The sequence below is a fragment of the Pleuronectes platessa genome, chromosome 7 (genome assembly GCF_947347685.1).
Source record: "Pleuronectes platessa chromosome 7, fPlePla1.1, whole genome shotgun sequence".
NCBI classification, from domain to species: domain Eukaryota; kingdom Metazoa; phylum Chordata; class Actinopteri; order Pleuronectiformes; family Pleuronectidae; genus Pleuronectes; species Pleuronectes platessa.
Window position 1 is genome coordinate 6,327,954 of NC_070632.1, and position 71,596 is coordinate 6,399,549.

The following is a 71,596-nucleotide window of genomic DNA, read 5'->3' on the forward strand; positions in this document are numbered from 1 at the left end:
TTGATTCTTATGACTTTAGATCAGATCATGAGTCTGCGATACATCCGTCCTCTGATCCCAATCCAGGCCACATCAGAGTTCCACTTAGGTTAGGATGTAGATCACCATCAATCAACCCTGAACCTTGTTGTCCCAGTTCCTCAAGACTGGCTAACGAGATTCAACAGGACAGGAACAAGACGTCTTCATGGCTGATGATAGCAAAAAATATGAAAATATTAACCCAGATTTATAGTTTATAAAATATACTGTACATACCAATACATCTGAGAGTAATGGCTCATTGGATGATTTTTCCAGTTATGATCCAAGGCCAAACGTCAACATATCCAATTGGTTTAACATTTCTTTTAGGTTCTCAGTTGGAACAAAAATCATGCCTTGCAGGAATAACAGAACACTTCTCGCTGAAGACACGTCTTGAGTTCATAGAATGCCTTGTGTGATATAGGATAGATACATGAGATGGGAGATCTATGAAATCGAATGCGGGGATGGAGCCTAATTGATCACGTTAATACAATTCAGCTCTAGTTGGAATAACTTTTTCCTCATCAACTTTAAAGCAACATTTAACGTCAAACATAAGAAGGAAAGTCATCCCGCCTCCAGACATCCAAGTTGTCCTCTCTCCCAGTGGACGGTTTTAATCACAACCTGCTGTGCACCAGCTCCTGAGCTTGGCCTTGGCTGAGGTTACAAAGCCTTTCGAGTCTCTGGCCTCCCCCCCTTCTGCCCGACCCCAACACGTGGCCGGTGCTGCTGTGGTATTTGCCTCCTGGTCTGAGGAGGCATTTACAGGATTTGCCACCCAGTGAGAAGCCAGTGCCCATTAAGCACAGTGATCATCAGTGGGAGGTCCGGTCGCTCCCTCTTCGTCTTTCTCATTACAAACCAAACCTGACTCCACGTCTACAGATGAATTCCTCACTACATGATAAACCGTTTAGGATTAAATAATGGCAGTGACCCTGGTAGTCTTCAGGCCTGGTGTAACCACAATACACAACCTATGCACCCGATCACTCAACCCAAAAACCAACCATCCACCTGAAGAAATCAGATCTGTTCCACCCTCTGTGGACATGAGGCTGTTGTGGGTTCTCTGGTTCACAGACTCACACTATTTTGGCAGAAATGCTGATGAAGGGCCAGGATGGAAAGTATCAGTAGCCTGGATGTGGAAAAGGAGCCATGTAGCTTTGAGCTGAAGCTCCATGATGCCTTTACAACGGAGGATGCAGGGACAGGGTCAGGGGAGGGCGGGTCCTGCTCAGTACCTGGTTCGATCAGCGAGGAGGAGTATCGGGTCTCCGTGTCCGAGGTGCTGGTGAGGTAACAGGCTTGTTTATAGAGACTACTCTAATATCCCCACCTGATATTTCAATTTTTTATTATATTTCAATGTCTTTGTTTGACAGGGTGTTCAATCACTCATACATACCAGTCCTCTAAATAATCCTGACTATTTTCATCAGTCTCTGTCTAACGAAAGTTCTTCAAACAGGCTCCTGGCTCCGCCCCTTTATCAGTATTCATGCCCAAATTTGATCAGTTTGAGGAAAAATCTGTTTTTAGCTTTCTGGTGTAATTCTGCTGATAAACAAACATACAAATAGATAAAAAGTGAAAACAAAAGACCAAAACCTTTTATTCAAGAAAGAATCATAAAATCACAATACATAAAAATTAATTATCCATGTAATAACCACATTAATATCATGTTTAAGACACGAGATGAGTCACGTGGTGTTACAACAGCCTCAATGACTCATCACCAAGACGTCCTACATTGTTCAGAGGGTAACAGCAAAAAGAAAAATCTACAATAAACAACTTTAACAACAGGACAGCAAAATGGACAAAAGAAGGAAAACCCAACACACCAACCCAGAAAGGGTCGTAGGATCTGAGAATCTTCCTTCAACGTAAAGCAACGTCAGAAATAAACTCAACAGAAATAAAGCTCTGGAAACTGGACGACTGGACCCATCAGAAAAGAAAAAGAAAGACACAACACAACAAATCTCTTGCTCTAAAGGTCATGCTGTACAAACCGCTGCTGGTGCAACCGGGGACGGAGAGATAGATACTTCCTGTTCCCTCTCACATACTTTCATTAACCAATCGCAGTGCACCTGAGGAGAAAAGAAAACAGGAAACCATGAGTAGAAAGGAAATGTACGGTGTTTTCCTCTTTATTTAAAACTGTGGTCTTTTGTACTCTGAAGTCATCCATCTTGGTTCTGTTTGTGACAGTGGCTCTGACCTGATGCTTCACACCAGGTCTTCCTGCTCCTCTGTGACTTCTGTCTGTGCTGCAGCAGCGTCGTTCTCATACTCAGGACAGTTGTCTAACTGATGGGGGAGAGATGAGACAATATTAAGCCTCACTGGACTTTATTCATGAAACCTGCATAAAATCACAGTTCATTCAAAATAGTTTGACTGTAGTTGCGCCCCCTGTCCATTAGTTTGTTTGTTCATCAGCAGGATTACACAAAAACTGATAAACTGATTTCTTAACATGTTTTCAAGCACCATCTTGTTTTTTTTAAACCAGAAGTAACCATATTTGGAGGAAAGGGGATGGAGCCTGACTCAGGGCCCAAGGACACTGCTCACCCACCTAAACCAGTGACCTGCACCCAGTACTAGCTGTCAATCACACGGTATCCATGCCCCAATGCCTGCGGTGGTTTATGGTCTATTTGACTCTAAATGGATCATTCACTTCACTTTCTAGACCCAGAGTCTACGTCCATTTTGATATACGATCAATGGAAAGAACCTTTTACATTTTGGGGGCAGATTCAAACAAAGTAGCTAATCTAAGAAATATTTCATCACTTTCGATAACATAGTGAGATGAAAACACTGATATGGAGTCATTCTTTTGGCCTCAATGTCTCTCACCTCCATCATCTCCACAGCTTCATTCACTTCTGATTTCAAGCTCAAAGTTTTCTTCATCCTGGATCGAAAATAACAACAAACACAACATTTGACGAAATGAACTTCATAACAATGAAACTAGTGTTTGAATACATTTGAAGAAGACAGTAAAAGAGCAGAGGGTGAAGTGATTGATTTGTATTGTTTTACCTCGACCACAGAGTCCAGACAAGCACTGGAACCAGCACGACCACCAGAGTCAGCCTGATGATATTCAGGATTATCACTGACTTCCCTAGACAACAGACAGGAGTCAATAGCAGTGTGGTTAGACTGATGACTCAGTTTGCCAGGTGATGCTGTTGGTCAGTCAGTATTGTTCATGTGCAATATGATGGGCTTGATATGCAGCTGTGACACATCTGGAAATCCTGAGTATTGATGGTTTAAGGTTCTGGTGCAATAAAAAGGAGGGGGGTTGTAGGCTGTTAAAGTCAGAGTGCTAAAATCATCTGCTCCAACAGTTAGATGTAAGGTGGTGTAACTACGTCCTTGTGTGTTCTGGGCCTCGCACTGATAATTTCCACAAAGTTCAGCTGTGATATAAGTGATGGTGAAAGCTTTATGGATGTTTTAACAGACGCTGGGTGGACTCCTCTTTGTACTGCTGATGATCTGATTGTGAATATTTATGGGGCAGAAGTCAAATGACCCAAATCTTCACATTTAAAATGTAGAGGACAGAGATTGGGACATATGGAGCTGCCCTCCATGATCTCACCAGAAGGACTCGCTGACACAGTAGGAACCTTTGAAGCATCTGAAGAATAGTCTATATTAACACATAGGATGAGAATACAATTAAAACATTCTCTGTATTATTTGTTAAAAGTTAACATTTAAATTATTTCCACATTATTGTAGCTTCATGAGAAGGAGTAAACTCACCCAATGTAGGAGAAGGGAAACTATGTCCTTCTATAGCACAGTGATAGCTGTCTTCAGCATCAATGTGTTGGAGGTGAAAGTATTTTTTTCGTCCAACAGGTTTATTGTTATTGTACCAAACATAGGAAAGATGATCAGGGAGCTGACACCTGCTGTGACACGTCAGCTCTATCCAGGTAGAATATGGATTGGCTGTTGATCTCCTGACATGTACCTGGAGCTGAGGGTCTGTGAACAAACATGACATTTTATTTCAACATACACCCTAACATTTCAAACTGACTCTAATGAAAATGTTACCTGTGACAGACAGAGTGACTCTAGAATCAGTAGAATAACCCCCTCCAGGTTGGGATGTTCTGAACCTGAACTCGTACACAGTTGAGTCGCTCTCTGTCAGGTTAGAGATTCTCAGAGTGCACTTGTTGTTTCCACAGAGATTCTCCGCACGACCTGCATACTCTGGAACAGTGCTTAGATTAACGTAAATCCCTTTACTCTCTTGAATGAACCAGGAAGTTTCCCAAACTGTAGTTTCATAGTAATGGAACCTGGATAGGTATGTGTAGGTACAGTTAATGTCCACTGTTGTTCCTCTGAAGGCACAGATCTCAGTAGAAGTGCAACTCACACTCCAGTCATCCGGACTCTTTACCACTGTAACACAGAGCACATCAGAGAATCAGAAGATAAACGTATACATTTATAAAACTAACCCCATTTATTTTCTCTGGTGATCACCAGTTGGCAGGTTTTAATTTTAACAAAAAACACAGGGAATTGCCCTATAGACTCAAGTGTGAGGGAGAAACACACTGTTGGAGGTGAGGAACATGAGGGACCTTGTATAAGTTGCTCTTATAATGGAGCAAACTGAACAATATGGAGGAAATTATCTGTGTCTTGTATGCAGAGTCGACCAAAGATGGACGACACGTCTCCACTTCCTCCCACTCTCCAGAAATTTTGCCAAAATATCCTGGATACCAACCCTAACCATCTTTCACATTTGGAACCACAGTCTGCACATTAGTGATCAAGAGATGGAGCCACAGTATCATGGTCCCGCCCATACATGAGCTCGACCAAATCCTGAGTCAGCCTCAATAAAATGTTCATATCATCAAATAACTAATTAAAACCAAACTTATGAGAAACATGAACAATAGAGTGTGATAAGAACGACCTAAAATGACACAAACCATCTTCAGAAAAATGTATTTGACTTTTTAGATAGGTCCGTGTCCTTCCCACTAAAGGAGGAGACAGGATGTCTGTTCTATACTGCAACCAGCCACCAGGGGGCGATCAAGATGATTTGGCTTCACTTCTGGGAAACAGTAATATCGTCCATTTTTATTTACAGAAGCAGAATACCAGTACTAGTACTACACTAGTTTGTCAGTACTGAGAGTCGTATCCCATGAGCTCAATGTGCCCATGCAGAAAAAAGTATTTAAAGACACATGAAGTTATGGTACAATGCATTATCTCAAATACTCCTGTGTTATTGAAATACTGTAGATTAAACTCACCGATTGATGGAGAGCAGAAATCCTCGAGTCCTTCAACAGCACAGGAAACTCTGTATGGACGTCGAACAATATCAAAATAAGAGGCTCCTCCAATCACCTTCCGTTGATTCTTGTACCAGACGTAGTTCAGATGATCAGGAAGACGACAACTGCTCTGACACCTGAGCTCTGCTTTCATGTAACGAGGATGGTAATAATAGTTATCCTGCACTGATGTGTTCACCTCCACATGCAAATCTGTGTGTGAGAATAAGGAATTCATTAGTCCAAACTGACAACACACAAATGCATATAAAAGTGCACAGACACACTCAAGTGAACCAAACAAGATGTAGGAAGATGAATGAATTTTCAGATGTAAATGTTACCTGTGACCGACAGAGTGACTCCAGCTGAACCAGTTAAACTCCCAGTAGGTTGGTTTGTTGTGAACCTGAACTTGTACACAGCTGAGTCGCTCTCTGTCAGGTTATTGATTCTCAGAGTGCACTTGTTGTTTTCACAGAGATTCTCCACACGACCTGAATACTCCGGATCAGTCCTTAGATCAACGTAAATCCCATTACTCTCTTGAATGAACCAGAAGGTTTCCTGAACTGTAGTATCAAGGTTATTAACTGTGGATGGGTATGTGTAGGTACAGTTAATGTCCACTGTTGATCCTCTGAGGGCACAGATCTCTGTAGAAGTGTAACTCACATCCCAGCCATTCTCACACTGTACCACTGAAACACAGAGAATCAGATTCATAAAGACACAAGAGAAAACTTAGTTTACCTTTTACTTTCTGTAGAAAGGAAACACATTTCCATGAGCAGCATTCCATAGCATTTCAACTAATGACTCCACACACTCATTACTATTCCTGCATCGAGAGGAGAGGAACTCAGTAATGCTGAGAATAATGATGAGAATAATAATAATAATAATAATAATAATAATAATAATAATAATAATTACATGTTTCAGACTGTCATATTTTGAGCTCTAGACGATAGAAACGTCTAAACAAAGATACAGAATAATACTGATGATAATTCCTTCATTTATTTTCTTTCTGCATCACTCTACAGGTGGTGATCTGAAAATTAATGAATGGTTCATTTATATTTTTTCTTTCTCTCTCAAACTCACTTTAGGCGAACCAGAAGTGTGAGTGTAAAATGGAGTGACAACATGAATGTAGAGGTACAGTACCTGTCACAGTGAGAAGAAGGACAACAAATCCACTGGCTGCTGCAGTTACACTCATAGTAGCTGCTGCTCTCGTCTGTGACTTCAAACAATAAAAACATCCACTGATAAATAATGTGCACAAGATGAAACTCAGTCGAATCACAGACACGTCTTCCTACAACACAGAAGATTCGGAGAATAAAGACAGATTCTGGAAGAAAAAGATACATTACAACTGTTAAAACACCCACCCCCCCCCCTCCCCTTCCTTCCTCTTTCCACTTACATGCATGCTGAGCCGGATGGTGATAGATTAAACCTTAGAAAGAAGTAACATGTTGTTTGTACAAACTGTTAAATTATTTATTTACAGAAAGTGAGACATTACTTAAGTGGCTGTTTCCACCAAATCTAAATCATCCTCAGCTAAAGCTGTAAGCAGCGTTGAACAGGTCTGCCCCTCCCCCCCCCCCCCCCCCTCGATCCAGCCAGTTGACGCAACGGTTTACTTCTCTCAAGCGTCCGACACTGCACGATTGAGAAAGATGCTTTTTCCGGTGTGGAATGTACAGCTGTGTACCTGCTTCCTGTGTCCACTCTGTGGCACTGGAGAACACACCCTGCACGCACTATGCTGCTGTATATCAAGAGTAGAACACGCCATCAACATTCCTTGTAAACCGAAGGGTAGTTAACACAAGGGTTACTTCCAGTGACCAGGTCGCACAATGACTGTGACTGAATATGAGTGATTTAAAAAAAATTTAACTTGAAGATGCACCAGTGTGAGAAGAACTACCACGAATGACAGGCACCATGAGAGGCCGGGTTTATGACCAATACTGCAGCCAGCCACCAGGAGGTGACAAATATCATTTGGCTTCACTTTGGGGGTAGCTGTCATGTTTTCGTCTTTATATTCAGAATCGAACGTGAAGTTGAGGGAAGATTAGATGTTGCAAATTTGAGTTAAAATAAATTCCTGTTTCATGGTGAAACATCAAAGTTTGACATGTCGGCTATGGAAACGTGACTGTATAACATGAAGCTTTTTTGTGTTCCTGGATGAGCAGGTGTCACTTCTGCAACAGTCTCCTGTTAAATCTTAAAAATGTACCGACTGTACTTTAATCGTCCAGAAACATTATTAGCAATAAACTTGTGGACCTAGTTTTTACGTCCGGTGCTTCATGATTCTCAGCTGACGACCTCAATAGTCCTTTAAATGTTATTATGTCACAATGCTTACAGTGTGTCCTGTGGAAGAGAAATATGTGATCATTGCTCCTCACGTCCCTCAGGAGCTTTAAAACCCTGCAGCACCTTTGATTTCCTTAAACACCACACCCCCTATGATGTAATGAGTGAAATTATCTTTGAGGGTTTATATCATTAGCTAGAGTTAAAATCAAAGTAAGAGGATGTCACGCTCCACCAACACCTGCTGGATCTGCAGCGGTGCAGTCAAGCTCCGGCCGTTTGATCCATTTTCACGGTGAAAGCCCGACCAGAGCTCCCTGTGGTGCACCAGGATCTTTATAGGAAACATGAGCAGCTTCTACTACCGAACACATCAGCGCTGATTTGAAGAGAAACTGTGAAGAAAGTAATCTGCAGCGTCCCATCCTTCCTTGTTTCTACTCTGAGGATCCACGGCCAACATCTCTGCCGGCGGCGCTGGGGTCGGAACCATTCGAAGACAGAATCGACTGTAGTCAATGAATAAATATGAGACAGCAGGTCGGAGTATGTGTCAGGTGCGAGTGGAGTGAGGAAAAGCTGCTTGGCAGTCCCCATCTTTTCTCTTTATCTAGAGATGCATTCAATTTAAGTTTGGGAACCAGCTTTAGCCACAAACAACATAACAACTTTATTATTTTGCAGTACATATAAGCCATCTTTCTGTCATTTCAATTAGTTGTTATTTATTATTTTTTGCACAACGAGAGCAAGCGGAGACGTGTTGTTTATCTGTATTTGCAGTGTTTGTTTTATCTTCCACTCTTCAAGCGATGCAGATGTTTGTCTTATTTACCTTTCGATAAACATAAAACAAGCCGGCACGGGCCAAACTGCTTCAAGGTCACATTACCATTCATTCACCGGTTTGGTTTACCAGTGCAGCTCCTTCAGGTGATTTAATCTGAGGGCAAACTGCTCGGATGGCGTGCAGTGAGATAATGGAAAAGTCAGTGTGGTCAGTGTGAACATATGAAGAAACCCATGAAACAACTGGAAACACATGTTTCCCTATTCCCTCGGGGGGGGAGGCCTACAGCAAGTGGTACTTACATGCAATCCTGTCTAATGGCATAAATCTGGCTGTGTGAGGGAATGAGATCCCTCATGCAAATCTACAGCACGGCCGACTGCAGACTCAAGAGCTTCACTAATCAATTAGAGTTAATATGTTCATTATAATGGAACCCACAGAGGGCAAATGGATTGGACTGGTGAGTCAACTATGGCAGCATTGGAGGCTTTTCATTATGTCACACATCGGGCCGAGTCAGGCGCTCAGTATATCAGCAGCCACCTTGTAAATGGAGCGTGTAATAGCTTGTCTTGCACAATAAGACTTTGTGTGATAAGAAGCAAACGGCAGCTGCATGTGCGAACCTGACTTCCAGCCTGGCAGCAGTCAGGGGCCAGGGTGCCACATGAGCTCCCGCCACATCATCACCATCATTCTTTGGACAATAAATCTTTCACCTGTGTCATGGCAGAGAACACAAAGGGGGAGCATGGAGGACGGAGTTGTTTGTGACAAAAATACACACAAGCAAAATTATAACTGCCTCTCCGAAAGCACAAGATTCAAAACAAATCATCATCTCCACTTCATAATTTGCTCGCTCATCCAATTCACCGGAGGTAGAAAATTGCTTTTCTCACAAGATGCTGTACATGAGCTCCCCACTGGAGTCTCATCCGTCTCTCGCTTTGCTTGGATCATCCATTCATAAAATCATTTCTATGACTCGGCAGCGATAAATTAGTCATGACGCACTCTATCTCCATGTCCACACCTCATTAGTGTGAGTGTGATGGCTGCGAAATGAGTCCACACATGTGGAACTGGATTATTTAGACACATTACCCTACTCTAGAGTGCCACCTACAGGCTGTGGTGAGAAAATGACTCCCCAGAAGAGGCATCCATTCAATGCAGTTGAAAGGGAGATGAGAAAATCCCAGTTATAAATAAAAAAAACACTTAATTCATGAACTGTGAGTTGTTTAAATGGGATCAAAATGACTTCTTGTGCAAATATATAAATAAGCCGAACGGTTTTTTTTGTACTAAACTTGAAACAACCAGGTTATAGCTAGCGACATATCAATATCCACTGAATCTTGAGCTAAGAGGCCGTGAAATAGATGAAGGACCTGGATGTGAAAGTAAGAGCGTTCACACTGAATCACAGGTGTCAGGACGGCTCTAAATCTGGAGCCGTCGTAGGTGATGAAAGTTCTTTAAAGTAGGTCTGCCCTACATTTGAGTTGTGGTTTGTTTACCCAGACTCTGACAAAAGATCAAGAACCACCCATAAAGTTCTACACTCTCTCTGCTGCAGAGCAAGTCCTGCATGAGAATGAGTTCTTCAGTTTTCCTCAGCACAAAACCCCTTCATCGTTATGAGACTATAGGAGAAAAGAGCACGTCCATAGATGGGGGAACTGGAAACCGTGAGCACACAGATGCACAATGATACAGTGAAAAAACTGTGGCTCTGAATGGAAGAACCATCCACATGCATATAGCCACATCAGCAGCCACTGGCACATCCCTGAACCCATAGCGTGATCCCTGAGGCCCTGGAGGACCAGTAACACAGTGGCACAGATGACTCCCCAACACACTCCGAGACGCAGAGTGGAACCAGAGTCTTCCAGTGTGAGGTCAGTCCTTTCCGAGGCCTTGAACCAGTGCGATGTAGCCACACTGGCAGAGCAGACTCTTTCTTCCCAGTCTGCTCTGGTTCGTCTCTTCTCGGGTGGAAATGGCTCCCGGAGGTTCTTCAGAAGTGGAATCTTTGCTCATCTTCACAGGCTGGCTGCAGTTTTTCTATTGATGGTGCTGGAACAGCTGCAGCTCTCACAAGACAAACCTGAGGATACAAATCTCCATAAAGCTCTTATAAGCTGATAATTCCATTTTTAAACAGCAGTTATTCAGCATTTCTGCAGATTTCAAAACCAAATAACAGTTATTCTTGATTTCTTACCTCTACTCAGGCAGAAAACAAACACTATTCAAATGATCATCACTCACCGTCCTCCATCTGGCTCTGAGATCTCAGCTGGACCGCCACTTGCACGCATCTGTTCACACACAACCTGAAGATGAGACGGTTGGAGCTCAGGGGCCCTCATCATCTCCACCACACATATGGAACATACATGTGGTTTCAGTCCGTGCATTGAGGATGCATGACAGTGGTGGGGCCTGGGAGAGTGGTTTCACACCTGCTGCACTGCTGCACGGTGGAGCAGACACATGTTTATGGTGCAGTACGAGTCTGTTTCTCCTGTAGATCACACCCACTTGTTGTAAAACAGAGTCCACGCTCATCTGGGCCGTTTACTACACCATATGTGTCCAGATGGGACATGAGAGGGAAGAATCTGCTACAGGACGCTGAGAGGCCAAGAGGTGTAATAATACCTTCTATAGAAGCAGCTGATTAAATATGAGTTTACTGTTTTATGACGGAATAACTTGTGCTGAAATGTTATTCATCCAATTTCACTGAATTCATACGAGGAGCTATACTGCCCTCATCTGAGCATTACTGGTACTACAGCTCAACTCAATGTTAACGTTACTGTCAATATTGACACTTTAGAAAACAGATTTTTGCCATTTAACTCCTAATTTTACGTCGTCATAATACACATTTTATAATAATAACAACTGGTTGTTATAGTTTGATTTTGTAAATTTTTTGGGGATGTCACATGACTTCACTCCTCCGTTGACTGAATTTAATTTAATTCCATTCCTTTATCAATTTATTTAATCTGTAAAAAAATCACGAGACAATTAAACCTTGAAAGAAAGGAGGAAATTAATAAAGAAATAAAGAAATAAAGAAATAAAGAAAGAATGAGAGAAGGAAGTAAAGAAAGAAAGAAAGAGACAGAGAGCAAGAAAGAAAGAGAGAAAGAAGTGAAAGAGAGAAATAGGGGAGGAAAGTTAAAAAAAGAAAAATGAATGATAAATATTAGAACCCTGACGTGGGGCACTTCCGTGTTGCTGTTGCTGTGGTTACGTACGATGACTCGCTGGAAGCCCCGCCCCTCCCACATCGACTCTTAACACATGTAAAGTTCACGTGAAGAAGAAGAAGAAGAAGAATCAGCAGCAGCAGCAGCAGAAGAAGAAGAAGAAGAAGAAACTCCATGAATCCTCTCTGTTCACTCTCTGGTACGTCACTCACTTTACTCTCAACCTGCAGCCATCATTCCTCCAGCCTCTTCCACCTGGCTGTGTGTTACTGTGTGTTACTTTGTGTTACTTTGTGTTACTTTATGTTACTGCTGTTGTTGTTTGGACTTTTGGGGAAGTGCCTCTGCTGCTAACGTCAAGTAATTCATCTGTCACAGGAAGTTTCACAGTAAAAGAAAGTGCGTCTATTGTCGAGGAAGTGGAAGTTTCTACCTTGTTGCACGTGCTGTGGCGAACCGGAGCCTTATCTGACCAGTGTTTACTTAATGGTTTCCTCCTGGACGTGTTGTTTACATGTTGGATTGTGTTATTTACGTGTCAGGTGTAACGTGGTGTGTGAAGTTCTTCCTCCTCCTGTCGCTGCAGATCAATGAGGGTTGTTGTCATTTGTGAGCACTCTGCAGGAAACGGGGCAGATTTTGAATTTGACAGCTCGGGTGCCTTCAGCTTCGTGTGTGCGTGTGCGTGTGCGTGTGTGTGCGTGTGTGTGTGTCATATCAGACTTTTGTATGGATTGTGTTGTGTTTCTATATATCAGTTAGAGAATGAGAGGACACGGGGAAGAGCAACGGCGTTGACACAAACCTGTCATTTGTCAAACCAATTTTTATCTGGTCATACTTTTAGAGTTTTGTTTGTAAATGATAAGTGCGATATGATAAGAGTGAGTTTTCACAGCTTGATGTTCCTCAGTGCTTTGCCGTACTTGTATTCGACTGCAGACAGCACAGACAGCAAACCAGTGTCTCTTACAGATATTTAAGATAAAGCACATTATGTCTATAGACAGTTGAAATTGTTGTTGTTGTTGTTGTTGCTCCATGTTTAAAGTGACTTATAGGCAAGAGCGATCTCTTTAAAGCTGTTGTGTCACCACGTCTGACACTGTGTGTTCAGGTAGAGTCTGTTGTGTCATTTGTGTTTTGCTGTTAGAATGAAATGACTATTAAGAACAATACGTTTATTAATAATGTAAATGGCTTTAAATAGAATTTAACTTTGAATTTAGTAACAACTGCGGCTACAGTAGTTGTCTGTGGTTAAACGCTGATGAACAGACGAGGTGAGACAGAAAGATCCAGCATTTGACCACAGACCATAGAGTAATGGAAAATATCTTTGTCTTTGAGTCACAGTTTAGTAAAGTTAGGCCAAGTGTGTGAGTGAATCTATAGGCACAGACAGTGTTTATCCATAGATGCACAGATCTGTATAGAAGGTAGTCTTCGTTTAACCAAGTGTTATTCTTGTCTGTTATCTTTTTGATCTAATGTGAAGTCGCTGAGACGTCTCAACACCAAGTTTTAACAAAGGAGCCATAAACATGCCTGTGGCTTCTGGCCAGTGAAGGAATCTATAGAGACGAGACAATACGTGACTTGTGTGTGTCTGAGGTTAAAAACACGACTCTGTGTCCATATAATAATAGTTCCTTCTTTTATTTCCTCCTCGCCTTTACTAAACTCTCGTCCGTTGCACTCTGTGGGTTGCAGACTTTTCCTCGTGAAGTTTGTCATCCTTGAACGATGTTGCACAATGTTCAGGCTCAAACGTCCAAGCAGGACATCCTCATAATGGGTCAATATCACATAAAGGTCGCATGACTTTGTTAAAGGAAATATGTGATGTTGACATCCAGATTCTTAAATAGAAATATTTAGTTTTTAACAAAAGAGTTTGTCTATAAAATACAAGGAAAAACATAAAACACAACACATTAAAAGCAACACAGGAACACACAGGAATTCATATTGTAAATTAGTTTTATCTTATTAAAGAGATAGAGCTTTATAGGATGGGAGAAAGTAAAACTGAATTACTTCACTGAGCTCTAAGAGCAAGAAAGAAATATAGATTCCACTTTGAGACGGTCTGATACTCTGAGTTTGTGTGTATGAGGTCTCTGCCTTTTTACCTGCATACACAATTGTCCCTTTCCCCCCCCGTCCTGTCTCACATATCTACATTTGCGTGGGTAAACATGAACACTGTCAGATGCTCTTGTTCATGAATCGACTGAGCTCAGCTTCTGGAAGGCAAGTCTTCCAAACCAGTGCACAAAACCACTGCAGCCCCCATGAAACCCACCGAGTGAGTGACATCAGTCAATATTTCCGAGCAGACAGGACCCTCGTCTTACCACAACTTTCTTTCCAAATTAAGTTGACTTTTTACTTGTCAGACGACATCAGTCTCAGCAAGGGGCGGTCACGTGTAGTGAAGGAGAAGAGCAGCGGTTGCTTTAGGTGAAAAGCATAAAGAAGACCATGTTTAATATTCATACATCGATATTTAAAATGTTACTTTTGGAAGTTAATGATCACATTTTCTTATATCTGTTAAGGTGTTTGTGTTTTTGAATTCTTAATGTTCTGCTGCTTTATATTTTATTTTATTTCTATCGATCCTTTTTGAACTTTTACAATAACATGTTTTTGATTCATTACATTCATTTCCAAGTCAAAGTGAACTTAAAGTTCCAGTGTGTGAGATTAAGGTGAAAGGGATCTATTGGCAAAAGTTGAATAAATAATAATCCTAGTCATGTTTTCACTAGTTTGTTTCATCTTAATTGTCTGAATTGTTGTTTTCTTTACTCTAGAATGGTTCCTTTATATTTTAAATACTTTATATTTACATCGGGAGCGGGTCCTCTCTACGGAGGCCGCCATGTTTTTTACAGTAGCCCAGACTGGACAAACTAAACATCTTATGAGTTTTTATGACGACTGAAGGCCACAACAGGTTATCTCTCATGTTTGGAAGGGGGGTTGAGGTGAGGGGTATTCAGCTGCAATATGCAACTTCACCACTAGGTCACTAAATACTACTCACTGAACCTTTTAATAGTCATCAAGAACAGCAGAACAAAATTCTGTTGCAGCTCCATGTGCAGCTCTCGTAAGCAGACATGAGACAGTAAACGTTAACCTTGACATTGAGCTGTAGTAAAAAGATGATATTTCTATGGAGAATACATTAAACAGACAAGAGGCTGCACTTATTTATACTGAAGATTCTGCTCCCGTCTATCTCCTAGGTTTCATCGACTAATTAAAGAGGTGGTTGCTAAGGGATGATGATCTGGGACATTGTTGAAAGCCTCTGATGTTCAGCAGCCTGAAGCGCCACTTCTCCGGGATCTCTCTGTGTTTTTTTGTTTTTTTTCCCCACACCCCTGTCTGCACCTGGCTCATGTGAAGTGACACGACAAACGCTTTTGCATCAAGGCGAGCACCATGGCGGCTTTTACTGTTCCCAGTACCACCGCCAGCACCAAGACCACCGCCGCAGCCAGGACAGCAAGCCGGCAAAGGCAAGGAGGCGGCGGGGAGAATAGAGACGCGGGACAAAACAGCTTTCATGAGAAGACCCACGAGTTCTTCCAGATGTGTGACGTCGAGAACAAGGGCTTCATCACCCGGCGCGACATGCAGGTGAGGCTGCTGACACGAGGATGAGGGAGGTCGTCTTAAAAAGGAGAACTTGTTGTTTTTATGTTTGTATAAAGTACATATAAAGTTATACTCCACTGGAGAGTCATAACAACACAGTAGAGGATACAAAATAAATAACTTTAATAACTTTTGGAGACACCTCATTTCCTTAGTCAAGTTATGTTTCACCCCTTTTTCTTTTTTGATTAGGAATAATTAATGGATTTTGGTGAAAAACAAATCAGGCTTATTAAAGGAACTGACATTTGAGTTTGTGAAATTTTACGCAGCCTGATTGAAGAGTCGTATTCTAGTTAATAAAATATCAGTGTGGATTTTATCATCTGTAGTAGCAGACGATTCTATCCACATTTTTTCTAATTTACAGAGATATGATCAAATTTGTCCAGTGGGGGAATAAAGAGCGGACACACTCATTAATGATTCTGAACAAGACATGAATAGAAAATTTGAACCTTTATTCACAAGCGGCATAAAAGACACTGAGACACAGGGAGCGAAGCGTTGTCATGCCTCTCGTCCACTCACGTTATTGTGCAGATTCACTTGTGCTGCTGATATTCATCCCTGACGTAGATAATCCTTTGATGAAGCACTTGTGGGCTCTCGCTGCAGGAGCGTAAATACATAGAGGAGAGGTTTTGATCCGGTTTTTATGATAATGGATTCTGAAATTAGATGGGGAGCAGGACGGCGGCCCGTTCAGCCAAATTGTACTAAAGAGTACACACTGTATTTAGAAGGTTTAATACTTGATCGCCGTATTAACAACGTTGATTGAAATTTGTAGGGTTAGGGGATAGGGTTCTAAGCCCAGAATAGGACTCAGAAGAGCGTATAGCTCCACTAAGGCCCAGCAGATTGTACACACTGGTAGACTTCCCTAAATATGCCTGTTTTTTCTTTTTATCAAGATTCAGGAATCATTTCCCTTGGACACGTCAAAAAAACTATGTTAAAGAAATCAAAAATTCCCGGATCGTGCTGCAGACAATAAGAAGGTTCTTCTGTGACCCGTTCTGAGATTTAATTTTCATGCTTACTGATGTTTGATATTCGGTTCCGGTGGGACTCAAACCGACAAACTTAGAACCATCTCTTTAGTGCTGATGGTAGAAGTCCAGCGACCTGCACCAGGTTTCATGGTAATGCCTCCAGGCGTTTTTGTGCAGTGCTAATAAACTGTATGGATAAGACATTAGTGTCCGTCAGGCAACAATCAGCAGGTACCTGCAAGATAAAGTGCATAAGAAAAGCCATCTGCTTTCCATTTATTTAAAACCTACAGCGTGGACCTGCAGTGCTGGACCTAGAGAGTTTTATTCTGGAGTCTTGTTCTTATAACACTAACGTTAAAAAGGTAGTTAGCTGGGTTGGACGGGTCTTTTAAAACCATCAGGCTTTTCTTTTGTAGTCTGGCCTCATTCACCACCTTCAGTGATTTGACGCGTCTCCTTGTTCAATCATGTCTCCTCCTCTGCACACATTTCCAAAGCAAACAGGCACTCGATGGTTATTTATTTGACACCTTCGACAAATGAGCCACACACTGCTTACTCTTTTCAACACAGTGTTTTCAGTGACAATATTTCCGTGGGATTTTCACAGCGTAAAGTTCGTTTCACACTGTGACCACTAACGGACGAGCTTTACAGCTGTTTGCTGACATGAGGGATATGGTCGGCCCTGATAACACATTTTTTACAAGACACAGTCTAAGGTCTCGCACTGATGCTATTCTTTCCCCGGGTTGCACGGGAGGCATCGGTCAACATTGGCACCAGAGTCAACACAGTGTAAAAAACCCGAGCTGGTTACAGAGGTGTGGCCCTGTTGGCTTTACTCGTAAATCGTCCAGCAGTGACTGTCGGAGTCGGAAGGTTTTTTCTTTCTTTGGGAGGGTCACACATCGGATTAACTGCTTACTAAAGAAACAGCTGTCACTCCTGTCTCTAGTGTTATCTCTGTCCATCCGCTTCAAACACCGTCGCTAAACCAACTTCCAACTTACTGTGGAACTGTTGGTAATTAGAGACTGTGTACACTGGGATGATCCCAGGAAGGTGCCAATACTTTAAAGTGTCTGAATGCTGAAGAGAATGTTTGTGTATTTCACATTTTACGTTTAAAATAAGAATTAGAAAAATCTTATTTCACACAGAAGAACGTCAGGTTACTTCATCTGTACTCAAACACATTTTCTGGGTTATTTACTGGGAGTTGGATTGTTTTTGTGTAACCTAGCTGCTGCTTTAGCATTTAGGTCGCCAACACAAAGCATGTACATTATAATAAACTATTTTATCGTTTAAGTTAATGCCAACACATATTTCTGTAAACTACCCGACTGGGTTTGTGTTACACCGAGCGTTTAAGGCTGTTGAAATAAATCTCACATCCTGTGTTATTAGAGCTAATTAAGTCTCATGGAGACTGGGAGGGCTTGAAACTATAGGAGACCATCACCGCACCACATGATCCCCTCTGCACAAATGACTGTCCTCTGGAGGGTCAAGTAGCAGTTGTTATAGCTACAGTACAGTTAATGTTCTTGAGGCTCTGTCTTTGCCAACAGCAGCTGTGTTTTTTGTGTCTTGCTGAACAGAGGCTGAACGGCGAGCTCCCTCTCAGCGCAGAGGAGCTGGAGAACGTGTTCGATTCCCTCGATTCCGACGGCAACGGATTCCTAACCCTCGATGAGTTCTCCTCTGGTTTTAGTACGTTTTATAGTCTGTTTCTTCTCCTAACAATCCCTCTGGGGTCCACTCTGAGGCCGGTCTGCTGTTTTGATTGTACTCCTGGGCTTTTATTCTTTTATTCTTTTCTTTTACAGGCCAGTTTTTATTTGGCCAGAAGGTTTCTGTAGAGGAAGACATGGGGGACCATAACCCCGGTAAGAGTTCGCCAGAGGTCCTGTACCAGACGCAGTGGGAGGAGAGCCTGACGGGAGGAGACGACGGTGAGGAGGAGAAACACTTCTGCATGCTAATGGAGAGCCTCGGAGCCAACAGTGTTTTTGAAGAGTGAGTACTGTGTGTGTGTGTGTGTGTGTGTGTGTGTGTGTGTGTGTGTGTGTGTGTGTGTGTGTGTGTGTGTGTGTGTGTGTGTGTGTGTGTGTGTGTGTGTGTGTGTGTGTGTGTGTGTGTGTGTGTGTGTGTGTGTGTGTGTGTCACATATCTTTGCACACTTTGTCAACATTTCCTTTGAGCCCACACTATATATTTAGGCTTCTCGGCCTGAGACCGTAATCAGCTGTGCAAACTCTACAGGAGTTGAAAGTTTTCCACTCTCAAACAAAGCTCCTGTGCTGCCACTGTGAGCAAAGTGTTCAGATCTCCACATCCTTTTTCACACCGTTTGAAACTGAATTCATTTTAAATCTGAAGTAGATTGCCTCCAGAAAAAAATTCACTCTTATAAAAACATGTCTAACATCTCTGTATTGGTATTTCATACATTAAAAAAGCCATCAGTATGTGGAGTGGACGTCTGTTTAGGCAGTGAGACAGATGCACTGACAGGATCTTATGAAACACATGACTAGACTCACCTTTAACAAACAACTCAATAAAAGTAAACAGCAGTGGAGGTGGATGCCAGATTTAAACATCCTATTGGCTTCCGCCCACCTGGTCTGAGCTGGAGATGACATCTTAGATCAGATCACATTGTGCAGTGTTAACTGAGAGGGACTGGGACCAGACTTCAGGACTTTGTCTGTTTGACTTTCCTTCACTAGTTCACAGCCACATCACATTGTTTCATGTGTCAACATGATTACATCATTAATGTGTTTCCTGGCATCGCATGTTTTCTTAATCATGTATGTTTTGTTCAATACAAGAATAGAACTGACTCTCATATTAATAGAGAATAAAGAATAAATAAAACTCTTCATTGATTGGATCATTGAACAAATTCCTTTTGCATTATTGATTAATTTAAAGCTATAAAAAAACATTGTGAACATGTAACTCAATGCTTTCAAAAAATATAGGAGTAGAAAGTAGTGATTTATGTTTTGTAGTGAAAGTAAAAAGCGCCTGAAGATAAATCTATTTAAGTAAAGTACAGATAGATGATAATAAAAGTAACTAAGTAAATGTACTTTGTTACATCCCACCACTGAAAATGAATCCTCCCCAAAAGTGAACCTTAGTGTCTCGATCGCCCCCTAGTGGCTAGCTGCGGTAGAGGTCATAAATCCTGACTCCTCCATGTAATTGGATGGGACATGGAACAAACTAAAAAGTACATTCAAGTAAATTTTTCTCAATCATGGTTTTTGTAATATTAGGTACTTGTTAGCACACATGTTCATTCAAGTTTCTGATAAGTTTGGTTTTATTTAGTGATTTGACTCATGATCGGTCGTGCTTGCATTTGCTGTATGGCAGCGTTCGTATCAGGAATAGTTTACATCATTTCTCGGTAGCGTACCAGTGCCCGATTTTTTTTTTCCTGTAATAATAATGAATGGATTTCTGAAGGCAAAAAACACAATGTCCTCATAAATACACAATAATCTGGTCGCTGAGCTGCTTCAATGTTTGTTGCTCTACTAGAATTTCCACCCATCTCCTTACAGTTTGATTTCTATTCCAATTCCAAAAGGGATAATGAGTTCCTCGTGAAATCATGTGGCAAAACACTTCAAATGTTATTTTAAGAAATCAACATGCTGCTCTTTATTACATCTGCTCCGTCCTTCTGTCCCGTGCAGTCCTGCTGAGGTGCGTGGTCTGTGGGCTCAGCTGCGTCGGGACGAACCGCATCTCTTATCCAATTTTGAGGACTTCTTATCCAGAGTGACGTCCCAGATCAGAGAGGCCAACCAGGACAAGAAGGAGATGGAGAGCGCTCTCGAAAGGTCGGACCAGGACATCTTTGTGTATTTGATTATCTGAAGATGTGGAGGTTTAAGGTCAAGGTTCATAATAGGATGCATTTTTCTGTCTAGAATAGGTGTTAATCATTTAAAGAAGCTCTGATTGTATTTTGTCTTTCAACTGGCCGTTAGGTAACATACCTGTATTTCATTCTCACAGAAAAGCAGCGACACATGACGATGAGATAAGACGCCTCTACGAGGAAATGGAGCAGCAAATCAAAAATGAAAAAGACAGGATCGTGCTGCAGGTACACATCGATCAGAAACATCAAACAAGTCCGTCTCTATGTTGTCAACTCTGTCAAATACTGTCAATCTCCTTCCTTCTCACCCTTTTACTTAATTCATGTCCCCCCCCACCCCTCTGCTATCTATGGTCTGAAGGACTATGAGCGGTTTCTGTCTCTGAGTCAAGACCTGGAGCTGCAGCTGTCCGGTAAAGAGAAAGAGCTGGAGCATCTCTTCCAGAAACAGAGAGGGGTGAGTGAGATCCATCAAAAAAGTGATTCTCCCCCTAGAGTGCACTGCTGTCTTCACAGATGATGAGAAAGACTTTACTCGAGGTTTCACGTGAGGAAGTTCAACTGTCAGAGCAGCTGAACACACGAGAAACAAGACGTGTTTCGAACACCATGCTGAAAAAAAACACTAAAGCTGGCATCACATGGACGTCACAGTTAAATTCTCAGGACTCGCAACATTTTCCGCTTTCATGCTAACATGCGATGCTAGCTATCGAAGCGATGCTAAAAATAAATTCACGATAAATATTACGAGCAATATGTCGTCACCCCAACCACAGGGATTAGTATGTACACCAATAGCTATACAGATAAATATAATATAAATAAAAATACAAATAACATTTTTAACACGTTAAAGCACTTTAATTAGTCCAAAACTAAAATATCATGAAGATTTGAAGTATTTTGTGATACCGAAGGTTGTTTTTACTGCAGCAGCCAACTTCCTTTTATAAGTGAAAACTTCCTAATTTAATAAAGATGATAATTGAATATTTCTGTCCATCTGCTGTGAAAGACTTCTCTAATAGCAGCTTTCACATTTAACACTCAGTTATATGTCATTGGTGTAAGTCCAGTATAATCCATGCTTCCTCAGTGAGTTTCCTCTCCAGTAACCACAGCTTGTGTTGACAAGTACTGAGAGAAGTTAATGGTTTCTGGCTCACACCTCCAGTCACAGACTCGCAGCCTTTCCAGGATCATTAGTGAACCGGGATTAATTCTGGTCACACCGACGAGGACTTTTCCTGAGCACCACTGAATAACGGCTGTTAACTGAGTTTCCTGTTTGTGGGGAACATCATTGTCCCTTCAGTGGAATTCAAGTTACAACAGCAGTTTGTTGAGACACACTCAGATATTGTATCTTAACATCATGTGGATTTTGCTTTTTCGTCCTCTCACTAAAGTCGTTGCACATTTAACAGTCATGCATTTGTAGAAGTCAGAGTAACACTTTCATCTTTCCCCACACAGGGACTTTGAATATAATGTATAATATGTGACAAATAATCATTAAAATATCCAAAAAACGACTCAACCTATGTTATATATTGTGTTTACTTGTGTACTTAACAAACTTGGTATTTTCCTTGTGGTCTGAGTTTGATCAGAAAGGCAACATCTCTGTTTATCTAGAAATATTTAGTAATCTAAGCTGAGATCTCCTCACTTCTCTTGTTCCCTTGTCTTGACCCTGGATCTGACTCCAGCTGGAGCGTCAGTGTAAAGACCTCCACAGCGAGCAACACGTGACCAAAGTGGAGAACGTGAAGCTGAAGCAGACAAACGACGAGTTGGCGCGGGAGCTGGATCAAACCAGCCAGGAGCTGAGCCTGGCCCAGGAGCAGCTGGGGTTCCTGCAGGAGCAGTCCACACGGCTCCATGAGGAGAAGGAGATGTGAGTCATCCTGAAGCTAATCTTAACAACTCACATGTCTTTAGTTATTCCCTGATTCTTCTGCATCAGTGCGTTTAGGTTTACTGGTCAGGACACATCACAAGTTGTTGCTGGGAACAAATTAATAGGGTAATATGATGTGTGGCCTGTAATTATAGTATTGACTGACTTTCACATATTTGGATGTTTCTTATGTCATCACGCTGTAAAGCTTCTGGGAACATGAGGGAAGTAGATATAATGGTAACCAAATTATTTTTGTTTACCTCATTCTTCTGATTCCTCTCAGGTTTATAAATCTCATGCCTCCACTGCTATGATCTTTAAGAGCGGAGATGAGAAAGGGCTGTGTCCTATTAACTGTCCTATTAACAGATTTTTATTAATAATTTGGTGCAGGTCATATTTTTGATAAAATACAGTTTCTTTTCATTTATACAGCTTTTGTGTTAAAATATTCTTTGTTATTGAATACAGGGAAATCTACAGACTGACCGAGGGACTTCAGAGAGAGAGATCGAGTCTCCTCAAACAACTGGACCTGATGAGGTATGAGAGGAAACACAGAGGAGCTGTGCAGAGAGAATAACAGCTGGATTTGAGTGTCAACACTTTATGCTGTGAATTATTTCAAGCAAACTACATAATTTAGTTTGGTTAGTGAAAAAACTGTGAGTTCATTTGAGTAACATTATTTTGTATCTGTCTCTTTGCTTTTGTCACATATATTACTTGTAAATTATTTATGGTCAGAGAACGGTTACTAAGTTTACATTTTTATTAAGAGAGAAGCCTCGTAGGGCATTTTCAGCTCCTTCTCATAAATGTTCTGCTTAAAAACTATTTCTATAGTATCTCCTGCCTGTGAACAGCTCGTTCTTCAGGCGCCTGATCCACTGACTTGTCACGATTAGCCACGTAAAGATGTTGGTGCAGAGCTGTTTGTATCACAGTCATTATAGCTGGTGAATTATTCATCAGTAAACATCATCTCTAACAAGGCGAGGTATTCAAATTGTTAAAGACTAAGGTCAGTTGCACAACACTAAAACGTGTTCGGTAAGACTGAAGGTTTTCTCTTTAACGAATCCAGGGAAATGAACAAACATTTACGAGATGAAAGGGACATTTGCTATCAGGTACGTGTTGTTTATTAAAGCATTATTCATTCTCTGACTGAACCCTGAATCTGGTTCCACTGCATGATTCAAAACTTCATGTTCCATTTCTGCAGAATCCAAAGAATCACAACACGTCACCAGGTTATAAGCAGAGGCCGTCAATCGGTGCTGTCAAACAAATGAACACAAACATCTTCAATAGGTAAAACATCGAGGAATGATTTAATAATCGAATTCCTCTCTTGGTAAGACGGTTTCAAATGGAACATCATCACTTGACTTTGTTTCTCTTCCTCCTGTGGGTTGAATGTAACTTTCTATGAGCAGCAGGGATGAGGAGGAGCTGACGTCCAGCTCTGTGAGGCCGAATCTAACCAATGGCTCCTCTCAGCCGGCCTGCCCAGCGGAGAAGAGGGGTCACCTCCGGAGGATCATCTCCATTGAGGAGGACCACCTCCCACACTTGCTCCTGAGTGACTGTCAAGCACCACCTCCTCTTCAGGAGTGTAATGAAGGAGAGGAGGTCTTCGACAACGAGGAGAACATTGACTTGGTGATGAGCGATATTCATCCGCGTGCGTCTCCTGCCCAGCAGCAGCAGCAGCAGCAGCAGCAGCAGCCGGGAAATATGGATGAAAGAGATACTCCCACTTCTCCAAGGGGTCAGCCTGTTGGCAAAGAGACCAGTTTAAATGTAAGGCTGTGGACAGGGATTGATAAACTGCAGGGAAGTGTCACTTAATGTAGAATAATGTTTGATATAATTGTTTTTATTCTGTGATCATTACTTGAGCTTATCATTACTCTGTTATAAGACGTGTTAAAAAGCTCCTGGAGCCTCCTTCCACTCTCTGTTCCCATCACACCTCTCTCTCCTCAGGAGGAAGGCGGCCTCTCGCCTCCTGACCGCCTCTTCAAGGTCGTCCTGGTGGGGAACTCGAGCGTGGGAAAGACCTCCCTCCTTCAGCGGTTTTGTGGCAACTGCTTCAACCCGGGCACCTGTGCCACTGTGGGTACGTGTCTCACGGTGCAAACAGACAGAGGACGTCATCTGTTGGTTCCTGTGAGCGAAGGCGTGAAACAGCCTGTGGCTCCTGAGGTCAACCTCCGACTCTGCATGTGTTTGCTGACAAAGCACTTTGATACCACATACCCACTGGTTTTAACACTGAGACGACAAGATGAATAAAATCCCCCCAAAAAATGACATCAATGCTTTTTATAGTATATATGAATATATTGTATAAACATTATTTAACTACTTAGTTTCAAATAAAATGCAGCCTTTGTAGAAGCTGATAAAAAGAGGTGAGATTCCCTCAAGGACTTTTGAAAAATTAATTCAAAAAGAAGGAGCCTTGAGTTTTGATCCTGCAGCTTTCATTATAAATATAACTTTTACCACTTTTACTTTTTCAGTTACTTCCACTCATCCATTCATGTTTTATTCAATCATGAACATTTTCACATTTGATCTTTGTATAGCTGTATATTTTTCTACAGTCATCTGTGGCATATGTATTTATTTATATATTATATGTATGTATAATAATAGTTTTTCTTGTCTGAATGTGCAGGTATAGACTACAGTGTAAAGACAATAGCAGTGGACAACAGCAAGGTGGCGCTGCAGGTGTGGGATACAGCAGGACAGGAGAGGTGAGGACAAGTTTCCTTGTTTCTGAGAAAACTTAAAAACATTCAACATTAATATTACACAATGTTTTTGAGTGCATCTCGTTTAGCAAATAAAAAATACATGCAGGACTGAGGTGGTTTTCAGGGATTGCTGATGTAACAACGAAAACAAACACCTCTTCCTCTTCTACCTTCTTCCTCTTCATCCTCCTCCTGCAGGTTTCGAAGCATCACCAAACAGTTCTTCCGAAAGGCTGACGGCGTGGTTGTGATGTATGACATCACAGCAGAGCTGAGCTTCACTGCTGTCAGACACTGGCTGACGAGCGTAAAGGTAACTGGATGAGATTAAACCCGTGTGACGAACATCTTTAACATTTCATACCCCGAGAAGAAAAGTTCCAGTTTTATTCATGTTCAGTTTTTTTTTCGTACTGGCTACAATAGACTTAAATCCACTTTCTAAGAAATGTTGTGTTCAAAGTGTAATAATGTAGAAATTATTAAATCATATATAGACCAGTGTCTGTTCCCTTCTGATTGGTTTTCCATATTGGAGCAGAGAACATGGGGGGGGGGCCCTCAGAGGCTCTTTAACCACAGTTAAAGAGGATTTTTCCTTTGGTCTGTGTTCTTCCCTTTTATAGGAAGGAGCTGGCGACGACATTCCCATCCTGCTACTGGGAAACAAAACAGACAAGGAGATTGAGAGACAAGTTCAGAAAGGCCTGGGTGAAAGACTGGCCAAGGTCTGTGTCTGTTTACTACCAATTACATCCACAAGTGCTGTTTCTATAACTTGTGATAATGTGAGTTTTATGTGCACATGAATCTGGAGTATTGAATCTCTTGATAGTTCTTTATTATTTATCCTCTGGTCTCTGTTGTGCTAATTAGTTTCTATGGAGATTGGAAAGTACCTTGTAAGCCCAGATGTTCTATTAGTAGAGGATTTAGTTTTTTGAAAGGCCTCCACTCTTCTGTAGTAATGACCATCATCATCATCATCATCATCATCATCCTTTTTGCAGGACGGCCAAATGGCCTTCTATGAGTGCAGCGCCTGCTCCGGACACAATGTGATGGAGTCCATGGTTCATTTAGCCAGGTGAGCATGTGGCTGTGATCGACGTCATGCAACAAGAAAAACAAAGAAATCCAATGTCCCCGTCCTCCCCTCTGTGTGTGAGACATGGCACTGGCAATGTTTGGCAATGAGCTTCATGTCTTTGCTGTAGAAAACTGAATCAGTGACATTAATTCTACATTATTGATAAATATCCCAGTTATCCACTGTCACTGATTCTGTCTATAATAACCATGTTGATTCCAGTTAAGTTAGACTGGATATGATTGCTCTGCTATATTTACAACATGACAACATATCAGCAGGGGGCGATGCAACTAGCATTTTTTCTTTAAAGTGGGAGAAAACAAACCCTGCAGCGTTTATGCAGACCTGATGCAGCAGTAGCGTCTAGATTAAGTCTAATGGACTCAGGATATTATTGTGTTTCCTGCTTTAGCTGCTTCACAAAATGTATATCTCCCTGTTTTCCTCAGAATTCTGAAGGAACAAGAAGACAGAGAGAAGGTGAAGACGGTGGAGTTGCACGGCAGCCAATCAGCGAAGAGCAGATCCTGCTGCTAACAGTTAAACACACACATAAACACACAGACACACACAGACACACACAGCAGCACTACCCTTTACTAACACACGTCAGTAAGGAAGCTTTATGTCTAAGTGGTTTTCACCTGCTCCTCAGCCTCATAACAAAAACACAAAAATATCTACTGTCACAGATGTTATTGTACTGGTACAATATTCTTCTACATTTGATTTATCAAACTAATTTAGTTAAAAGTAATTTAAAATGTATTTTCCATGACGATGTAGTAAAGTAATACTATTAAATCAATGTTAGAAATGTTTAAATGTTCCCTGTGAGGGTTTGATATCAAAATAACTGAACAAACTTTTTCCACACACTATCAACACTTTCTCAGTTTTTATGATTGAACAAAAATGTTCCGTCACTATGACTGAAACTCTCACATATTTATGAAATTCCCTCTATCTGAGAATTCTGGCATTTTACTGTGTGTAATAATGTATCATCCAGTGTTATGTGTTCATTTTTGGCTGTTTTGCTTTGTCACTTTGTGTTCACATGCAGAACATGACATGAAAACAGTCATTGTAACTTATCTTAATCAATGTTTGTGATACTTCAGAATAATGTGTCTCAGTTTCTGACAAATTACGAAATGATCAAACCGCTCAGAACAGAAGTAATGTACCGAAGACAGATTATTGCCAAGTTTAAATGAGAAGTCCCGGGATCAAATGTAGTATTTCTTTCTTTGCTGTTATATATAATATGTGTTCATGTTTGTACAATAGCTTTTAAAGAGTTGTGCTCAGTTGTGTTGAGCTTTTTAAACAGTTGGGGAAACAACGCAGATATTTTCCCTCTCACGGACCAAATGAAGTTTGATTGCACAAATTATTTATTCTGTATGTGGTGACGTTGTCAGTGTGTCACAGCTGCACAGGGTTCGGGTTTGACTCTTTAAAATATTCACTAATAGTGCTCCACTACTGTCAGTATCGTGTACATCAATTTATATACAAAAATGTAAATAGCACAAAAATAAACAAATGTGTCCATATTTTATGTGGAAAAAAATAAAAAAATCTTGTTTACAAATCATTTATTTTTGATACAGTGACTTGAGTTTGAACATTGCTGTTTATTCAGTATTTTTATTTGACATGACAATATGTGAAACAACATATTCAATAGAGGAAATACACCTGGATTCAACATGCCAATTTATTAGAATCTGTCTGATTTATTTAATTATGTGAGAGTCTGCTTTTCCTCAATAGGTGCTCTCTCAATTATACAATTATTCTGAATAGATAAGACGACTTGCCTTGTTTGAAAGCATAAATAACATGTTATCACTGTATTGCTTGTAGTTATGCGGCGTCCCGGCAGCTCTCGGCTCGACTCTGCACTTACAGCTGATTCTTAAAAGCTTTATTTCCAAAAGTGTTTCGAACTTATCGACTGTATTTCCTCCTCTTTGTGTTCACGCAGCACTTTGGTGACAGAGGCTGTTTCTGAACACGACGATTCGATTAAATAAAATCCCCTCCGTGGGTACCTTGGCAATGACGTTAGTTCAGTAAGAGCATAGGTGAAATGGAAAGACCTTCTTCTTGATCTTCTTCTTCCTCTTCGTGCCGTCTGTAAACTCCACATCATGGAACCCGGCACAGGAACAGTGTCTCCAGTTTTCATCATTATTACACTCGCTGCTCTTTGAAGGTCGGAGCTCGTTACCGGCAGGAGAAGCTGAGAAAACATCTGTTCTCAACAGCTTCCTGGTACAAAGGGATTCATGAATGTATTTCAGGTTGGACTAGTTAATATCTATCATGTCCAGATGTAGACCGAGGGGTGAATGGCTCCCGTCTGTGGTTTGAGAGATGTCTAGTCTCAAACCAGTAAAGAGTGCAGGAGAGAATTAGGCTCAAGAAAGAAGAGGAAGGTTTTTGCACTTCCAGAAAAAGTCATAATATCATTAATTGACTTGAAATTTAAAGATTTAAGTACACAAACACAGTGTGGTGATCAGTATTAAGAATATCAATGGCTTAACCAAACACTGTCAAGTTGTAATGCATCAGTTACTTCTCTTAACTGGACTTGATGAACCAGAGGAGTGGACTTTATTGTGTAAATGAAAAATAATCTAGCTTCTTCTGATTAAATTTGACTTCATTCTCAACATTTGGATCTTAAATCTCCCTCTCTTTTATTTGATTTCTTATTTCCTTAACTTCTCACGTAAAGGAGCGTGGCCGGTCAGAGGCAGTTGGGATGGGCAGGTATGTTATTGGCACGTCAACCTCACAGCTCAGACTGACAACACGGGGGGGGGGGGGGCACGTCTGGACTCCAAGCTGTGCACCAGTTACACACTCACAGAAAGCTACTTGTACACTGACGATGCAAACACGTTACCTTTCACATACACGGCAGGTGGGTCCTTGGCTTTGGCGCTCGATTGCTGCCAGTTTTTCCCCACATTGTTAAAGTTACACAACTATAATCTGACAATCATTCCCTACAGTACATAGTACGACATAAGAACTATGCCTTTGAATGGATTCTCTACTTGTAACAGAATGTGAACGGAACAGTAATTCGTCAGGCGTCACCTCGTAAGGTTCAAGTAATCGTTAAAAAACAGAGAACACAGAGGAACATCACTCCATCTCACACCACACACACATCGATTAATCTTTGACACATTCATCGAGAATAAAAAATAATCCCTGACCTCTTTTTTTTTTTGTCAGTGTTACATTCAGAGCTGTTCACCGTCAGTTAGTGACTTCCTGCCTTCATCGAAGTGACAATAGTGATGTTGTCAGCGGGGTCTTTCCTGGTCTACGGTCGGGGTGGGGGGGGGGAGTGTCTCCGTCTCCCTCTGGTGATCAAGGGCTGGAACTCCACCGGTCGTCCCCCTCGCGGTCAAAGTTAACGCATCTTGTAGTCGTGACAAATGGCCGCTTCACACAGCTGCCCCTTAAAGTTCAGCTCGAAGGTGAAGTCCAAGTCCCGCTGCAGAGCAACAGAGAGAGAGAGAGAGAGAGAGAGAGAGAGAGAGAGAGAGAGAGAGAGAAGAGAAAGTGTCAGCGGGGTGGCGAAGAAGGAGAATGCCAATTGGGGCCCTCAGCTAGGGGGGGGGGGGGTGGGGGGGGGCTGATAGAAGCCTTTAATTATGTTAATCCACATCCAAGGACAATTTAGTGAGAACCACCACCAAGTCTGTGATTGGCTACGTACCGGAGACTGGAGCAACACCGGGCCAATAGATTCCTGCCAAAAGCTTCATGGTTTCAGAGGTTTGGTTGAAGTCTAATGTCTAAATGTGAGTGTGATGTGCCTGACCCTTAATTATGTTATTTAATAATCATGTGCTTTGGGTTCATGTGCTTCTTGGGGGGGGGGGGGGGGGGGGGGCTGATTTGATGTGGGGTCCTCCAGGTCCCTTTTGGCCTGGCGCCTTTAAAATACCTTAAAAAACCCTCCTGGCAACGAGTGAGGAAACATATGTTAAGATGTTACCTCGAAATCCTGTTTTGGATTTTCACCTGCTGGCAGAAGGAGGTTTTACATAAACACAAGCTGTTTGAGTCGGACAGCAGCAGAAAGCAACATGTCCTCTCCCTCCGGGGCAGGAGAGGAACCATGATGATGATCTGCTGCTGCTCGTTTCAGAGTGGCTGCGCTGCTGCTTCCTGTTTGACCACAATCCAACACTGAGGGGGTGGGTGGGTGGGGGGGTGGGGGGGGGTGACAACTCAGGAAATGAGTCATTTCCTAGCCGCTGCCATTATCACTGGTAATAGTTCAACACACGGCCATCACAGTGTGAGTGTTATTAAACTCACAATGTTCTTCTCATTGGGCTTCATGGCGATGCTGCCAACGATCTCCTCTCCTCTCCGCACAGTCAGATACTCCTCCAGGTAAAACACTGTCTGCTTCCAGTGGGTGTAGGATGCATCTGGAGCTGCAACACACACACACACACACACACACACACACACACACACACACACAAGGTTTATAAATTCTATGTGATAACTTCTTGGTAAAGATTAAAAAAAACATGCACAAATGAAATCTGCAACTTCTGATATGACGGATTATTAAAAAAGAAATCCTTATTAATGATGTCGTAAACGTAGCTTTTGTCATTGGTTTAAAATTAATAATTAATAAATGCCTCATTAACTATGAGAAAAGCTGTTTTGTACAATTAAGGCCTTTTATAAGGAAGTTGTTAAGCTTTGGCAGCAAACTGTGTCGGGGGGGAAGAAACAGTAAATTATCCACGATGCCTAATTTTTACACCCAGTTAATACTTTTCACTGCTGCCGAGGATCTGATGATATTAAAATTCTCTGTGTGACACAAAGAATAGACACAGACAGAGGAGGAGGAGGAGCAGATGAAGGGAGTGGAGTCCATGTCCTTGTCGTGAGGAGGAGCCACTGAAGTAAAAGCCAGAAAATGCACAGCTGCATTCCTGACCTCTGCACAGCCATCACCATTTCACTCTGTGTCTTTGTGCTACTTTGTGTGAGTTGTTCTGTGAGTGATGGCAACACACACACACAAGTAAAACCTGGAAACCCAAGAACCCCCCCCCCAAAAAACGAATGTGAGTGTATTCCCCAGTGGCCGGACCATCACTGATCGCTTGGCTGAGATCCAAAAGGTCAACGGCTCTTAAATCGAATATCTGCCCCGGGACAGACGGGTAACGTTGTCTTCAGAGACGAGCTCTTTGTGGGTCCACACATTAAAGCGAGCTGCCATTCAGGTTGACTGGTGCACAGACCCGGCTCAGTAAGGAATTCACACAGAGAAAGGTAGAGCTGCGTCTCCTATGCTAATTCAGCAAATGAGATTCCAACTCCACCAACCAGCGAGAAACTCTGACTGCTGCCTGAGTCTGTGTGCGTCCGAGGGAAACATCCTTTTAAGACTGAGCGGGGAATCGAACCTACACTTGGGCAACGTGTACGATTGATCTGTCTCTTATAGTTTTAGATGAGAAGGTGATTTCAAGACCGACTGATTATTAATAATCATACTTTACAGTACATCTGATTAAGGCAATGTCAAGCAACAATTTATCATAAGAGGCAAAATGAAGGATTGAAAGAAATCAAATAGAATAATATAAGATAATGAAAATAATCTAATAAAATAAGAGACACAAGGATTTCATTGTATACAAATTTGTGTGATAAGATTACTTACAAAAATAAGAGCACCTTCAGACCACAATCCCAGTAAAAGCATTTTTAAAGGAATATGTTTTAGGAGCGATTTAAAAGAGGAGAAGGAGCCAGTCTGATTTTCTAACTGCTAATTAGTGCTAACACACAATCATCTATGTCATTCTAAAGTATTTTGTTGAGAGATGTACTTCACTCCATCACCACTAGAGGTCACTCGCACACTGAGTTTGGCCCAGGCCCCACACACTCACTCTGCTGCAGCATTTGAATCACATCCTTCTGATCTGAACGGTTTCTAACACAAAGTGCTCCACGTCTTTAAAGCCTCAATAGGTTCGACATTATAAATGTGTCTGTACGATCAGAGGAATTCCAAACCATCACAAGGAGAGATGACAGAGTCGATTCACTCACACCACAAAACAGACGTGTTCCATTTCCTGTTTGGGAGAAATAACCAGGTTATTTATTGGTTTAGAAGCCGCTCAGCTCCCCGGAGGAAACAAGATAAATGTCAGATTTAATGTACGTTAAGCTGCTGTAATGCTTTGAGCCTGGTTTGACTTCAGCTGTATTAATACAACAAGTGGCTGCTGATGCTGTTCTGAGTCTGAGGGCTGAGTTTCCGACACCTGGAGGTTTCATTTCCAACATTAAATGTCAACGGTAATTCAAACCAGTATTTTAAAAACAAAACACTTCAGTCATGCGTTCGTTGGCCTTTGGAGCCGTTTACCAACAGAGACGTTTATATTTACCTCTGACAGGGAGGTTATGTTTTCACCCCTATCCATTTGTTTGTTTGTTGGTTGGTATGTTTTAGTTTGTTTGTTCGTTTATAGGTAAGATTTAAGATTTAAAACAGGAAGGAACTTGGTGGAAGGAAGCGGGCTGAGTCAGGAAAGAACCCATTCAACTGTGGTGCAGGTCTGGATCATGGTCCGGATCCAGGATTTTATCACTTTCCTCTTTAACTTTTGGTTTGTCAGCATTTTCCCATGGAATAATTTATCCCCCAAAATAACCTGGCACATTTAAGGGTCAGCCTTGGTTGATTTATGCACTCTACTTATAGTTTGTATAATACTTTATATGTGAGGTACTGAATTTTGTCAGTTATATGTTGTTAATTATGATATTGTTGTGTTGCATTATTTGGCTTTTATATTTTGCGACAGCAGATGCAAATTAGCTTCATTGCAAACTCTAGCTCACTGGGTTGTGTTGATCGTGGCCCCTGATAAATAAACTAATAAACTGATAAACTTAATGATTAAACTAATAATTCCTCCCTTGCATTGTATGAAGTTCTTGCAACAAACAGGAAATACTAATGTGGAACCAAAAGACACAAACAGCCTCAGTCAAGAAACAACTCTGTCATGGCCTTTGTCACGCTACAGAGTCTGACCACTGGGGGGTGCTGCTTCATTTCTGAAGTTTTACTCATATATCTCAGTGAATGCAGCTGAATAAAGTTTTGAATTTATACAGTGCAGCTTGAATGCTCTGGAGGGGAAAGCGTGCGGCCTCTCACCGGTGCTGAACCCAGTCTTCTTGTGACACTTGGTGAACTCGATGTTGAAGTAGGTGACCAGCGCGTGGATGTAGTCGTTCCTCTGGATCTGCAGGCAGAAGGCCGAGGTGAACGAGAGGTCCTCCGGCTTCACCGTGTAGATGTCCACCTCCTGAAAGAGTAAAGAGCTCGTCTCACGTTTTATCTGGACCACACAGACACAAGGGCAGCGGTCGAGAGAGCTCAACGTGAACTAAGAAAACACTTTGAGAAGTTATTGAACGTCTGCTTCTCATCAGTGGTGATGGAACTTCTCAAAGCATTGAACTGCAGCCTGGTTCATCGCTGTCTTGGGTCTCCTGGAAACTCTTATTTGCTTTCTTGCCATGGGTATATAGTTCAAAATAATGTTATGAGGCTACCACAGAGCTCCTGCTTATAGAATAAACCCAGATTTAATGTCACGTTTAATGCACAAAGAAAAGAAACAGCATTAGGAAGTACAGTTCGCCCTCTTCCTGCAGGAGATACTGTGTCACCACCAAACCCTACAAGCCCAGATCCTATTAAATGAAGCCAGTATAACGAGGACAGGGACCTGAGTCATGCACGTTGCTGGATTCCTTGTGTAATTCATGCATAACGGTGCTATCAATCCAAATCTGTGAATGTCCCCTGGTTCCCATCAGTCTAACAGGGTATCTGATATCTCATCATCCCGCTAGGACTTGGCCGTCTTCAGCGAGGAACATGATGTCCCACATCTCGGTTTTCCGTCTCGTGCGCCAACAGGAACCGATTGCAGAGTATCAGAGGCGGAGTGCGGCTCACCTGAAACCTCCACCGCAGGGTGAACATGTCGGCAGAGGTGTGATAATCTAGTTTCATGTACCATCAGAGCTAATAGAGGCTCATCGGCTTCGCCTGCAGATCAGAGCTTTATGTTTATTGGCAATAAAAAAACAAAAACACTGAGATATTAATGTGAGATTCTCTCCGCTGGCACATTTACTGGATGTTTACTGTGGTCGTGCACTTCTCAAAGACATGTTTCCAAGTTGAAGACGGCAGCATGAGTGTTGCACTGAGATCTTTACCCTTGGAAAGCAAGATACATCTTTGGAGAGACATATCATGCAGGTTGTTAATGTTAATGTGTTTATCTTCTGCAGGCTGATACCTGGTAATGACGCTCTCTGAGTGTTGTTACCCAGGTTTCACACAGCAGTTTAATAACGTGAGGTCCCGTGTGGGCCGCTCCTCCAGCCCACAACCTTAATGAGGTCAGTCAGTAATCCATTTAAAGACAATAAAGCTCGTCAGCGAGGGTAGACAGTGTTCTACGGCTTCTTTCTCTAAAGAGGAGCAGCATCCCCCAGCAGCTTCACGGAGATTTTCATTAAACTCTGGCGTCCGATAAGATCTCTGCTGTCTCACTGTTTTGTTATAATGAAAGGAAAACAATCCGTTTGACCGTCCGAGGTGGAAAAGAGGTTAAAGTGGAGGTCTGATCGCAGAGCAGTGCTCCTCCAGGAGAGAGGTGAGACGGAACCGAGCCGTCGAATCAATGCCGGCGATAAGAAGGTCACCGTGACCAGGAGCACAATCAGCAGGAGGAGACAGGCGGCTATTGACATGCATGGCACCGCTCAGTCTGATCAGTGTAATCCACAGAGAGAGGAGCAGACAGGGGGGGGGGGGGGGGGGGGCACACATCAAGGTTGAACTCTACCGGCTGCAGCACATCACACAAAATGGACAGGTTCTAATTCACCAAGACGATTCACTACACAATAAAATCATCCTTATTAGTTATCAGTCATATAATGTTCTTCACAGCTGACGATGGTGCTTATGAAGTTCATGAGGTTTGAGATTTAGGTCGTATTAAATTGAGCTTCAGCGTAAGAGCACATCTCCCAATGAAGATCGTGATCTGATCGACAGTTCATAAATGATGGAGGAGAACTGGGTCCATGCGTAAAAGTGAGAAGAGGAAGATTAATATTCAGGGAAGTTAAACTAAGTCAGGAGATTGTGGCTGGGACAGAAGGAGACGGAATAGGAGACATCAGAATCATTTTTTAAAAGACACAGGGCTGATTCTGAGGAAATGTGTTAATTGACATGATGTTACACACTTATGTACAGTAGGTGGCGGTGTGCACGTTAATTTGTGATCTGCCAGTAAACTGAGAGAAGAAGAGGAGAAGGAAACATGGATGGATCCACCTGAGAGTGTGAAACTTGAACCAGAGATTTACCACTGGTCTGTTTCAAGCTCCCATAGCAGTCCTGCGTTTGTCACTGTGTTGTGTGGCTCCTCTGCTGTTGTGTAACTGTACATTCATCCATCATGTTGTTGGCTAGTGTCATCTAACTAGCTCTAACTTAGCTCACAAACCAACGTTAAGACCACTAAACTTAGTATCCCTCCTGTTCTATAGGGTTATGACAAAATACTGAGCACATTGGAAACCCTCATCTGCACTGTGTCCGGTCTACAGCGGACATGTAGCCCGGCTTTCTGATAAAACAGCTCTCAGCCAGAATCTGAATATGTACTTGACTGACCTTGACCAAGCAGGAGTTGGTCACCACCTGTTTTTGGTCGACCACGTCCACCAGCGGCTCCCTCATCGCCACGTTACGGAGACAGGTCATGTCGAAGCCATATACGTTCTCCCACCCTGTGAAGGACATCAGCATTTCATTACATCTTTGATTTTTATATCACAAATTCACAAGAAATCTTTAGTCTTTCCATGGTTTTATTAAGTTTCCAGGTCACATGAGGTGCAAACTGCAGATGCATTGTGGTTTTCTTAAAAAAAATGCTTGAGTCGGACCCTGGAGTTTGACCTCCTGATGTTTGGGAACAATGTTCATCTCAGATATTGAGTTGAACGCTCTTACCTCCGGTTTCTTGCTGCTTAGGCTAAATCCACAGATACATTATTCACTCAGCTCCTTGAAATAGCCGTCGTGACCCAAAAGGAGAGAAGTACTTGAGCTCGCAGAAGAGCTGGTGATAATGAACAGGTCACAAACCTCCGGGGGCTTTTTGTAATACTGTATTTGCATTGCATGCTGCTGACTTATATAAGGCGGAGGAGCACTAACGACCACAGAATGCTCTCAGAATACCAGAGTGTTTCACCGGGCCGATTCCCACTCGAACTGAAAGGTCATTTTTGGCCGTCTGCCTGGAGAGAGAGAAGCTTGTGGTCAATATCCGCACTCCACTCCCTCCAGGCCGGCCTGGTGTATATGCTCCTGAAACACAGAATAATGGCAGACTAAATTGAAGTGTGATGGGAAGGCTGGCGCTGCAGTGAGATAGAGCAATATTACTTTCCTCGGATATTATCTGGAGCACTGTGGTTGTGTAATTTCCCGGCTGCATGGGGAGAGTGAGTAGGAGGCCTGTGGGCCATTGTGCACTTTGCCTGGTGTGATCGAGGTTGTGTGCGGCGGCTTTAGTGCGGTGCTTATGCTCCGGGTCCGGCAGTAAAACCATCACCCACAGTCCTCCTGCACGGTTTGGAGTGTGATGAAACACGGATGGAAAGATTGTTGACTTATAACGATTTCAATTATCGCCCCCAGGTTTTTTTACGCCAGAGGAAAAGTTCAGAGACATTTGCAGAAGCCGGAGAGGTTGTGTGCTGTGTGAGCGCTCCCCCGTCTGCGTGACTACAATGTGGACGTGTGGATTATGTTGTACAGGGATGACTCATTTATAATGTAGGGACCTAATCCTGGTTATAGACACCTGAGAGCTACACAGTGTACAGCAGGGACAGAACAAGGAGCAGCTCAGTACAGCTCCAGGTAATAGGAGCGCTCAGCACTGTGGTGGAAGGAACACTGTATTCAGAACAATGTAAAATATGATAACTGATGACCGATGACTCTGAAAAATACTAATTTACAAGTAAAAGTCCTGCATGAATAGGTCAATTTAAGTAATAGTGCAGTAAGAGCTGAAAAGTAAAAGAACTGGTTTGTTCCAACTATTATTCCATATTTTTATATCAAATAGGAACATTTCCCCCACATTCAAATGCATGCTGGAATTAAGAATAAAAAGTGACATATTAAAATGTATATTATTACACACGGGGACATCAGGTAAATCTGAGGAAGCGTGAGATTATTAATCGGAAACACAAAAAGAAAGAGTTTCTGAGTTTCGGCTCATATTCGATTTTTGGTGAAATATTTGATCATTTAATGAATTTGACCATGTGAGAGGATGGAAGGATAAAATCACTATTTGGAGATTAACAATATATATGTCTTAAATTCAAAACACAACATTTTCTTTAGATGCTGCTGCTGAATGAATGAAGTGGAGTAAAGAGTAAAACAGTAAAACACACAACTTGAATAAATGTACTTAGTCACTTCCCACCAACAGCATTACCACACACACTTGACTCACAGTGTATTTTGAAGTCCTTGTACTGCCTGTCTTCGATGGCCACCACGTACAGCGAGGCTCGGTCAGGAAACATTAATCCACCGGGTTTCTGTTTGACAAATGAGGAGAAGAAATGACTCAGCGATTAATCCTGAACACATACAAAAAAAAAGGTGTCGATTACAGCAGCGGTGACATTTCATTTCTCAGCCAAGAACATGTTTCAATTATTGAGCTGTTCCTGCTGCGCTCAGACTGGAACAAGTAGACCCTCTGATTTATAGCACAAACATTGTTTTACAACAATAATTGACAAACATAAATATGAAGTCGTTATTCATAAAGAAACATTTCTTATTTTACAGACTTATAAATCAAATGGTATGTAATGCAACCTGCATGTCGTGTTCAAGGTTTATAATTAGGTTTAGCAATTAGCAATGGAGTAAACAATTATTTTAAAGCTGTGGTGTGTGAGATTATGTTGAGTTTCATGAGATGGGTTAATGGTTATTAAAGATGAATACTGTTTTTTTTTAGGCTGGACTTGGAGACCTATTGTCCATCTGCATGTACAAACTATGATCTCCATAGGTAAACCTTAACTTCGGACTTATGCCATTATACATGTAAGACAGTATCACATCTGTCTATACATGTATAAATAAATAAAACCAAAAGTGTCAATTATGTAATAATCAACTCCAAAGCAAGTAATCAAAAAACGTATTTCTGCTTCAATAATTGTTACTTTTTTCTTTTTTTGTGTTGGATGATTACAAAAATTCTACCTTCTCTGAAATTATTCATATTCAACTAGAGAAAAAACATTTGAGCTCAAAAGCTGAAAAGGTTTTGAAACTTTCAATGATTACTTTTTAAGATATAAATTTCTACTTAAATACATTTAGTGTAGATGCTGGTATTAGGTATTTTTTTGCAGGTTTGTATTTACTGAAAATTACATTTCTGGTCGGTTTAGTTCCACCGATCTTAGTCTTTCATATTATCATGTGACACATATGCAAATACTGTGTCACTGTTTCCCACAGACTCCACACGTCCTACCAGCCACTTGTCCCTGGCGAAGATGACGGTGTTGAGCATGGATTCGTAGAAGAGGCAGTAGCCCATCCACTCGGATATGATGATGTCGACCTTCTCGACGGGAAGCTCCACCTCCTCCACCTTGCCCTTGAAGATGGTGATCACTGGAACACACACACATATCTTTTAAAACCATGCGTATAACTTGACATGAAAAGAAAAACCTTGGACCAATCATTCTAAACATGTTTTAATTTCAATTTTAGTAACACACTAACGAGACACGTCTACACAACCACATCTTTGCTGATTGGATGGGAATCAGTGGAGGTGCCTGTGAGGAGCCGAGTTCATATTTGTTTATTCGGCCTTGACAAAGAGCTGCAGGAGAGTTTCACGTGAACCTGTCACTCCAACTATTGTCAGCTCGTGTTTCAATTACTTGTGCACACTTGATATTCATAGGTTTACAGCCGGGCCATTTGCTGACAGGGGGGGGGGTTATGGTAGATGCACAGTCAGGGGCTCGGCTAGGAACTTGTTTTCACGTTTGCAGAGGTGTCATGTTTTAACACAAGCTGTTTATACATGTGAATATAAATGAGCAGTCTGATCATCCTCTCGGTTTAACAGTCGTCTACCCTTCTTCTTCTCCTTCTTATACATCTCCTCTGCCGGCGCTCCCTCCTTCCTCTACATGTCGGTCACGGCTCGAACCTATTTGCTGCCTTTTGCAGACTGAAGTGCAAGCGTTGTCAAAACAGAGAGATAAGGTACAGCACCGGCTCTTACCGCTGTGCAGGTGGTTGGACTTGATGATTCTCTCGGAGTACTCTGATATACTGGAACATTCAATCTGGAAGAATGAAAAGGGAAAAAAGGAATTAACCGAGCGCTGTGATGCTTCCTGGAAGAATATATATATAAGAACTTCCAATGCTCATGTCCTCAGTTTCCCTATAACACAGAACTCACTGGTGAACTGAAATGTATTCAGCTCACAGCGTCACCACATATAAGGGTTCATCTCATTGTGTTGTGTTGCATAAGATGATGATATTCTCATACATTTTTCTTCATGTTCAATCTAAGTGTTATGGTTCAGGAGGTAGAGTGGACGATCCACTGTAGAAGATCACTGGGTCGATCTCCAGCTGTCCCCCTGCTGAAGTGTTCTTGTGCAAAAAACTCAACTCTGAATCGCTCTTGATTTTTTAAAACACAGTCAGAACATGTTTAAAGGTCCAGGTTGGGTTAGGTTCTTTATCAAGATCTGTATTGTCCACCAAGGGGACATTTGTTGTTCATCGAGAGTTCTCACATGAGACATCAACAGCAGCATCCACAATAAGTATTTGTTCGCGATACACTACACAAGGATTTATGTTTTATTATAGCCACAGTTTCCTCTGAATCTATCTCGGATTTTGAAAAAGGTCAAACCTCAGAATTACGTCTTTATTTTTGGATCATTGCTCCGAGCAAGAATCTGTCTGTCCAGCACCGCAGCCACCCATAAGGTGATCTGTGGTGTAGAAACCAAGGTCACATGCTCTGAATGAAACACTCGAGGCCTTCACCTGGTTAAAGAAGATGACAAAGCTTTACCAGTTTAAAGGAAACTTTAGTTTGTGGAAGCTGATCGTCGAGGGCTTTTCCTGTGTGATTGCAAGAAGTAGGTTTTATCACTTATGGTTAATTCGTGACGTCTGAAGGGCGGCGAGTACGAGCAAGTGAGTTTATCCTTTGACTTCCTGCACCGAGGTTAATGAAGCATGGTGACAGGAGTCCTGGAGTCAAGCTGATATGAAAGGAAGGTAAGAGAATATGAAAGGATGGATTTTTATGTTATCAGAGAGGCTGAAGTGCTGTCAGAGCATCTCGCTCTAAGTAATTAAGGTGCCGATTAGTCGCTGCTCAACGGCAAGCAGCCATTTATCCCTAATGTAACCTCCAGCCGTCGCTCTAGTGTTGTTTTGACATTTTTATATTGCTCTCACATCCCTGCTCTCCTGAAATATCTCCACCTTTTCCTCCTTTACTCGTTTCCTGTCTTCTCCTCTTTCTAAATCCTGAGCTCTTTCCCTTTTATTTTGTAATTCCCGTCCTGCCTACCGATCCCCATCTCGGGCCTGATTTATGGGGCCGTCAGCTATAAGAGAGTTATAATTTAATAAAGCGCCATCATTCATCAGAATAAAAGCTGGGGACATTTCTAGTGAACAGTTTTCAAATAAAGCAGGGACACAATTCAGCAGGAGGCATTCGTCAATACGGTTTTATTTCAGCACCAGGTCGTCTGGGGGTATGGATTTCAGCTCGAGTGTGTACGCTGGGTTTTACCCAGTGGGAGACTCTGTTTGTCAGAGGTGTGCAGACGTATTCAAGACGCTGGAGAAATCCATCTGGTCCCAATCAAACTCTTGAATGAACTGGAGGTGCTTCGGATCATAAAAAGACAAAGTGAGGCCGGGACCATTGTGGAGAACCGGTGAATTGAAGCTGAGCTTCAGGCTCTCGTGGAGGACTGATGAGGTCAAGGCAGTCTTTTATTTTGGAGGCAGGAAGTGATTAGGTCTAAATTGGCACCACACCAACTGTCAGGTGCACAAATTCAGATATTTCTATTTTTCATCTCAACTATTTTCTTGGCAAACTTGTTTTCTCGAGGTGACTCTCGACTTTCACCTCGTTAGAAAACCTGTGTTTTAATGATGACGACTCTTGTGACTACTTTTATTTATTTAAACCGAATAAGACGGCGTAATAGAAAAAAATAATCAGCTGGATCTTTGCCAGTTTCGAGGAAAAAATGAGGTGAGCCCCAATATTATAAGCATTAGGAAGAATGAGGTGTTTTATTTTGGAGGAAGGAACTGATTAGGGTTTAACGGGCAGCACACCAACTGTGAGGTACACAAATTAAATCATGCAACCGTGTTACATTATAAGTGCAGCTTGAAAATAGTTTAAGGGTTCACTGACTTACAATACACAAACTTTAGCTTGGTTTAAACGACAAAATAGTCGTTAAAAAAACTGTATTTTTTTCTCCAATATTCAGCCAGAAAATGTTTAAAATATCAAAATTCCTGATCAGAGCTTGGTGTATTTAGAGGAGTGGCAGCTCTTCTGGTTCAGGAAACCGAGGATCATGGGAAATATCCACCATTCGGTTGTGTTTCAGTGACGTAGAGTTAGTTTTTCCCTACATGATAACACACAACTCCCTCGGACATAGAGCCCATCACGCCTCTTTAGATCCCTGTCAGTTGGAGATGGGGGCTGATCAAAAACCTACCTCCACTTTTTTGAAATTGCAACACAATACAACATACATGCTGGAAGTTAGCGTTTGGTTTCTAGCTGAGGTCTCACTGAGCCTGGACCCAGGACGTCAGGACTCTGCCTCCCTGCCGCAGACCCTGATCGCTGCTCCCTATTAGAGGAGGAGCCGTCAGGAGGCTGCTGGCGGCGCCCACAGCCCTTCTGGCACCGTGCTGATCCATCTGCCCATTAAAAGAACTGTCAGTATCAACTGTGCAACCATACAGCGATGCCCAGTGCTGCAGCAGGTGTGAGGAAGGCACGTGCACCTGCAGGAATACTAGTGTACATGTATGTGTGGGTATTCTGTTTGTGTGCTGCCAACGCCCGGCCCCTCTAATTGGCAATAATACTTCATCACTTGCTTGAAGCGCTGTGAGAAGAGACATCCATTAGCCATGTGTCCATCAAAGTCACGCCTCAGTGGGAGAACTGAAGCCTCGAGGCGTGTTTACATAGTCAACACTCGCACACAAACACACACACACACACACACAAGCTGCCCACTAGTGATAGGAGGAGTCGCTGGGACTGTGCTCATCCTTGTGGACTAGTTCTTCTGACTCCTCCCAGGTGTTGTGCCATTTTTCTGTCTGAGCGAACAGCCTGTGAGTTATACAGAATGTTGGAAATAATTACTTTAGCCTATTTTAACGTTTTTTTTTATTGCTGGAATTGGTCAACAACCTCACGTTAGCTACCTTTTGTTAAAATGATCAACATACCCGCAGGTGAAAGAAAGCATCACAGGCATCTCCTTGGACTTCTTACTCTGGGATATCAGGAGTTGGGTTTGACTCAGCACATCCTGGCCCATTTATATTGCCTCATATTCTTAGAAAAATATTTGAATGCAAAAATATGTCAGCAGACTTAACGTTCCTGATGGTTGTTCTGTCCTCTTTCATTGGTTTAACAGATTCTCAACTACAAGACTTATGAATCAGTTTATTCATTCGCCATACTTATTCTCATTTAAGGGACACGCTGGGGCAGGAGCCAATCCCAGATGACTTATGGCGGCAAGAGAGTTAAACACTGGACAAGTACCTGACTGGAGCATCTGGAGAAAAACGCAAAACCTGAGCAAATCTAATTCTAAAGTGAAACTGAATCCCTGTAATCTTTAGCCCCTTTCATGAGGCTAAAACCCGACCAGCTGGAGAGTTGTACCACAAATGTGGAGCCAAGCAGAAAAAGAAGTACGATAGAGAATGAGTCAGACAGCAGAAGGCAAGAAGGCAAACAACCACACAAGGCACATAAACATACACAAACACATAAGTTCAAACAGTAAAGCTCCGAATGAGTCTCTGGGAAATTCCAAATTTAATTACTCCTTCCCTGAAGCAAATGCACAGAGTCTGGAGCCTCCACACAAAAAGAACAGGGGGAACATGCAGAACACGCGGAGGAGCCCCGGCCAGCTGTTTGCGATTAACCCAGAACCTCCCTGGTGTGCGGCCGCGGCGCTAACCACTGTACCACCGTGCCACCCAATAAAAACATGAAATGATTTAGTGTGGTCCCAGGTGGGATCTGAGCCTGTCAACGTGCACTGCAAACAAACATGTGAGCCTGAGTCAACACATTAAATCACTACGTTGGCTTCCCAGCATTAACTGTACTGTATATCAGAATGGACTACATGGCAAGTTTCTCGATTACCTGCTGGGAGCTGTCGGCATTGTAGGCCATGAACCCTGCCTTCTCCATGTTAGCAGATGGGACACGGACTAAACGAAATTCGTGTACCTGGGTTCATATTCGAGATATGTTTAGGCTATATACAATTTATGTTGATGGCTGCAAGTGCCTGTCTGTGGTTTTACATTAATATAGAAATCATTAGTTCTAAAGTGAGATATTACATTTAGGTTTTATGTATCAGGGTATGCGGCCCTGACATATGGAGTTTCGCACCAGAGAGTCATTTACGGGGACTCAGTCGATCCAGGGTTTAAGTTATCACTGTAATGAGGTCCATGTGATAGAATGATGTTGATCTTGGCCCAGAAACCAGTTCTTCCACCTTCCACCAGACCTGGCTCTCAGGCCCAGCTTTAAAGCCTCAGGTATGAGAAAGGTGTGAGGTTCTGGGGCGTAGCTATAGATGAGGGGATCTAAGACAAACGTGAGGTAAATCCCGGATATCTTGGCCCCGTTTATGAGACTAAAACCTTCCAGATGGACAGCTGTAACTCAAAGGTGAAGAGATATTAACTTTAAAGTAGAAAAGCAGGGAGATAGAAAGAAGGGGGAGAGAAGAAGAAGGACAATCATACAGAAGGTCAACCAGTTTAACTCGGAACAAGATGGAGTTTCCAAGTTTTATCCTTCCTTCACTGAAGCAAATATCCACCGTCTGGAGCCTCCAATGCAAAAATAAGTTCCACGTAGTCAAGCTAGTGATGTGCATCCAGCATGTATACGCTCAGACATGCCCTGACTAGCAAGTACCTCTGCTCCAGAACACGATAACAGCTCTCAAATCGCCACGGCTCATTCTGTCAAGCTGCCTGAGAGGCCACATGCTTTTATCACCTGCCTGTCGGACAGGATACTCCTGGACGATTACAGGGAAGCTGACAAAAACGATCCCACTGCATGTACCAGTCGTGCACGTGTGATACAGCTTGTCAGACTTGGCACTGCGGCCATCAGCCCTCCTGACGGTCGGGCATTGTGACGCTCCACTGAAAGGGACACATGTCTTACCCCGTACACGTGCTTCGCCCCGGCCTTGGCCGCGAACATGGACAGGATCCCGGTCCCGCTTCCCACATCCAGCACTATCTTGTCCTTGAAGACGTGCTTGTTGTGGTACATGGAGTTCCTGTAGGTGAGCGTCCTCACCTCGTCCTTCAGCATCTCCTGGTTTAAGCATATGGTGCATGATGTCAGGAAAATGGTCACATAGCAAGAACCCCCCCACCCAGGGAGAGGGAGGATTGTTGAATTGAAATAACCGGCTAGACGTTGAGATGTGTGGATTTGCGGAGCAGCGACAGATAACCCACAGGCTTCACCTAATCTATCCATCACTGTTCTATCTCCGACGAATGGTTCTACAGTTAAATCCACCGCCTGTGTTTCTGATTAAGCCCTGTCTGGTCTCTGGTCTCTGTCTACGAGTGTGAAGACTGTTAAGAAATGACAAAAATAAGCCTGGCCTACATTCCCAAAATATAAAATGAAACTGTTCTCACAGGTCAAACAGGGAACTTTTTATAAAGACTCCTAATGCTTTGTCGGCTCTCTTGAGAAAGCAGCTGAACTCTGCGGGAGGAGATAACCAGGAGAGACACATTATCTTGAATGGTGGCAGCTATAAAAGAGAGAGAGATTATTTTATGTCTTAAATCATGTCTCATTCTTGATAAGGACTAAGTTTGAGGAGTTTAAAAGTTTCAACATTCCCGAGGATTGATGGATTACCTCATGGCCCAGGCGGTCACATGTCCAGGGTCCTGCAGCCAATGGGGGACCTTGGCCTCACGATTTATTATTAGACTTAGTGTTAATGACATAGTGTTTTTTGTGACTGTAAATTAGGACATTAAATTTTGCTATAATGTGTCATAATATCCAGGATTAACTCATCCAATAGTTGGACTTTGATAACCTGATGAATGACTTTTCTCTAAAGAATATTTTCCACTGCAGTTCTGTGGCCCTGTACCACATTTTATGTATATTTATATACATTGCTAAAGACATATTAACACGGCGTGAAAAGATAACAATAGAAACATATGTGGTTGTAGGTTGCTCTTTGACAGACAAGTACCTTTTGCTTGTGAGGGTCAGTTTGTGGTGAAGATAATCTGTTCATGGTCCTGACTGTGTGCAGTTCCTAAACATGGCAGCCTGCCTAAGTGCAGCCTCCCATGCAGACGGATGTTTCTCTAGAATAAAGATCAGATCTCATGTCCTTTGTTGACACTGTCCGACTGAAGCCTCAACCACAGCACCAGCAGTCTGTGATATGATGCCTTTGAATTTTAGAGGTCGATGAGGGAGGTAGAGATCAGGAGGATAAGATATAAGATTATCTTGCATAATCCACATGAGGTACTTTAGGAAGATAAAGTGATGGAGCTTTTAAACTAGTGTCTAAAAAGAGTAAAAGGAGATTTGAAACCATCATCTGCCAATAAAGTCAACTTTCATGGACCTTTGTGCCTCGACAAGATGTGAAGCTCTGCAGATTTTAGTTACATTACGCAGATTTTCTTCTGTTCGATATGGTGACATTGAATCAGCTCGACTCAACGGCCTCGTAAGCCGAACTATTTATGAAACAGGAAGTCGCAAGTTTAACGGTTTAATCGAAGAAATTTATGGAAACGTCAAAAGCAAACATTACTGCCCATGTAAATGTCAACTGGGTCTTTAGGGAATGTTTACGGGTTCGGCTTGAATCTTGGATTCCAGAGCACAGTTTTACAATCTCATTACCAGATGCATTCACTTCTGGTGACTGAGCTCTAAACCCAGGAATATACGATGAGGAAAAAAACTGTTGTATTTATACCTCTGCTGTAAACATCTGTGTGTTTCTATTTGATTTTGTAAATTCATACACTTAGTGGAAGATGCGTAGCCCATAGGGTGGAGTATTAACCATGAGATGCAAGAGCTTAAGTTTGTCCTGGAGCTTTTATAAAAGATGCGGTGGAAAAAAACTGAATTCGCAAACAGGATTTTGTTTGTTGAAATTTCTCATCGCTTAACATTAAAAACTGTTGCATCATTCACATTTGTCTAATCATTGAATCAGGAGAAGAAGAAGGAACTTGTATGTAAGTGTCTCTGTAATGGATCAGTACCTCGTGGATACCGAAATGGGCGTAGGAGTCGAAGTAGTAGTCTCGTGAGGTCATATCCTCGGGACTGAGGAACTTCTTGCCCCGCCCCGTGCAGCTCGGGAGGCTGGCGGCGTGCGGCGTGTGCGGTGGGAACGGAGGCCTCGTCCCGTGCTGGACGGAAGGCACAGGTTTGGGCAACGGGGTGGGCTGCGCCGACTGGGATGGAATTATGCGGATTGGCTGTGGCTGAGTCTGCGGCTGCTGCAGAGGGGAGAGAGAAGGATGAAGAAACACTTGACCCAAATTTCTGCAGGTTAACACCTTTTAGAGCAAGAATACAAAACAAGGATGTGAAAGTAAATCAGATGTTGTGGTTTGCGTTGGAGAACAGTAATTGGATCAGATTCATCATCCATTCCCCTTAATATCTCCATCTGCTGACAGGATGAATCTGCCCATGAATCTGGATCGTCCTCTGATCACCGACATGAAGTCTGTCAGCAGGCAGAAAGACTCTGCTCTGCACAGAGGGGACATCCATAATGGCCTCATTCTCACCTCTACAGCCTGCTGGGAAGATCTGGCTATTGGAGTGTGGAGTGTGTGTTGGTGTGGGAGTCTGACAGAGAGGGGGGGGGGGAGAACAGACGCCCAGCTTCTCAGCACCGAGCGAGGGGAGCTGTTCTGCTGTTAATTCTCATTACAATGTTCAGGCTTCTAAAAATAAATGATTAATACTTGGCACGGTGGACAGAAATATGTGCTTTCGACAGCTCACAGGGTTTTGTCATGAGAACAGTGTATTTGATATTTCACGTGGAAGAAGAAACGTTTTAGGTTATAATGGTAGGAGCAGGATATTCCATTTTAAACGTACAGTATCTCCTCTCAAGTACTTTTTTTAAAGACCCTGAAACTCAAATTGTCCCTGCTGGTTTTCCCATAGATGTTTTTCAATTAAATTAGAAAAGAGTTATACAAGTGCAGTCTCTTTAAAGCAACCTGCTCTGATATAACAACTATAGTCTCCAGTAGTGAGTCGAATTTATCTCTTATTTCTATGACTAAGAGTCTCTTTTAAAATAAACTATGACTGTATTGAGTCACTTCAATACAACAGGACTGACACGTAACAGAGTCAATAAGATGGACAACCTCATTAACAGATAGAATCGTACTGCTGTGAATAACAGCGACAGCACAGTGTGACACATGGATCTAATGCACTTAAAGTCCGATTTCGGTCAGAGACATTGATTTTCACCTCCTTTTCCTTCTCTCTTTTATTTATTCCTTTAAATTGAGAGACAGGGTTTGTTTTTGTCACAAGGACACTGAAACTCAAGTGGGGAGAGATAATGATTAAATATTCTTCTTCTTAGTTTTTGTCGTCCTGTTGGTCCCCTGACTTTTCATTGAGCATCATCATCAATCTAAAGTTTTCCATTTCCTTGAATGATGACTAGATGTCTGCTAAAGGAAAGACGTTAACCTCGGATGCACTTTAACGGTGAACACGGTTGAACTTTAAATCACAGAGTGCAAACCTGAGAGCTGTACATGCTGTACACGTGTAACATCAAAAGATAGACAACTGAATAATTAATTCATGAATGAATAAATCAATAATAAATGCTCTGCTTTGAAACTGTAATAACCATAATAATCATAAACTGTAAGTGATGGATGAATAAAAGATCACACGTCTAATGAATGTTTGACTTTTGATTTAAAAGCAAAGACCTGCTATTGAATGTCTCTTAATCCTTTTATCTGTGCTGCTGATCTGCAGAGGCTCAGTGCACCACAGCCACGACAGCATTAACCCACTAACTGTGATGGAGATATCATCACTGCATGTTAATCATTAGGGTCATCAAATGCACTTTGTCTGTGTTTGTGCTGTAATTGATTCCTTTTCATTGAATCGTGCAGCGACTCCCCTTAAATAACAGTGAGTTTAGAAATAGGATGTGCACGCTCCCGGGTTCAAAGACTGCAGATTCCATTTGGGCGTCTTTCTAAAGACATCCTCGTTGGATAGATAAATGGCTACAAGCCAATGCTACGACTCGATGATTGCAGGGTAGGGCCGCAGAGGAGGTGATTAAGGATGCCAGGTTTAATTCAAGATTCAAAAGGTGCAGTGCAGAGGACACACAATCACTGCAGGGCCACATTAAGGGACAGATTAGAGCTGACTTCACAGATGAGAGCAGCTGCAGTGAGTGTGACACAGGAAATAGAGGGTGGCACACGTCCCTGCTGATAAGCACATCTGAGGTTCAGACCCTCATCACTACACCTCCACGGGGAGACCTGTTATCTGAGAAGGACATTCACTTGATGCATAGGTTACAGAGTCACTTTGTAGACCCTTGTTTTACACCTGAAGTCAGTGGTGGGGTCAGAAGCTGGGATGGTTGTTTAACTTCAATTCAAAACAGGACAAAGTTTTGATGTTGAACTTCAGATCCTTAAAAATAAGTGTAAGAGCTTTTAACTATCAAACGGTAATAGGAAATCAGCTTCTTGAATTTTTCATACGATGGAAAATAACGTCTAACTTTTAGGAAGGAGGATCTCTTTGGTTTTCTGCCATCACAGCACTCAGCCACCTTTGATAACCCAATTTTCCAAGACAACAGAGAAGAGAAGGGCAAAGCTCCATCCATCCTGCCTCAGGCCTTTTATTGGAATTGACCAGTTGCCTTCTTGCCCTCAGACAGAAGCATACTGATAGAATCCTGAGAGCTTGAAAAGAGCTTCTCCCATGAATGAACTCGCTTTGAGGGAACGTTTCGTGATGAATAATGTATAATGAAGCAACATGCAGCTGTCGGCAACTTCACAGGGAGCTTGAATCTTTTAAGGGATTCCAAAAAAGAATAAACGTGCATCGCTCCTGCAGCATTCAACCCCTTTTGTGAATACAAATGTGGCACATGGAGTCAATACCACACAGGGGGTTGTGTATAGAAAGTGAGTCACAGCCCCAAAGAGGACCCATGCAGGCAGGGTGGATGGATTCTCCACTGCAATGTGTCAGGTGGATCTCGCATGGGGGGATGCATGAGGAAAAAACTGCAATCTAAGACTCTTGGAGGGGGTAGAGAGAGGTGGGGATCTAGAGACCACTCCCCTGTGCCGGTGATACATCATTCCTCAGCTCACCCACTTCCTCTAACTCGGTCTCCTCATGCGCACCAACTCGCAGCTTTCCCCGGCTCGCCTGCAACGTGCTGCAGCACCTTGGACAGCGCAGCTCTGATCTCAGAGCAGCAGCAGCAAATAAAACATCTAGTCCTTCTCATCCTTTTTAAAACCGGTTCTTCACATGTAACTTCACGAGAATACAGTTAGATCCGATGGATGCGTGTAGAGCTGGCTGGAGGGAGAACACGTACTTTTGGTTGCTTCCTCTCACTGACCTGTCTGCTATAGTACAAAATAAAAGTGAGAATAATCCTCCTCCTCTCACTGAAAACACCTGCACGGCTTCTTAACCTTGGGGCTACACGGTCTAAAAGAAAAGAGACACCAGTGACACCATGCATGGGAATTCTCAGGAACACTCGATTCTCGCTGGAAACGCTCACTTATGCGTTATGCGTAAAATGCCTGTTGTGTCAGGGTTGGTGGTGGAGAGGCGGTGTACACGTCCTTGCAGATAGGAAGAGAAAGAGAGAGAGATACACTTTTACTGATATTGCTGTCTCACTGACACCCAGCATCCTGTCAGCATCGTGTCCGGGAGGCAACTTGCAGGTTGCTTGCTGCAGGACGCGCTGGTGCAGGACGCATCGGACGGAGTCCATGCCAAGTGACCGCTCGCATTTCAGCCTAAATCATGAGAGGTGTCTCTCACACTTACCTCACTGCTCTCAGACTCCGCCATTTTTCTCCGGAGGAGCATGCAGCGGGACGAGTGTCTAATTCCCATAAGAGCCAGGAGAGAGAGGACAAATGTGCAAACACTTGATAGAAGTGAAGGAGAAAACAAAAAAAATGCTCCTCCTCGATCTTTTCCCAGGCTCTTTCTCAACAGCTCTCATTCACATCCCAGCCTGCAGTTCTGTTTAGAAATCCCAAGCATGTGAAAAGACGCCAAACTACCCCAGCAGGTTCCAGAGGCATCGCAGCAAGCGTTCCTGAAGAGCGGAGCGTGTTCCATGGCGCAAAAGTTTGCAGTCCACCGGTACCTGGAGAGCAGGAGGGGAAAAGGCATCAGCTGAGGTAAAAACGAAGAGAGAGAGAGAGGGGAGGGAGAGGGAGAGCGATCTGAACGCTGCAGCCTCCTCTCCCATGACCCGGTGAGCAGCAGATAGGAATCTCAACAGACTGCAGCAGGAGAAGCAGCGGCGTGTCATGAAAAACACGGTGGCGGCTCCAGTTTGATTGATTCCTCCGCCGACACAACGTTGTTTCTAAAAATAGTAACACAGCCGCCGCCACCGCCGCGAAGAGGAAACGACTCCGTGCCCGAGTGCACGTGCAGAAAGCTGATGACTCTGGAAACGTGTCCAGGAATCTCTTATTAACACATGGAGGCGTTTATGTCCCTCACACGTGCTCATTACAGCCACTGCTGCTGTGTATCGTTTATTCACTGTCCATCTCCAACAAGTGCTGAACGCCCGAGAAAGTTGGTTCACTTGGCTGCACACACACACACACACACCCTTTGCCAGCCCCTCGCTCTAACCTTAACCATCACAACTAAATGTTTAACCTAAAACTAAATCTAATCCTTATCCTAACCCTTAAAACAATGTCTTAACCCTCAAATAACCCTTTGAAAAACCGAGGACTGGTCAAAATGTGGTCATTCTGTTGGGTCTATGCTCAAAATGGTCCTCAAAAATATATACAGTATGTCTCCATGACTTTAGAAGACATTATATTGACTTACATTGATTTCCTGGAGACTAGTAAGCACTTGTTGAACCCTTATCCTAAACCCAACCTATGGGTAATGAGTAATATCTTGAACACACACACATATACACGTTTTAAGGAAATTCCCCGCAGGTGTTTATCATACAGTTTATCCACAACAAGCAGAAACTCCAGCCCCTCGAAGCATCAGTGGTTTAGATAATGGGTGGATGATGAAGTGTCTCCCATCACGATGGTTGTCTAGTTCACCACAGTGGTCATCTTCTGACTCTGGTTAAACATTGAGTTGGATCCGTGGCTACATTATAGTCAGCGTGAATTTAGTCCAGAGGTTAAATCAGACTAGTTGATAGCATCAACATATCAAGCCTCATAAATTAACTTAATTTGTACTTCTGCGTTGAATCTTTAGTCTGACCTTTTACAGATGGACTCTGGAGATCTCTTGTTAACGTAATTAGGACACACAGGATCCTGCTCACGCTGCAGTGCTTTTGATTTGTTTTCAAATTGCAGCAGAGAGGCATCGCTGTCGGGACCGTTTCATAACTAAAACATGTGCGATTGTTTCTAGTCCCTGAAGTCTTCTGCTTTTGCATTGGAGTCTATTCTGAGGAGAGGCCATCCCGCTACCACCCACACCACTCACCACTTGTTACATTATTCAACAGAGAGGGTGAGCAGGCACGCGCCAGGCACTAAGGCGGGCGCCAGGATAGAAACCTGCTCTGATGCTGTTCTGGTTGCCCACACCTTGAGGCATAACACATTTTTGGAAACGCTTGTATAATTCATTCAAATATGCATGCATGCATTATGTGGACACTCAATATGACAGGCACGCAGGACAGTGTCAGGTCGATCACATGCAAGCTGCACTTATAAACATGTATAATGGGACTGTATGTAAAGATGGAGCACACCTCTCTGGTTCCTCCCACTGTGCAAAAAACACAGCAAGAAGAAAAAGAAGAAGAAAGTTAAATATCCCGGATGTGTGTGCTGCCACCTAGCTTTCATGTCATCCATCTTTATATAGCCTCTAAGATGCTAGAGTTAGCATCCGAGTGTAAAGGGGATTTACCATTTGGAGTCTGGAATATCACTATAAAATCTTCCTATCAAACCATCTGTGTAGTTGTTGAGATAATTAAATTTGAACCAAAACAGTGGACTCCATAGAATGATGATAAAGGGGATGACCCATTTCCTCTTCCTCCCACGGCACAAAAATGAAGCCCAAAATAATAAGGAAGCTACATTTTAGGACAAAAAACCTCTTTCGTTGAAATAAGTTTAACTTGTACTTGGATTTTTTTTAGTATGGCGGATGTCCCATCCACTAACATGGAGGAGGCTCGGTTTTTATGACCAATACTGCACCGCAATCAGTATTTCACCACACAGACGATCGATGACGCAGTGGAACAGATTCCCACCGAGATGTTGTTTGATCTCGTTGTGGTTTCCCTCCTGTGAATGTGCTGTGTCATCTCCTCACTTTGAGACGATCGGAATCTGAGATGCACCGACATCTCTCTGATCCTCTCGTCCCTGCGTCCCTCTGATCTACAGCCTGTGGTCTTTCATCATCTCTGACTGCTGCTAACAAACCCCCTGTCACTTTCATTTCTGATGGAACAGAAATGCTTAGATCAATGGTAATAATACAATGTGCAGTTACAATAATTGCTTCCTGCTGTAATGTAGAGAGGGGACGTGTTTGGACTCTCCAATTTTGTGTGTCTCTGTGTGTGTGTGTGTGTGTGTGTGCGTGTGTGTGTGTGTGTGTGCAGAAGGTGCTGGCCATTATCTTAGCGAGGGCAGTGCAGCGTTGCGAAGCCCAATTACCCGATTGTGCGTCCGCTGAACCTGCTCCATTGTAGTCCCACTCGCACAAACCAGCGGATACAACAGAAGCAGCGACTGACTTTGGACTTCATTAACTTCCGTGAACGATACGAGGCCACAGGAACAAATGTCACACGTTGTTTAATTACACACGCTTACAGTTTAGGATTCTGCTCCGGCAGCTTTGAAAAGATCAGCGCATTCTCATTCGCACTAGCTCATTCGCCGTTACTTGTTCCTTCAACTGACAGGAAGTTCTGATTGACTGTTTCTATTTACACCCCCCCCCCCCTCTCTCCTCAGTCCTGTTTGATCGCTGCTCAACATTTGTTCTCCCAGAGTTCATTGCGGGTTCATCTGCAGCTAAGCAAAGGGATTTTCCAACAGTTTCTTTAAACATTATCTTGGCACGGAGCGAGAACAAATGTTTCTTACATAATTTGCGCTGTTAAAATACAAAGTGGAACAGATGCTCTGTACAGATTTACATGTGTAGTGGAGCCACAGAGCTGTGATAGGGAGAGTTGATGCCTGTCAAGTTGTCTAAAAGAGGGTTTCACATCTTTCCTGATTAAAGTCCAACTCCTCGGATTTAAATTGAAAGAAAACAACCGTGTGTCTTACAAATACATGTGCAGGGAAGCAGAATTCACTATTGACTGTTTATAAAGATGATTGTTGTCTCCATTCCCTCCCACTATCCAGAAGTGAAGCCATAACATCCTTGATATGTCAGAGTAGCGATCGGGGACGGAGCTGTGGTCTGTCCCACCTACACGTGCACTTGACTAATCATGAGTCAGTTTCCCCCCCCCCCCCCCCCATTTTCAAAGCATCATTAACTGAAACCCCAGAGTGATATGAACTACTTTAAATGACAGAAAACTTCTTATCGAAATTTAGTTTGGCTTGTATTTAGATTTATTTTGGCCCCTGTCCCAGAGGCTAACACGGAGGAGGTGGGATTGATGACCTTTACTGCCGTCAGCCACCAGGGCGCTTTCAAGATGCTTTGGCTTCACTGTTTAGAAGCAGTCATCTCGTCCATCTTTATATATACGGTCTGTGGTTTCTCACCCATGGGAATAAAATGTCCAAGAAAAGAAGGATTTGAGTCTTTTGAGTCTTCAAGATGTGAAGATTTAAAAGGTTTTCTTCAGAATATCATAACTGAAACCCAGAGCTGTGCAAGGGCTGAATAGTATATTGTGTAGTGACCCAGGAAAAAGTAATGAGATAGAGGAGAAAAGGAGGGAGCTTATCAACAAGACAGAATGAATAGGGAATGAATCAATCCTGCTGTAATTCTTTGTTTATTTCATATCTCAGTTTTTGTGTTTACCAGTTTCCAACTTGTAAATGAACTCAGACTCTCAGAAATATCAGTTTGCAAACACCAAAGCGGCACGACAGCCACGTAACCTGTCGCCCTCTAATCACACACCCGTCCCGAGTTTTCTGATGTGAACGCTTACAAACCGCAATCACACAAATCATCCCTCTAATCATCCACTCTGTTTCACACGAGTGCAGCGATGTCTTATCCGTGGGATAATTTGGGGACGCGGTGCTCATGATCTCCCTCATTTCGATTCTGGGTCGATCCATCCCGTCCCGGAGATAATGAAAACCTCGGGCAATCTAACTTCTGTAACCGCTGCGGCTTCTTACAGTTTACTTTACGGGAAACATGAGTCTGATTGTTCGCTGCTGGTTTGAATTATGCTGTAACTGTAATTTCCTGGAAGTATGACTTTATGGGAAACCTGAGGCTTGAGTTTAGAATCCACTTGATTTCATTATGAAGCGTCGGGTGGAGAGGTCTGGTTTTGATGGTGGAGCAGAGGAAAGAAAAGAGGCAAAAGTTATTCTGCCTTTGTAAAGTTCCCTGCCGTTCGTTGATGACTATCTGTGCAGTGTCAGGTAGGTCTGATAAAAGGCTGAGATAATTCTTCAACACCCTCTGGATGGTAGAGGAGCCTCTGGTTTGCTGCAGCCAGCCACCTCCTCCGTGTTAGTCTATGGGACAAGTATCAAAGTCAAATTACACAACAATTCTTTCACAAAGAGGATTTCTGTCATTTTAGATGGTTTATATGTTTATAAATCCGTTTTTAGAACAAGTAAAAAACAAGGTCAAAACTGTTCCTAATGACTGATGAAAGATGAAAACACAACCTACTTGTAGAGGTAATACTCTCCATCAAAACCTGTGTAGTATCCTTCTTTCTAAATGCAGTAAAGCAGCCCAACTTAAATAGCTTGTTAATCAAACCATTAACTTCCCTCACCACACGTATCAGGCCGATGGCAGAGGGTCCAAACTGGTATTTAGGGGCTTTGGAGTGACTCTGAAATGGGACGTAACTCAACTTTGCACACACAGACACAAATAACAATTGTACTCTACCTGCATGTCCCTTGTCCAGTCAAAGTGAGCCTCACACCGAGCGGGCTCACCGTCCGACAGGGTTCCCAGGTGGCTCATTGGCCGTAGTGAGGCAGGTAAGCAGTGGGACCTCATCACTGCTCGTCAGTGCCGTGTTGTTTTCCCACCACGAGGCACCGAAACAGATGGGCCCTCTTGCTGATAGCTTTCTTCCCACAATGCATCAATCTCCCTGACAGTTTCCAGCCTTATTTACTCCCCCCCCCCCCTCGCTTCCCTAACAAAAACAACACTCATAAGACGGGGGAGCAGCAGCAGACCTGATAGCTCCTTATTAAAATGATGGTTCCCTTGAAGACCGGCGCAGCGATCGTGTGCAATCTGCGCTGTCAGTTATTTCTGTGTTAGAACGAACACTGAATAATTTCACATCAGATTACAGGATAGAAAAAATGCTCGTCCAGACCACAATTACAGGCTGGTGCTGTTTTCCTTCCATGTATATCTGTGTTGTTTGGCTCTTTCTTTGGTTCCATGTTGATTAGAACTCTGTCTTTCAGGCCTATTTGCGACTCAGTGTGTGATGACTTGATTGACAGCTCTAAAAGTTGCCTGGGAACCTTATTATGCTGTTGCTGTGTGTTGTTGTTAAATGCTGCTTGATTGTATGAGGCTGATTTGAGCTGGTTTGTTTGGTACCCAGCCGCCACGGATTGGAGGCAGCGGCAGTGATTGGCTTCTGATGACAAACGTGTGTTTACACAGGCACTGGAATGAGTCATGGTGAGGTTTGTGCCTTACAGCAGATGATGAAGCCAGTTGCCTGCATTGCATTGTCCTAAAAGAAGGGTTTTTGTTTGTTTGTGTGTGAAGTTGGAAAGTTGGAAGCTGTATATAATCAAGGCATGTGTGGATACAGTGGCCCCTGAGAGCTCGACACACTACAGCTTAGAGACACACGCAAACAGACCAAGCACAGAGGCATGTTCATGTGATTCCTTAAGTTGCCGTGCACCGAGCTCTCAGGGACATGCACCATTTATTTGCCTTTTGATATGATGACAGTGCAGCCTCCTGATTTATTTCAACTCGCATGTGACATACGCAACAAGACAGAGCTCAAATCAACATGAGAAACTGCAGGAAACCACATCAGTCATTCCACACAGAACTCACTGATCCTTCCTGGAGCCGCTGCACATACGAGCTGCACCCGGAGGAGTGTTTATAATCCTGAGACAGAAAAGCTTCAAAACGATATGCATCATAGTTCCACCGACTTCAGATCACATTAGAAGTTTTTTTTCAATTTCAAAGACAAAACCGTGTGTTTCCAGCTCATTATCAGCTGCTCCACGCAGCGCTCTGTGGGAACCGGCCTCTGCATTGGAAAATGAATCAAATGCAGCCGGAGGAATTAATTGACTGTCGCTTTTGTTTTGACTTTGATGAGGTGAGGTGGCAGGAGCTGATTCGAATGCTAAAACAGGAAAGTACGTGCACAATCCACGTTTGAATGCTAGTTGTACTCCTCATTCCCTTTATATCTAACACACACACACGTGCTCATACACATACAAACACACACTTTAGTCATTCCAATGTCGTTTCTTTCCTTCTCCGCTGTTGCCTTGTTCGTGGTACTGGAATGTACACGACAATCTGACAGGCTCTTTGTTCCATGTGGCCCTGAAGAGAAAATAATCCATCGGACTTACAGGAGGCGTCAAAAGTTAGAATGCATATTGCGCATGAATACTGTTTTCTGAAATACAGGCTTATTTGTCTGATGCTTGAACTGAATTCAGGTTATTGACCTGAAAATAAAGATGAAGATATTGTGCAGAGTAAGCAAAAAATGTAATCAAACCAAATGGAAAAAGATAATTGATTAACTTAAGTCATTTCTATGTGCATGAGCTCTGCTAACAGAAAAATATAATCACTCCTCCTTCACGTGGAGAGCTGAGGTGGTTTGGCCACCAGATCAGGGTTTTTCCTCCTAGGCACCTTCAGTTGGAGGTTCAACGAGCTCGCCCAAACCAGGAGGAGACCCCGGATAGAGCCAGAATTCACTGGAGAGATTACATATCCCATCTGGGCTGTGGACACCTCGGGTTTCCAAAGGAAGAGCCGGAAAGCTTAGCTACCCCCTGCTTGGACGACTACCTCTGTGACCTGAGCACGGATAAGTGGAAGTTGATGGATGGAGTAATGGCTTAATGCTCAATTTAGAGTATTGACAGTCACAGCAGTGACATAAGAGATCCAGTAGAAACATCTGAAATGGTTCGAAATAGCATGAAAATATGAAATTATACTGTTTTGAATAAAGACACCACCTAGAAAACAAAGACAAATTCCTCCAATAATAGATGTTATAAAGCCTGAGTCACTCTGAGACAAAAACTGCAGCACTCTTCTGTCTTTCCCACAGATCCATTCTGATGAGGCATCAGGTGCATGTCCCACAAGCTTCGGCCCAACATCCAACAACTTCAAGGACTCAAGGTGAAAACGTCTTCTTGTGGTCAGTGATGCTAAAAAATACAGATGTGAGTTGATATTACTGATAAAACACAGAAACTGTAAAATACTTTGACACAACTGAGTGAAGAATGATAAAAACCAAGAGCCGAATCTAAACTTAAAACACTGTGTGCTGGGAACAGTGTTGTTGTTATATACATGTAGGAAGATCTCAGAGCTACACAGAGCTTAATTGAGTTTCTTTATGAATCTGTGCCTGTGAGGGAAGGTGATGGTGAATTCAAATCATTAAGAAGACTGCAGTGTAGTGTTGGTATCAAATCTTCCCAGGGTGCTTGAAGTTAAAAGCTTTGTTGTGGTTTGTCTTGCACTCGTTCCTCCTCCCTCTCCCCGTCTTCTCCTCTCCCTCAAGTTCCTGCAGTTGTGACATTCTCCAGGGAGAAGATCTATATTTAATGACCCAGCTCCAACTGCATGGAAAGGGGCCAGAGAAGCCAGCAGCAGGCAGACCGGCTCCTTTCTAATGCCCGCACAGATATTTTTAGCCAGCTAACTTTATTCATGCTAATGAAAAGACAACCATTCCCCAGTGGGACGACCATGGCAGGGTGCGAGCTCAACTTTCCGAGGATTCATGAGCAGAGAAAGTTGAATATAGGAGGAGAGCCCAAGATGGGAGGGTTTAAGCATTATCCTTTAATATAAGTAGCATCTTAGAAGTAGCATCAAGTACAAACATCTGGACCCTCAACATGTGGCTTCATTTATCCTCACAGAGTGCCTTCACTTTTTTGCAGCCTGCTCAGGTAAAAATTGTTCAGCCTCTCTTAATTGTTTCCTGAGGTGTCGTCAAGCTAATTCTATTGGGAGCTGCCAGTTCTGCCCTGTGGCTTCTATTCAGTCTGACACTCCTACTGCTTCAAAGTACAATATTACATTTGAATTCTTTCTTCTTGACAGATTCCCAAACCACCACTGGTTCTCCTAAGTTTTTTATATTTCACTCATGTAACTTTGTCCAACTCAGTTTTTTTTTAAGTACCCAAATCAAGGCAGCAAACGATTGGAGTTTAACTTTAAAACAATCAGGACAGATTGATAACTTATTCTTCTTGTGCTCTGCTGGTTATCTTGGAGTCCATCCTTTAGGTGAGACCCCAACATGATGTGGTGCACAGGCTCAGGAGATAAACGGATGTTAAACTTAATTGTGGCAGCAATTCATAAAAGACAAAAACTCGAATCACCAACTACTTGATGATTCTCTGGGAGGACACCGGTGTTACCAGAGCCCGACTGTTCATTTCTTTTCCATCTGAAATGTGGTAGAAATGGAACCGAAAGCGTCTCCATGCTGACCTGATATTCATTGTGAGTCTTTATAATGAAGCTCTTATCACTCACTCCTTTTCAATAAGAGCTGTCCCATGTGTGTGTGTGTGTGTGTGTGTGTGTGTGTGCGTGGCTCACTCACAGCTGGGTGTTTTGTTAGCCTTATCATCACTAATCTCCATCTCATTAAAAGGAGACAGAAGCCCAGATTGATGATCACTGTGCCTTTTACAAGCTCTTCTACTGGAGCAGAAGTGTGGTGGCTCAGATCACGCTGCCCGGCCGGCAGACAGTTCACAGAATATGAATCATCGAATGACTACAAGAAAGTGAGACACTAAACAGTTATGTGAATGCATTACAAACTTTCAAAGCCAACAATCAATGGTGCAGATTTAAAGATAAGACTGCTGTTTCCCTTGAATAACTAATCATCTTTATAATCGCTGGAGGAACACAACTGTTAATTATTGTCACGTTATAATACGGTAAATCAATATATCAAATTAATTTGACAGTGATTTTAAGGCCACGTGTCGTCAGAAGCTTTGTGTATGAAGATAAACCATAAATCCTGCCTCCTCCATGTTAGTGACAGGGACACCGGCCAAACTACAAAGTAAAAATTCACATCAAATAAGTCCCTATGATTTTAGATAGTTCTAATCACACTGATGTTTGTCCAAGTGTCTTTTTTTTGTGTTAAATTCAGATTTAGGTCTTTAATTTTCCACACTGTGGAGTTTTAACAATCAGTTTCTTTAGCTGGTGTAGAAAAGAGCCATGCCACAATCTAAATCCTTTCATTTAGATTGTGATTATCACCCTTTGACTGGGGTGTGAAACTTCCAACAATGCATACGGACATCAGTCAGGCTCTAACAGCCAGTCGGCCCTGCTTGGTATGCAGGAGCAAGGGGCGCGATAAAAACGGCTCATTGCAGGTGACATCGTCCGGAGGGCATTCTGCCGATAGAAAGGCAGAGCGCTGATTCCTATTCATTACTCTCTCTTGTCTGCGGAGCGAGACAGATTGATTGGGACGGCCGGAAAATGAGAAGACAAACAGTTTATCCCGTTAACCACCTTTCCATCAGCGGCCGACTGCATTCCTGTGTGAATTTGATAAATTACCGCCAGTGCCTGTGGATCAGGGCGCCAACTGGAGAGGTCCAAGGTGACGGCGGGATGGAGGAGTCGAGGGTGTAGATCAGGGAGGAGGGAGGGAGGTGTATGGGGGGGGGGGTATTTTAAAAAATGAATTGAAACTTGAAAGAATGCAAAAAAGTTCTGACGCTTGGCTGAGGTGGAGAAGTCGGTGGATCGAGAGAAAGGAAAAAATGATGAATGTTGAAAGACCACAGGGAAAAAGAATTAATCACAACGTAGATGAGGCATGTCAACACAGAAGAGACTGAAATAAGTGGGAAATGAAAACATCAGAACTGTCAAGAGCTCTGTGGAGACATTCCTTAAACTGAAACATTAAACACATTTCAACACGGTTCCCACATTGTTAATCTACTGCAGCTTTTTAAACCATGTCTTTTAACCCTCTTCATCGAGGAAGGTTTAACCACCATCTGCGTACGTGAATAAACTACTAATTTAGCATATTCTTTTGTATGGAAAGGTCTTTTTAATATTCTGAAAACCTGGTCGCTTTAGGGTTCTGGGTTTGAACAGAGCTTTTCAGAAACCATCTTTGAAAAACTGTTTAGTTTGGTCCATTTCCCATCCACTAACATGGAGGAGGTGGGGATAAGCCCTGCTATCAGGTGGTTATAAATGTTAGCTTCATTCTCGGGGGGGGGGGGGGGGGGGGGGGGGGCTCCAGCTCTAAACCCCTGTCACCCTCAATACTTTATTAAATACTTGCGTTGCATAACTATCCAAAGGAAAACTTAACACGATGTATTTGCTATTAAGGGGCATCTGAAGGTTAATAGATCTATCACATTTTCTACTCTACATAATTTATCCTCTACAGTTGTATTGTTATTATATGTTGCAGTAATTTATGATGTGGTTGAAACTCTGAGTCCATGCTGTGACCGTGGAGGACATGAATCAGGGTTGGATGACACGACCCCCGATGTGTGTATTGATGTGACTCAGCCGGTGGAGGAGGTGAAGGAGGGAGCTGTCTGCCTGGGCCCAGCTGTGGCTCAGGGAGATAAGAGCGACCACAGGCTCTCCTCCTGACTTTGATTACTGCGGCTGACGGAGGATGATGGACAGCGAACCTTATTATGGATCGGACAAGAGATCAGCGGGATCAGAAGCACAGATGTCGGGCCTCAGAGGGCGTGGACCAAGGGTGTGTGTGGTCCCGACTGTCTACTCAAGTCCTGCATCTGTATAACAAGGCTCTGCTATTATCTTGTTATTTCATTCATTCAGAGTTTGGTAAAATAGTCATTAATTTGATTGTGAGCGTTTCTCTGGATTCGGATTTTTCATCATTCTCGAGAAAAGCAATCTGCAAGTTTCTCTCCGACATGACATGAGAGCTGATCCTTCATCGTGCCACTCGGGGGGGTTCTTAAATCTTATTTCTGTCATCGTGGGCTCCAGTGATAAAGGCCACAGTCCTCATAGATAACTCTCCTCGTAAACAACGAGGAATCAATGGCGGTAGCTCCAAGGACACCTGACCTCAGCTGCCAAAACCATAAGTTGATATTTCCCTCTCTGGCGACAGTTTAACAAGTTCTCCCCTCGAAATGAGACGCAATTGGGCGGGAGGGGAACAGGAAGGTTGAAATGATGAAGGACGTTGATGAGGATCACGGAGATCTTTCTAACTTTTAGATGTCGACCTTGGACAAAGAGCGGAAGACAAGAAAACTTCATTCTTATCTGTTTAAATGGAGCCTGGGTTCAGGGGTATTATTCTGCTTAAACTAAATGATGCTCTCCAAAAAAAGAAAAAGAGAATGCATTATTTGAGTTCAGCAAGTCGTATATAAATGTGTCAGTTTGTTACTCAATGAAAACTGATGTTTAGCCTCCAAGCAGTCAATCAAAAGTTGATGGTGAAGTAAATTTAAAAGTCATCGCAAGAAGACAGGACTACAAATCATTATTCATTGTATATTAAAGCAGTTATCCAGAGACTTTAGAAAAAGAGTTTTCAAGCACTTTAAAGTTGACACGGCTTTACACATCGATTTGTCTGATACTTCCAGCTGTCAAGATAAATGACTGCCAAATAGAAATGAAAAGCTGCTTTATCTCAGAGCAAGTGATTAATGGGGCTGGTGTATAAGGAAGAATTAGTTACCCATTTTATTGATGATTTTATTATCATTATTACAAATGTCCCCCTTCTAGATGTTGTGTCACCGTCACCTCCAGACATATACTCACTCTCAGACTTGGCTCTTTCTTGAAGAGGCCCAGTAAAGTGCTGCTGTTCATCTGCTCCAGGTATTTCATGTGTCAGCTTTAAAAGGCCTCAGATCATTTCCCTGCCTCTCTATTCAATGTGGTTTAAAAGCACTTTCATTCAGCGCCTCTCATTTGTCCTTATAACACCTGGGGACAAGCCTTATACGCCACTGCATTAACATACTCACTTCTTTTTGCATATTTACTATCTGGAAGCAACCTGTCGCTGTGTTGGAGGATCGTCACACACACGAGAACCAGAACACACACGTCAACACACACATTTGCATCTTTCTTGATGGAACATAAGCAAAACAAATCAGACTAAAAACCCCCGTCGGGCTACAGACAGGTTAGTTTGGCCTAGACTTTCAGACTAGACTAAATAATAAGGCTCTAATCAGCCCAGAAGTCCAGCCTGTTAGTCTACCACACACACACACACACAGACCCACACACACACACACACACACACGACAGAGACACCCACAGGCTCTTGCGACTTAATTAGAGAGCGGTGCTGATAGAAAAAAACAAACTCTGCCGGCTCTTTCTCCATCAGTGGCTCTTAACCAATTTCACCAATCTACTCTAATCAGGTTAAACAGTCTGACTGTGAGGGGGGGAGGAGACGGTGCACGGTGAGCTGTGGTTTCTCAGTCGCAGCACTCAGACTGAGTGCCTCTGCTTCCCCGGCTACCTGCTGAGCAGAATGCACTTTGTTTGTAACGTGATTAAAGCTCCGGCAAAAGCTTTGAAGCTGCATCCGAATTCACCGCGAGGCTGAGGTGGAAATGGATCCTCCAACTCCATCAGGTTCCGGAGTAGACCTGTGTGTGTGTTTGAGAAAATGGGTATTGACCATTCCACATTGTGGGGTTGTTGTGTCCATTGCTCAGAGTTAATGTTGTGGATGAGAGTCTGCAGGAAGCTCCCACCTATTCTGGATATGTCCAAGATTGTAGGTCTGGTGTTTTGTTTTCATTATTCTCTGTTGTGTGTGGGAGTGTGAAGGAACCTGATTCAGAGACCTGATTTGAGTTTTCTCTCTCTTTCCAAATCCAAAATAACTCTGTGCAGAACGATGTAGTCTCTGGGATGATGATTACAAATTAGAAATCATATGAAGTCCGGCATTGTGCCTGACTTTGTAAGTGTATTACATATAGAGATAATTCTATATTGAATGATTGAAAATCCTGAGAAAGTCTTGATAAATGGCTGCTTTTTCCTGATCATCTTGTGTCGGTCTAACTTGAGTTCATGTCCAGCAGGAAATAAATAAATTGCTGAGCCTGAACGCTTCTGTTAAGATGTGTTGTGAAGTAGAAATGAGGAAGCAGAGTCATTTGTTGCTGTTATGTTTGTGTTTTGTGCCATATTGTCAAAAGAATCCATAAATATACCACTGAATATTATTGCCTATTTATTTTATATGTGAAAACATTCTTGAAGATGTATGTCCATCAATGAGATTATTGTTTTTTCTCCATTAGGTCAAATATCCTCATCTTGTTTCCCCTTGTTTTCTGTAGCTTCACATTACTGTAGGCTATATTACACATACTAGCATAGTATATTTTCAAAAGCACATTTTAGGATTAGAGACATGAGAGTAACATGCATCTTCTCATCTAACCCACTAACAGGACAGCAAATTAATATGTTTCTATAAGGTTCAGCAAGTTAGTATTTGGATTTGGGTCCATTGTTTAATCATTGTCCAGCAGTTTGCAGAGAGGGCGGCAGGTGGCTCAGAGCCCCGGTGGTGGTGAAAGTGATGTTTGATGTGTCACCTCCATGTTGATGCCTCGCTTCACCTGACGCTGCCACCGTCTGCCGAGAGGAACAGTGAGGAGTGCCTCTCTCTCTCTCTCACACACACACACACACAAACACACACACACACACACTGCTTCCATGGCTCCAATTATTCCTGCTAAGTTGAACAAATCCAGCAGACAGAAGAAAGCGAAAGAAGGACAGTTTGTGTCTTTTTCCAGAGCGACGCCATGGCAGGTTGATGTGACAGTGAAGTCAGCAGCAGCAGACGGAGTCGGTGATGAGTGAACACTGGATACATGATGCATGAATGAGGATGTTTTACAGCTGTAGTCTCACAAACACTGGTTTAAACACCTTTCCACAGACGGGGGAAGAAAAAGCAAGTTGTTTATTCTTGATGGAGATTGCGACGACTCTCAGCGCCTAACGACCCGACTGCTGCGGTTTCACGATGAGCGAGCATTTGGCACTTTACAGAAAAACAGACAATGAGGATCAACTCTTTCGAGGGAGTGCTTTTTAATGTTCACCATCAAGACGAGGAGGAGGAGGAAGGAATCCAATTTCCATCCTCTACGTGAAGCTATTTCCAGGAGATCTCAATCCTCTGCTCTTCTAACTCATCTGAATTTAATGCAATGTAAAAATAGAAGATTGTTTGTGTGTGTGTGTGTGTGTGTGTGTGTTTGTGTGTGTGTGTGACATTGTACTCAACCATATCTTATTGTGACGAGCAGCACTCCTGGTAACATGGGATTTATTTGTTTGTGTTCTTCTGTCTCGAGGTATTTACTCTCACTGTGGACGTGTCTGTTACTCACTTGTGCAATAAAACTGAATCTCCTTCTTCCACTGAGCCGAGGCAGAACTTCTGCTGGTCTGTTGAAAGAGTTCTGCAACACGAACCCTCCCTTTGGTATTTGGTGCCCAGATAAGTGTGTGTGTGTGTGTGTGTGTGTGTGTGTGTGTGTGAGTGTGCGTGTGTGTGTGTGTAGTGGTCTGTTGTGTGTGGAGATACCAAGGGTGTGAGATACCCTCAGCATCATTAGAGACAATCGGATGACCGTCATAATGATTCAGCCATCATTCAGCGATTAGCTCCATTAACCTCTGCTGCTGCTGAAGATGCCTCTATGGGCTCTTGTGGTGTTTCGGCCGTGAATTTGTGATTTAGAAAGCAGCGGGGGGGGGGGGGGGGGGGGGGGGGGGTTCACATCCTCTTTCTGTGTTTATTATATCTGGCTCACTCAGTACAGGATGCATTTTATCCAAGTGGCGAGCATTATTTGACACACCCTGGAACGACTCATCCGGTCATAGTCTATCTTCGGGGCATCACATCTCCACATTCTGCTTTGTAGGTTGATATTAAACATGGGATTTGGTCTGTAATCTTTTCTACAGACCCAGATTCTCCACCTGTAATTTTCTGGGTATTATCTGTGTGTGTTCCTCATCCAGTCTAAATCCTTGACCTTGTCAGCAACGTTGCCAGATCTCATCATCTATCCTGGTACTTACCACAGCAGCAATCATGGACAACTCTATTAAAACAGGGGTCAGGTTGTTATAAACCTGAAGTATCCTTTAATTCTTTCAACCTGCGGTCCAGGATCTAACTTTATTTTATTTATTTCCTCAGAATGCAGGATAGATCCTATGTTATCTTTCCTTACTCCTGCATCTTCCTCAGGCTTTTCTCCTCCCCATCCATTCTGGCCAAATGATATTTTCTCTCGGCTCATTGTCTGCCACCAGCTTTACAGGGAGATTTAAGAGCCCTGGCCTGGCCAGAAGGAGGCCGCGGTGCCTTCAGCTCCCCATAAACTCTGACCACTCGTTAATTCTCACCCTGTCTGCCAAGCTCACGGCCATACAGCAGGAGCCTTGACAGACAGACAGCCAGGGGCCCGGGCCCTCGGCCCCACAGCATCAGCCGCTCAGCCCCGATAGCGCAGAGAGCTGCACACGGGCTGCCAGCTGATAAATGAGCTGACAAGCAATCTCCCCGGTACTCAGCTCCCTCCTGAGGGAGGCAGGGAAAGGAGAGAAAAAAGCATTAGAAGAGAGAGAAAGGGAGGAAGACGGGGTGAAAAAAATGAATTGACTCGGCAGCAGAGCTATTTTTAGTAAGTGTTAATATGCTCCATTAGTTTGAGAGGGTACAAGAGGGAGACGAGGGTTGAGAGGAGCTAAGGAGGGGGACAGGTGGGAGAGAGGGATCGGGTTGGAGATAAAGGGAGAGAAAACAGGAGCGGCAGCAGGAAAAGAAGAGAGTGAGACTGATGCAGACAGATGGAAGGAAATGGAGAGAAATGAAAGTTAAAAAGACAGGATATTAAAAAACACACACAGATAAGCAAGGACATGAGGGGAGAAGAATCTGTGTTTTCTAATCATCTCTTGGATTAATTGTCTCTATCTGCTGTTGCACAGTGAATCCTTCTGGAAGTGTGTGATAAACAGACCTGAGCGGAAATACCTGTTTGGTGTGTTATCTTCCAAAGCAACAAGATAATTATAAGTTCTATCTTTTGTTTTCTACGTCTCGGCCGGTTTCCATTCCATTACTCTGTGTGAGATTTGGCTCCAAAAGCAAATTATTATTCCGACAATAACAAACTGATTTGATTGCAACCAAGAAAAAGGGAGATAATTATTATGCTCGCTGCACACTAGAGGATCATCGGGCCGATTTCATGTCCACCCCTCCTGAAGAAACTTGCAGTAGCCAATGAGGATGAGTTTCTTTGGAGTTTCAAGTCTCTGGAAGCGCCGCTCATATGTTTAAATATTAAAAGTTTGTGGTTCTGCTTCTCGACTGGATCATCTATTGACGATGTAGCCACGATTAAAAGATAAAACTAAGTTACACCTGTCGTCACGTCTGTGTTCTGCCACATTTCGGTTAGGATTTAAAAATGAATCCAACGATTCATTCAGTAAAACCGACAAGAAGATCACTGAATGGCAGATGACCGGCGTTCAGAGACCAGACACTGTGTCGCTGTAACTCACAGGGTACATGCTGTTCTGTTTTTCATGCTTGGGTTTATTTGTTCCCTGGATGAGGCCCCAGTCAGCCATTCTGTCTCTGTGTGGCAGTAAATAACATGACATGCTCTTCATCCCCTGCTCTCCAGTGGCTCTTAAACCGGGAGTCTTTCACTGTCTGGAGACACGGGTGAAACAATCCATTTTAAAGGCTCCTCATTGAAACGGGGAGAGGTCCCGACAAATTTACGCCGGTATCGAGTGAACTGTAATGCTTCCTCCACATCTATCACGTGGGCTTTTACAATACAGCCTGGTTACCGATTCATGGTGAGAGGAGAGAGCTTCAGTCTGCCTGACAGACGGCCTCGCTCCCGGCCCCTCCGCAGCCACGAGCCTTCAATCACAGGATTATTTGTTCTGGTCGAGTTTGAAATGACATGTTTAACACCACTTTCTATATTATAGGCACAAATTTGCAGCTCTCTTTGATCGTGTATGTTTGAATCACATGCTGCCATTGACCGAGGCTGTGGGTGGAGGTGTTGGGGAAGAGAAACATGGAGAAAAGTGTCTCTGTCATCTCTCCAGACATCAGGCTAAATGGGTCATTTTACAGCACAACAAAATGAATTTGAGTGTCGATGTGTGTATTTATTATGAATTATATATGTATTGTATACATTTTAATGTTTTCATCAAGATATACAGCACGGTAGCAAGGAAAGCTGGAATATGATGGTGTTTTTATTTTGTTGGAACAGTTGTTGGTAATTTCAAACATGAGATTTCTGTATTTGTGTTTTTCTCACCCATAGAAACGTGGGCGTGATGACAGTTGCTTTGTTGTTCTATTATATTTCAAGATCCAACCACAGCAACACACACACACACACACACAATGAGAACAAAGCACAAACGCTGAGTGTTAACTTCTAACAGTGATGAATAATAACTGAGGCAAACTTTAGATTTGACTGTTTCTCACTGAGTCATGAATATTTCACATTTAGGAGAAATACTTGAAGATTTGACTCCAGCTTTTCAGGGGCTTCAGCAAAGGTTGACATGAACAACTTCTGCATGTTTAATGTGAAAGGGCTCACTCTGGAAAGAAGCTGCAGGGAGAGACAAACCATTACAGAATTATTTTCTGAGGTTATAGGTTATACATGCTCTGAGGGCCTGTTTAGTATCATCCATTAAGGGTTTTTTTCAAGTTGCTTTTCCTGTTTTATTTTTAAATCTACTAAGATTTCCTGTCATTTCAGTTCCTGCTTCCTGTTAGATAGATAGATAGATAGATGGATTACTTTATTCATCCCCAGAGGGAAATTAAATCGTCATAGCAGCCGGTGTATTTGAATACAATAAAATACAATACAATAGAATAAAATAAAAAATAATAATATTGAGGTAGCAAACTTAATAAAACCCCCAAAAAACAACAGTAATACCAGGTGCTGCTACGACAGGCACCCGTTAGTACGGCGCCATCAAAGTACAATGTGATTGTAACTCACCTGCACGTGGTCAGTCCCTGTGTTTCCCACCAGTAAACCCCATATATAGTCCGCTTTGTTGACCATAGACTGTAAATAAACATTGATCCAGAAATGAAGCCAAAATATCCAGAACTCGAGCGTCGCCATCTTGCTCCAAAGAAAGAAAAGAAACTTCGCGGGGAGATGGACACTAATAAAAACATCAGTGTGATGAGAACTACCTTTTATTTTTAGTTTGGATCATGTCCCATCTGCTACGATGGAGGAGGCAGGGTTCATGACCTATACTGCAGCCAACCACCAGGTGGCGATCAAGATGCTTTGGCTTCACTTTGACGTAGCCATTGTGTCGTCCATCTTTATGTTCAGTCATTCGTTCATTTTCTCACGTACGACTCTTGCCTGGTGCTTGTCTGTTGTTTGATTTAGACTCTTGTGTTTAAACCTGACTTTAAAGACTTAATTTCTTTCTGGTTTAAATGTGTTTAAATAATAAAATGTTATGTATTTTGCAGAGTGAGTGTGTCTGGACATTTGACAGCAGTGGAACTAACTTCCTTGTTTATGAAGCGCTGTGAAGAACGCAGTGTCCCCTGTTGCAATTATTGTTGCCTTTTTTATTTGCCTGTGACTGTTTTACTTTGGATAAATGGGAATTTTAGATGCTGTGTTTTTGTTTTGCTGCAGATTGAGTGTCTCCCTCCTGGTGGATGCTGCTTTAATGTCTTGGATCGACATCGGGACTTGGACAACTGGTGATTTTTCTCATTTGAATAGAATAATATGTGCCAGGAAATCCTTCCAGAAACAAACATTGACGTGCAGTATTGGAGTAAAATCATTACCCAGTGAAGTGTTCCGTGTTAATATTTAAATATGTCAGCTTTGCTTTTTACACCTTTGCCAGTATAAGACTTTTAACTTCTCATCTATTATTACAAACATGTCCAGCCTTCTGAGAGTTTGACGGATGAAACGTTAAAACCTTAATACATTTTTTTCCCTTTAGCGAGCCAAGAAACACAGACTTGTTGACAGCTTGTTTATCCTTTCTTTCTCCGTGAGCGTGAACATTTCTTTTATTTAGCTGATAATCGGCCCACAGCTTGGCGTGTAATGAAGGGGATTTAAAAGAGGCGATGCCGGAGAGAAAAGCTGGAAAATTCCTGTCATTGGCTGCGAAGAAGCTCTGAGTCTGTGCTGGAACAGAGAGACATGAAGGTAATTCAAGATATCAAATAATAACTAAGGTGCTCCTGCAGCACGTCTGGAAGTGAAAGCTGTTTGTACGTCTTATTAGATTTTCTGCTCAACTGCTTAAAAGTTAGAAGTAAAGAAGTTTTTTTTAGGAATTATGTTTTTAAACCAGTGCAGGTGATGATGTTGACTGTTGCACACTGGTTTGCAGTAAGTTCTCCAGTGTGGATTAAGATGGAAATGGCACCGTTTGCACAATTTGGGTTCAAATTTGACCGGGGGGAATTATGTTGAAAACATAGAAACAGAGCATTGGAAAGATGGGTCTTTTTGGTAGATATCATAGACTGTAAATAAAGATGGACGCTGACATTTTGGAACCAGAGTCTGCTGGTGAGTAAATTGTGGTTTTGAGGTCGTGTGAATACACAGATTATGTTTTATCTCGTTTTTATAGCATCAAACAATTTATTAAAACCAAACTTACTGTGAAGGTAAACACTTGAACAAAAGTGATAATATTTACCCAAATTGATAGAAACCATCTTTGAGAAAAAAAAAAGTATTACTTTGATCTATTTTCCATTAGCTACACTATCATGGAGGAGGCTTTATGTTCCTAGTGCAGGAAGAAATGTGGTGAAAGTATTAACATGTTTTTATTCTTTCAAAATACTAAACACACTTTGGTTAGAAGTTTTTACTTACTTTTTAATGGCACAGAATATTAATCTAGGCAAACCGCCAACTGCATGT

At 42.6% G+C, this 71,596-nt stretch overlaps 3 protein-coding genes across 9 annotated transcripts; 1 reads left to right on the plus strand and 2 right to left on the minus strand.

Annotated features, from left to right (window-relative positions):
• Window positions 1-1,627: 1,627 nt before the first annotated feature.
• Window positions 1,628-7,018, minus strand: LOC128444600 (uncharacterized). 3 transcript variants are annotated; one of them, XM_053427151.1, is made up of 11 exons: window positions 6,841-7,018; window positions 6,576-6,654; window positions 5,747-6,103; window positions 5,379-5,615; window positions 4,144-4,500; window positions 3,844-4,071; window positions 3,677-3,727; window positions 3,106-3,190; window positions 2,917-2,974; window positions 2,270-2,358; window positions 1,628-2,138 (listed from the first exon to the last, which is right to left on the minus strand). In XM_053427151.1, exons 1-10 carry the CDS (start codon window positions 6,844-6,846, stop codon window positions 2,278-2,280), a joined length of 1,539 nt encoding a protein of 512 aa, XP_053283126.1. In that variant the 5' UTR covers window positions 6,847-7,018; the 3' UTR covers window positions 1,628-2,138; window positions 2,270-2,277. The 3 variants fall into 3 exon arrangements, with proteins under 3 accessions (XP_053283126.1, XP_053283125.1, XP_053283127.1); XM_053427150.1 differs by having other exon boundaries at window positions 6,576-6,729; XM_053427152.1 differs by lacking the exons at window positions 6,576-6,654; window positions 6,841-7,018 and adding an exon at window positions 6,156-6,258 and having other exon boundaries at window positions 5,747-5,919.
• A 4,857-nt stretch (window positions 7,019-11,875) lies between these two features.
• cracr2aa (calcium release activated channel regulator 2Aa) lies at window positions 11,876-27,757 on the plus strand. Its single transcript, XM_053427153.1, has 18 exons — window positions 11,876-11,985; window positions 15,047-15,443; window positions 18,070-18,181; window positions 18,298-18,487; window positions 20,188-20,334; window positions 20,513-20,603; window positions 20,740-20,835; window positions 22,094-22,281; window positions 22,759-22,830; window positions 23,375-23,420; window positions 23,516-23,604; window positions 23,730-24,096; window positions 24,283-24,415; window positions 24,980-25,061; window positions 25,260-25,374; window positions 25,688-25,789; window positions 26,072-26,148; window positions 26,604-27,757. Exons 2-18 carry the CDS (start codon window positions 15,246-15,248, stop codon window positions 26,689-26,691), a joined length of 2,193 nt encoding a protein of 730 aa, XP_053283128.1. The 5' UTR covers window positions 11,876-11,985; window positions 15,047-15,245; the 3' UTR covers window positions 26,692-27,757.
• Window positions 27,758-29,599: 1,842 nt separating this feature from the next.
• LOC128444537 (protein arginine N-methyltransferase 8-B) lies at window positions 29,600-50,951 on the minus strand. Of its 5 annotated transcripts, none has more exons than XM_053427073.1 (10): window positions 50,880-50,951; window positions 47,027-47,266; window positions 44,913-45,068; window positions 39,660-39,723; window positions 38,889-39,031; window positions 37,842-37,929; window positions 35,969-36,084; window positions 33,416-33,566; window positions 30,517-30,638; window positions 29,600-29,683 (listed from the first exon to the last, which is right to left on the minus strand). In XM_053427073.1, exons 1-10 carry the CDS (start codon window positions 50,946-50,948, stop codon window positions 29,600-29,602), a joined length of 1,233 nt encoding a protein of 410 aa, XP_053283048.1. In that variant the 5' UTR covers window positions 50,949-50,951. The 5 variants fall into 5 exon arrangements, with proteins under 5 accessions (XP_053283048.1, XP_053283046.1, XP_053283045.1 ...); XM_053427071.1 differs by having other exon boundaries at window positions 47,027-47,251; window positions 50,880-50,948; XM_053427070.1 differs by having other exon boundaries at window positions 47,027-47,257; window positions 50,880-50,948.
• Window positions 50,952-71,596: the final 20,645 nt, after the last annotated feature.

Bases quoted from the DNA above. Each gene is read 5' to 3' on its own strand.
- cracr2aa (XM_053427153.1), top strand. From the start codon at position 15,246: ATGGCGGCTTTTACTGTTCCCAGTACCACCGCCAGCACCAAGACCACC. The intron at 15,444-18,069 runs GTGAGGCTGCTG...CTTGCTGAACAG, and splicing joins TCACCCGGCGCGACATGCAG to AGGCTGAACGGCGAGCTCCC. The intron at 24,097-24,282 runs GTAAGGCTGTGG...CTCTCTCCTCAG, and splicing joins GCAAAGAGACCAGTTTAAAT to GAGGAAGGCGGCCTCTCGCC.
- LOC128444600 (XM_053427150.1), bottom strand. The intron at 2,975-3,105 runs GTAAAACAATAC...TTTTCGATCCAG, and splicing joins GTCTGGACTCTGTGGTCGAG to GATGAAGAAAACTTTGAGCT. The intron at 2,359-2,916 runs GTGAGAGACATT...CTCCCCCATCAG, and splicing joins AAGCTGTGGAGATGATGGAG to TTAGACAACTGTCCTGAGTA.
- LOC128444537 (XM_053427068.1), bottom strand. From the start codon at position 50,948: ATGGGAATTAGACACTCGTCCCGCTGCATGCTCCTCCGGAGAAAAATG. The intron at 47,267-50,873 runs GTGAGAGACACC...TCCCCTCTGCAG, and splicing joins CTGAGAGCAGTGAGGTAAGT to CAGCCGCAGACTCAGCCACA. The intron at 45,069-47,026 runs GTACTGATCCAT...TGCTTAAACCAG, and splicing joins CCCATTTCGGTATCCACGAG to GAGATGCTGAAGGACGAGGT.